The following is a 66461-nucleotide window of genomic DNA, read 5'->3' as shown; positions in this document are numbered from 1 at the left end:
GGAGTCTTTTGGTGCCCAACCTCTTCCTTACTACGGGTGGCGATGTGGGGACGCTTCCAGTCGCGTCGCATCAGCTGCGGTGGCCGGCGAGGTGGCGGATGGGTCTTGCTTATCCATTATGGCCGAAATCAAGGGTATTGGTGGTAGCGGTGGCGAGTATAGGCGGTCGCGGAAGTGGTGGCCACTCGGGCAAGAGAAGTGAGGACTGAAACTTTCACTCCGCGAGGCATCAGGCAAGTATATATGAGAGAGTTGGCCTCACTTTTGGGACCGAGGAGGATAATTTATCATCCTCTGACTGAGAATTCGGTTAGGTGCGGTTAGAGGGGAAAATAGGAAGTTATAGTTATTTACGGGATCAATTAGAGATGCTCTATAAAGGGGAAAGAGAAATTACAAGGCGGTAATGAAACAGGCCAGCTAAGTAAGTGAAGTGTAAGTGTGTAACTGAGCTTCAGTAAATTGTAGAAGCTTTAACGGTCGAGTAACAGTGGAGACAATCGTTGTCGCGAGCCGTTGATCTGCACTTATGCTAGATGATCTCAGCCATCCATCCAATCATTGGCTTCCTCTTTTGAATCTTCAGTGTGCGAGGTGTTTATTTCTTCAGAGATGTTCACTTTTGACAGGTGTGATGGAGTATGCAATGTTACTATCCTTTTACCACACTTGTGCTTCAGAGTAGCACCATATTCTTCATATAGAGAGTCTTTTGAGTTATCACTTTCATATACTAGTGCAAATTTTCATTATAGAACTTGGCTTGTATATTCCAATAATGGGCTTCCTCAAATGCCCGAGGTCTTCACGAGCAAGCAAGTTGGATGCACACCCATTTAGTTTCAGTTTGAGCTTTCATACACTTATAGCTCTAGTGCATCCGTTGCATGGCAATCCCTACTCCTCACATTGACATCAATTGATGGGCATCTCCATAGCCCGTTGATTATCCGCGTCGATGTGAGACTTTTTTCCATTTTTGTCTTCTCCACACAACCTCCATCATCATATTCTATTCCACCTATAGTGCTATGTCCATGGCTTACACTCATGTATTGCGTGAAGATTGAAAAAGTTTGAGAATACTAAAGTATGAAACAATTGCTTGGCTTGTCATCTGGGTTGTGCATGATGGGAGCATTTGGTGTGACGAAGATGGAGCATAGCCAAACTATAGGATTTTGTAGAGATGAGCTTTCTTTGGCCATGTTATTTTGAGAGGACATAATTGCTTGGTTGGTATGCTTGAAAGTATTATTGTCTTAATGACAAATGATAGACTATTGCTTTGAATCACTCGTGTCTTAATATTCATGCCATGGTTAGATTACATGATCAAGATTATGCTAGGTAGCATTCTACATCAAAAATTATCTTTTTTATCATTTACCTACTCGAGGACGAGCAGGAATTAACCTTGGGGATGCTGATACGTCTCCGTCGTATGTATAATTTTTGATTGTTCCATGCCAATATTATACAACTTTCATATACTTTTGGCAAAATTTTATACTATTTTTGGGACTAACATATTGATCCAGTGCCCAGTGACAGTTCCTGTTTGTTGCATGTTTTTTGTTTCGTAGAAAATCCATATCAAACGGAGTCCAAACAGGATAAAAACTAACGGAGATTTTTTTGGAATATTTGTGATTTTTGGGAAGAAGAATCAATGCGAGACGATGCCCGAGGGGGCCACGAGGCAAGCGGCGCGCCCTGGGCCCTCGTGGCCACCCCGTAAGGCTATTGGTGCCCTTCTTTCGCCGCAAGAAAGCCAATATCTGGATAAAAATTGTGTCCAAATTTCAACCCAATCGGAGTTATGGATCTCCGGGAATATAAGAAACGGTGAAAGGCCAGAATCAGGAACACGGAAACAGAGAGAGACAGAGAGACAGATCCAATATCGAAGGGGCTCTCGCCCCTCCCGTGCCATGGAGGCCATGGACCAGAGAGGAAACCCTTCTCCCATCTAGGGAGAAGGTCAAGGGAGAAGAAGAAGAAGAAGAAGAAGAAGGGGGGCTCTCTCCCCCTCTCTCCCGGTGGCGCCGAACGCCGTCGGGGCCATCATCGCGACAACGATCTACACCAACAACTTCACCGTCGTCATCACCAACTCTTCCCCCCTCTATGCAGCGGCGTAACCCCTCTTTTACCCATTGTAATCTCTACTTAAACATGGTACTCAACGCTATATATTATTTCCCAATGATGTATGGCTATCCTATGATGTTTGAGTAGATCCGTTTTGTCCTATGGGTTAATTGATGATCGTGATTGGTTTGAGTTACATGTTTTATTATTGGTGTTGTCCTATGGTGCTCTCCGTGTCGCCCAAGCGTGAGGGATCCCTGCTGTGTGGTTTGCAATATGTTCATGATTTGCTTATGGTGGGTGGCGTGAGTGACAGAAGCACATACCCGAGTAAGTAGGTTGTTTGCGTATAGGAGTAAAGAGGACTTGATGCCTTATAATGCTATGGTTGGTTTTACCTTAATGATCTTTAGTAGTTGCAAATGCTTGCTAGAGTTCCAATCATAAGTGCATATGATCCAAGAAGAGAAAGTATGTTAGCTTATGCCTCTCCCTCAAAGAAAATTGCAATAATGATCACTGGTCTAGTTATCGATTGCCTAGGGACAAATAACTTTATTGTGACAAAAAGCTCTCTACTAAGACTAACCTAGTTATTTCTTTATCTAAACAGCCCCTAGTTTTTATTTATGCGCTCTTTATTATCTTGCAAACCTAGCCTACAACACCTACAAAGTACTTCAAGTTTCATACTTGTTCTAGGTAAAGCGAACGTTAAGCGTGCATAGAGTTGTATCGGTGGTCGATAGAACTTGAGGGAGTATTTGTTCTACCTTTAGCTCCTCGTTGGGTTCGACACTCTTACTTATCGAAAGAGGCTACAATTGATCCCCTATACTTGTGGGTTATCAGCGCGGTCCAAAGATCATCTTTATGTCTATCGTTGACATAAGGAACTTGAAGGTCTTCGTTCTTAGGCTTATTCCATTGGTGGATGTTGATCGGGATCATGTCCCTAACAAGAACCCCGCACTGAGCAAAAAATGCTTCCTTGGTCCGGCTGGGTTCAATCGGTTGGCTATCGTTCGCGATTGTTGTGATCGTGAACCTTTCATCCTGGTGCAACCTTTTCTTCGGTCCTCGTCTCATTACCGGAGTTTGGCTCGATTCCGAGGGCTAGAAAACAAGAAAGAAGAGTTAATATGTGTACATACCAAAACAAGTAATGCATTAATTAGCTAGTCAGCACAGGCTTAATTAATATATATACCTCACCGGACTTTGCAACAGCAACCTCCTCCGTTCGGTCACCGGGGCCGTCATCATGGTCTCCTTCTTCCACCGGCATTCGGTCACTGGAGACATCATGATCATGTCCTTCCTCCTCCATTGTTCGATCACCGAAGCCTGCTTCACCCTCTCCTTCCAGACCATCGGTGTCGTTGAGATACGGCATGACATCACCTCCGTCGAGGACTATGTCCCCAAACAACTATTTTGTTTCCAAGTCTCTTTGCTCCATAGTTTCTGCAAATATTACATCATGGCAATTAATATACAAACATGAGAGATGGATATATTAGTGGCAAACATAGACCTAGCTAGCTAATCACAACAAGGAATATTAATTAGTGGCCTTGAAGCTTCTACAGTTTGGGGTGGCCTCGACGACAACGCTCTTTTAACTTGGTAAATTTGGGTGGCTTCGGCAACGCTTCTAGGGTTTGGGGTAGCCTCGACGCTTCTAGGGTTTTGTAGGGCGTGAGGGGGTTGATCGACGTCCCCCTCATGTTGAAGAGTTACCGGAGTTCTCTCATGAATGCTTGGCGTCCGGACCGCCTCTCTCATGAATGTCAAACAAGGGATTTAACAAAATGGCGCCATTCTGGATGTGCAGAAAATGGTCCATATTTTTTCTGATCTCATCTACCCTTCTGTATGTCACGTTGTCTAGTGTCAAAGGATTCAAGAAAACCATGGCTTCATCATTAGCCAGAAATAATAGGCGCATAATGGTACGAAGCCCTCCAAAATTGTTTTGAAACGGAGTCCCGGATAGGATAATTAGCTTTTTGGTACGAAGTTCAGCAAGAGCCTTCAGAATATCGCTATCTGGAAGGCCTTCGCTAAAATTCGTACAAAAAGCGAATTATTCTATCCGGAACTCCGTTCCAAAACAACTTTGAAGAGCTTTGTAGCTTCATACGCATGTTACTTCCTGCTAATGATGTAGCAATGAATTTCTTCAATACTTTGACAGACGACGTTACATATAGAAGAATATATATATATGAGATCAAAATAAAAATGGGATCAACTTGTTGATGTCTACTACACAACCTTCTTCTTGTAGACGTTGTTGGGCCTCCAAGTGCAGAGGTTTGTAGAACAGTAGAAAATTTCCCTCAAGTGGATGACCTAAGGTTTATCAATCCGTGGGAGGCGTATGATGAATATGGTCTCTCTCAAACAACCCTGCAACCAAATAACAAAGAGTCTCTTGTGTCCCCAACACACCCAATACAATGGTAAATTGTATAGGTGCACTAGTTCGGCGAAGAGATGGTGATACAAGTGTAATATGGATGGTAGATAGAGGTTTTTGTAATCTGAAAATATAAAAACAGCAAGATAACTAATGATAAAAGTGAGCGAAAACGGTATTGCAATGCTAGGAAACAAGACCTAGGGTTCATACTTTCACTAGTGCAAGTTCTCTCAACAATAATAACATAATTAGATCATATAACTATCCCTCAACATGCAACAAAGAGTCACTCCAAAGTTACTAATAGAGGAGAACAAACGAAGAGATTACTGTAGGGTACGAAACCACCTCATAGTTATCCTTTCTGATCGATCTATTCAAGAATCCGAAGTAAAATAACACGAAGCTATTTTTTCCGTTCAATCTATCATAGAGTTCGTACTAGAATAACACCTTAAGACACAAATCAACCAAAACCCTAATGTCACCTAGATACTCCAATGTCACCTCAAGTATCCGTGGGTATGATTATACGATATGCATCACATAATCTCGGATTCATCTATTCAACCAACACAAAGAACTTCAAAGAGTTCCCCAAAAGTTTCTACCGGAGAGTTAAGACGAAAACGTGTGCCAACCCCTATGCATAAGTTCATGAGGTCACATAACTCGCAAGTTGATCACCAAAACATACATCAAGTGGATCACATGATATCCCATTGTCACCACAGATAAGCACATGCAAGACATACATCAAGTGTTCTCAAATCCTTAAAGACTCAATCCGATAAGTTAACTTCAAAGGGAAAACTCAATCCATTACAAGAGAGTAGAGGGGGGAGAAACATCATAAGATCCAACTATAATAGCAAAGCTCGCGATACATCAAGGTCGTGCCGAATCAAGAACACGAGAGAGAGAGAGAGATCAAACACATAGCTACTGGTACATACCCTCATCCCTGAGGGTGAACTACTCCCTCCTTGTCATGGAGAGCGCTGGGATGATGAAGATGGCCACCGGAGAGGGATTCCCCCCTCCGGCAGGGTGCTGGAACGGGTCTAGATTGGTTTTCGGTGGCTACGGAGGCTTCTGGCGGCGGAACTCCCGATCTAGGTTTCTTTCTCGAAGTTTTGGGTTATATAAGAGGTGTTGGAATCAGGAACAAGGCAGGGGGGTCTCTGGGATGTCCACGAGGTAGGGAGGCGTGCCCAGGGGGTGGGCGCGCCCCCACCCTCGTGAGCAGCCCGGGACTCTTCTGGCCCAACTCTTTTACTCCGTGTCCTTCTTCTGGTACAAAAATAAGTTCCGTGAAGTTTCAGTTCAACTTGACTCTGTTTGGTTTTCCTTTTCTGCGATACTCAAAAACAAGGAAAAAACAAAAACTGGCACTGGGCTCTAGGTGAATAGGTTAGTCCCAAAAATCATATAAAATAGCATATAAATGCATATAAAACATCCAAGGTTGATAATATAATAGCATGGAAGAATAAAAAATTATAGATATGTTGGAGACGTATCACTTGTGCACATCAATAATGGGGGCATTCTTGATAAATCTCGACCCTCGACCCCTCAGCGACCCTTGACCCTCGACCCCTCAGCGACCCTGGACCCTCTACCCCCTAGTTCCCGACCCTCGACCGCTCGGCGATCCTTGACACCCTCCTTCTTCTTCTTCCACTTCTTATTTCTTATCTCCTCTTCTTCTCCTTCTTCCTCTTCTTATTTTCCCTTTTCCTCTACTTCTTTTTCTTCTTCTTCCTTCTTCCTTCTTCCTCTTTTCTTATTTTTCCTTATTTTCCTTTTTCGTCTCCACTAACCTAAAATCTACTAACCTAAAATGCAGTAACAACAACTAACCTAAATCAACTAACTCAACATATGAATTTATAAAGTGCACTTGATATGTTTTGAGGACTCCTCCCCGCCCCCAACACGAGAACATTTTAACTTAGTAAATTTCTATGAACAAAAAAATCATTATCAATCAAACTTAATATGAGTTTTAACATAGAACATTCATCGAGCAAGATCATCATGAACAAAAATATCACACTAATTTCTATGAAAAAAATCTCTTCCATCTCATATCATCTATCTATCTATCTATCTATTCTTTTAAAAGATAGCACATTTCTGTAACATCCCAAAATTCTAAATTTTGGAATATTATAATAACTAAATAGATTTGATTGATTGTTTGTTTGTTGTGTGATTGATTGACTGAAAGTGAGTGAAATTAGAAACTTTTTGAAAGTTAAATGAGAGGGAATAAAAGGACTTTCCCAAACTTTCATTTTTGCATTTGTAATCTCCATGAATTCAAATTCATTTCATCATAAAACCCTAGAGACAAGATGACATGACTTCTTCCATTTAATTAAATGAAAAAGGGTTTTGAAAAGATTTGAATTTTATTTGGAAATATTTTCCAATTCAGAAACTTTAAGCAACTCAATGATTTTCATGAGAGAAGATAAAATGACTTCTTCAAAACATATGAAATATGAGTTGGAAGTTTTAAAAGAGTTGAATTCAAAATCCCATTGGAATTATTTTCAATTTGGGATTATTTGGGGTTTTATTCAAATTATTTTTCACCAAAAATAAAAATATATGGAAATTAGGGTAAAATGATTCCCTACATCAGAAAATTGGAGAGAAATAAATTTGAAATTATTTTGGTATTTTTAAAATGATTTTTATTGGATTTAATTAGAGTTATAGCACTGTTTGATTTATTTGAATTTTTGTGGATTTTACTTACGCTAGGAAAATGTTCATGCTGTAGGAAATCTTTTTCGGAAAACTTTGATATATTATATGCCTAGGTTCTATTTTATTTTTTCGATTTATTTTTTTGTTGTTTAAAAAAAACTCCTAGACCACCGAACTGGGCCGGCCCAGCAAATCGCCAGACCACGGCCCAGCCGGCCCGACGCCGTACCCCGGTTGTCCCTGATACGTCTCCAACGTATCTATAATTTTTGATAGCTCCATGCTATATTATCTACTGTTTTGGGCATTATTGGGCTTTATTATCCACTTTTATATTACTTTCGGGACTAACCTATTAACCGGAGGCCCAGCCCAGATTTGCTGTTTTATGCCTATTTCAGTGTTTTGAAGAGAAGGAATATCAGACGGAGTCGAAACGGAACGAAATCAACTAGAGAAGTTATTTTTGGAACGAAAGCCACCCGATGGACTTGGACTCCACGTCAAGGAAGGAAGGAGGAGCTCACGAGGGTAGGGGCATGCCCCCCTGCCTTGTGGGGCCCTCGTGGCTCCCCTGACGTGCTTCTTCTGCCTATATAACTCCATATACCCTAAAACTTCCAGAACGGAGAATAGATCGGGAGTTCCGCCGCCAGAAGCCTCTGTAGCCACCTAAAACCAATCTAGACCCGTTCCGGCACCCTGCCGGAGGGGGCAATCCCTCTCCGGTGGCCATCTTCATCATCCCGGCGCTCTCCATGACGAGGAGGGAGTAGTTCTCCCTCGGGGCTGAGGGTATGTACCAGTAGCTATGTGTTTGATCTCTCTCTCTCGTGTTCTTGAGGTGATACAATCTTGATGTATCGCGAGCTTTGCTATTATAGTTGGATCTTATGTTTCTCCTCCCCCTCTTCTCTCTTGTAATAAATTGAGTTTCTCCTTTGAAGTAATCTTATCGGATTGAGTCTTTAAAGACTTGAGAACACTTGATGTATGTCTTGCCGTGAATATCTGTGGTGACAATGGGATATCACGTGCCACTTGATGTATGTTTTGGTGACCAACTTGCGGGTTTCGTGACATTGGGAACCTATGCATAGGGGTTGGCACACGTTTTCGTCGTGATTCTCCGGTAGAACTTTGGGGCACTCTTTGAGGTCCTCTGTGTTGGTTGAATAGATGAATCTGAGATTGTGTGATGCATATCGTATAATCATGCCCACGGATACTTGAGGTGACATTGGAGTATCTAGGTGACATTAGGGTTTTGGTTGATTTGTGTCTTAAGGTGTTATTCTAGTACGAACTCTAGGGTTGTTTGTGACACTTATAGGAATAGCCAACGGATTGATTGGAAATAATAACTTTGAGGTGGTTTCGTACCCTACCATAATTTCTTCGTTTGTTCTCCGCTATTAGTGACTTTGGAGTGACTCTTTGTTGCATGTTGAGGGATAGTTATGTGATGCAATTATGTTATTATTGTTGAAGGAACTTGCACTAGCGAAAGTATGAACCCTAGGCCTTGTTTCAACGCATTGCAATACCGTTTACGCTCACTTTTATCATTAGTTACCTTGCTGTTTTTATATTTTCAGATTACAAAAACCTTTATCTACTACCCATATACCACGTGTATCACCATCTCTTCGCCGAACTAGTGCACCTATACAATTTACCATTGTATTGGGTGTGTTGGGGACACAAGAGACTTTTTGTTATTTGGTTGCAGGGTTGCTTGAGAGAGACCATCTTCATCCTACACCTCCTACGGATTGATAAACCTTAGGTCATCCACTTGAGGGAAATTTGCTACTGTCCTACAAACCTCTGCACTTGGAGGCCCAACAACGTCTACAAGAAGAAGGTTGTGTAGTAGACATCATTCCTCGACCTCCAGCTGGTAGTCCGGCTCCCGCCCGACACCGCCGGCGCCGCCGTCTCCGCCCCGGTCTCCTCTACCGCCTCAACCTCACCCCTCCTCCAAGTCTCGCTTCCCTCCCCCCATATAAATACCGGACCCCGGTCCCGTTCCCCTGGATCCCTCCGCCGCCCTATTCTCCCTCAAGCCGCGCCGCCCCGCATCTCGCTGCCTGCGCCGCCACCGCACTTCCCGCTTGCGCCGCTCCGCCGCACTTCGCCCACGCCACCTGCGCCGCCGTCTCGCGCTCCGCCTCGCTGGAGCTCGCCGATCCGCCGCTGCCATCGGAAACCGCCGCCGTCGGTTTATTTCTCGAACTGATACAAAACCGTTAACTCTTCCGGTTTTTAATTATAGGTTGGTTTTTAATTATTAGATCGGTTTATTTTCTACGTTAATTTAATTAGTAAACGTTCGTTATGTTAGCTTTTGCAGTGAACGAGTTCGTCCTTTAGTTCTACTTAGCGAACGTTCGTTCGATATGATTTTTCTTTTTAATTTCGGCCAGGGACCTATCTGTAGTTTTTTACAGATTAGTCCCTAGTCTTAAAACGATCACTACTTTTTGCCCGTTAGTCAGAATTAGATGAAACCAATGCCCACTTCTTCGTTATGATCTCCTCTAACCAGTAAAACAAACATATTTTTGAAAGTTTTAAAATTTGAATTCAAACAGTTTTGTATTTGAACTTCATTTGATCGTAACTTGAGTTTTATAACTCCGATTTAGTTGATTCTTTTTGCAAATTAAAGCTCTTGACTTAAACTTTCTGATAAGGCCAAATACACGTAATTTTGGTACTGTTAGAAATTATTTTATGTTACAAGAGTTATTTGCTTGGTTTGAAGTTTTCTGAATTGTTTTCTTCGTTCTTTCTGATCTTTGGAGTGTTTGCTTATGTGTGATTGCTATTGCTTGCTCACGATAGATTGACCGGAGTGTGACGAGTAGAATTATCAGAAGTTATGAGTGCGAATCATCTTCATCAACAGTACAAGGCAAGTTCACAGTTTGATCATACTTTTCATACCCAGTTTTTATGCATTAGTTTTAACCCTCAAACATTGCATGAGTAGGACTTGTTACCATGTGGGTATTGGGAAGTAGTTGATGAGGTAGGAACCTATTGTCCTTTATATCAAACCCTTGGGAGTTACTTCCACGTTATGCTTATACTGCTATGCTATGCTCGTAGACGTGGTTTGGTTTGAGTGATTCATGAAAGATGTGAGAGTTATTATTAATGGTTAACTTAAGGTGGCTGTAATACACATCTGAGTGGAATGGTAGGGGCACCCTGGAGCACCCAGTGGTTTGCCCGGGCACCTGGAGAACCCAGTGCTTGCCCAAGGGGATCCTAGAGGACCTGTGTGATCATCCTATGGAATGACACCTAAGCTCAAAGGGATCATAAGATTATTCATGCTAGAAACTTCCGTGTGCAGCCACAAGCTATTATGGGCTCCAGCATAGTTGAGTATGTTTCATGACTTCATTTAGTGGTGGGCTAGAAGATGTAGGGGAAAGTAGGTGTAACTGTCCATCCAGAGTAAAGAGTAAATGCTTCTGAAAGACTGTGTCTCGGTCATACGTTTCTCAAACACCATGTAGTGCGAGAAATCCAACGGAGGAGATAGAGTCTTGTGGGGAAAAGTGTGCAAACTCTGCAGAGTGTACACACTAATCATGGTTAGTCGTGTCCCGGGTTATGGACAATCTTGAGTATCTGGTTCTTGAATTATCATGTTGATCTCATCACTTTATTTAATTAACTGGTTGGGTTAATGGTTATTATAATTGGGATTGAGTTGGAGGAACCTTCTCAATAATTTCAACAAACTATGTAGTTAAATAAAAAAATTATTCCTTTGTTGTAGGGAAAAATTGGCTTTATGCAAAAATAAACATAGAGCTTTCCACCAGCCAAATATGCATGTAGTGATAGCCTTTATTTTCATCATTCCTATGGTGTGAATTTGCCAGTACATTCAATGTACTGACCCTTTGTGGCTGCAACGTCTCATGTTGCAGGATTATCTTACGACGAGTAAGTGATACGTTAGGGTTACGATTTCTACACTCAACTTTGTCGTTGGTGTTGATGGGAATCCACAACCTTGTTGTTACTTCCGCTATTTGGATTGAGGTAATAGTATTTACGTTACTTTATACATGTGATTTACCTCTGTTATAAATCCTCGAGTACTGTGTGTGTCAGCATACCGATCCAGGGATGACACTTAAGCACAGAGACTTGACCGTCTGAGGTCGGGTCAATACAAGATGGTATCAGAGCACATGTTGACTATAGGACGTGACCCCTAGAAACTGGCAAGCCCATAGGAAAAGATTTTTCTCTACAACTTCATTTTCAAAAAGATCTTTTACCTCTCTTCTATTTTGAGCTTATTCAAATATTCCCTTTTAGTGAGACTATACCCCTTTGCCCTTTTGACCACGCGAAGATTCAGCTGATGAGACCACTCCGAGAAGGACAAGATATCGGACAACTAAGATCATTTCGGAATGAAGAGGATTTCATCGTGCATTATAATGGAAACTACAATGGTTGGAGACTCTGAAGACTAGGAGAATTTGAAGGCTCTGAAGAATTTTTACATTGGTATGACATAGGAAGGCTACCCTTATGTAACTTGTCAGACTATGGAAGCTGTCAAAACCCGCGATCAAGGTGTATCTGAGAAAGATTGGAACATAGAGCATTATAACTCAAATATTTTGCCAAGAAACCCCTAAGGCAGGAGATATCAACTATGGAATGATAGCTCATGGAAATGACAAGAGCAGAAACACGGCTATCGATGATGTTATCGCCCTCTTATGCTATTGTCACCGTGCTGAGTTAAGCATGCATTTCGTCGGAAGGATTGGATGACAAAAGGGCTAATGGAGCATCTATCAGCAAAAGATGAAGTTTTAACCTTAGCTGGTGTATCACCGGGATCTGGAGTATTAAGTCAAGAATTTTAAGATGGAGCTCCAGGAAGTCGTATTAGACAACGAAGCATTTCGTGAAGAACTCATGACCCAGAAGCTGAAAGTAGCCAAGCTGAAGGAGCAAAACCTCGAGATACCAGAGATTCATCAGGAACTGAAGGACAGTAGGACCATGGTTCATGACAAGGAAGTTGAAACCCAGAGCTTTGGAATGCAACTCCAGAAATATTAAAGGACGTCACGAGAAACTTCGCGTCAACAGAGTTGATCTAGCAAAAGAACTTGAAAAGGACAAGCACGATCGGAAGTAGCCATCAGAGACATGAATAAGACTTGAAGAGTTTGGTGACTTTGAAGAATTTTTTACCTTTAGAAGACCAAACCCCTGTTATACACTTACGTTAGATGCGACGGTTGTGAGCTGTCATTTTGTTTGATATTTTTTCCCGACAGCCACAAAAATAAAATTTGTCTTTTCAAAACTATTGTTTGTATTGTGTGCATCCCTCTCCATCTCTCTCATCTCACCCCAAAACCCATGGACCCAGTAGAGGATGAATGGAGATGAACTCATATTTTTTGGATCGATGACTCAATTGGAGACAGACCGATGGATTTAGAACAAGGAAGATCATATGAAGAATAACACTATAGCCGGAAAGGATATGGCCCAGCATGCTCTTCAGTGCTTTGAAAGAGGTGCTGCTACTTGGTGGAGGATGTACCAAACCATCAATGGATGGCAAGGAGTAACCACTTGGAAAGAATTTAAGTTGACTTTGCCAAAGTCTCGGTTTGTGTCCCAGAAATTGAAGCCTGATGTAAGTGATATGTAGAAACCTTGTGCATGCAAGCTCTATGGAGAAATAGGACACAACCATAGAGAACACAAGGGATGAATGCCCTAATTGTGAAGGAAGTCACCCAGCTGAGGAATGCCCAACTAGGCAGGTAACTTGTTTCTTGTGTGAAGGGATGATGACCCACAAGTATAGGGGATCTATCGTAGTCCTTTCGATAAGTAAGAGTGTCGAACCCAACGAGGAGTAGAAGGAAATGATAAGCGGTTTTCAGCAAGGTATTCTCTGCAAGTACTGAAATAAGTGGTAACAGATAGTTTTGCGATAGGATGAATTATAACGAGCAACGAGTAACAAAAGTAAATAAAGTGCAGCAAGGTGGCCCAATCCTTTTGTAGCAAAGGACAAGCCGGAACAACCTCTTATAATAGGAAAAGCGCTCCCGGGGACACATGGGAATATCGTCAAGCTAGTTTTCATCATGTTCATATGATTCGCGTTCGATAGTTTGATAATTTGATATGTGGGTGGACCGGTGCTTGGGCGCTGTTCTTACTTGAACAAGCATCCCACTTATGATTAACCTCTATTGCAAGCATCCGCAACTACAACAAAAGTATTAAGGTAAACCTAACCATAGCATGAAACATATGGATCCAAATCAGCCCCTTACGAAGCAACGCATAAACTAGGGTTTAAGCTTCTGTCACTCTAGAAACCCATCATCTACTTATTAATTCCCAATGACTTCCTCTAGGCCCAAATAATGGTGAAGTGTTATGTAGTCGACGTTCACATAAAACCACTAGAGGCTAGACAACATACATCTTATCAAAATATCAAACGAATACCAAATTCACATGACTACTCATAGCAAGACTTCTACCTTGTCCTCACGAACGAACGTAATTACTCACAAAGCATATTCATGTTCATAATCAGAGGGGTAATAATATGCATACATGATCTGAACATATGATCTTCCACCAATTAAACCAACTAGCATCAACTACAAGGAGTAATTAACACTACTAGCAACCTACTAGCACCAATCCCGGACTTGAAGACAAGAATCGGATACAAGAGATGAACTAGGGTTTGGAGATGAGATGGTGCTGTGAAGATGTTGATGGAGATTGCCCTCTCCCGATGAGAGGAGCGTTGGTGATGACGATGGTGATGATTTCCCCCTCCCGGAGGGAAGTTTCCCCGGCAGAACAGCTCTGCCGGAGCTCTAGATTGGATCCGCCAAGGTTCCGCCTCGTGGCGGCGGAGTCTCGTCCCGAAAAGTTCCTTCCTATTTTTTTCTCATCGAAACACTTCATATATGAGAAGATGGGCGTCGGAGAGTCACCAGGGGGCCCACGAGGTAGGGGGCGCCCGGGGGGGGGCGCCCCCACCCTCGTGAGCAGGGTGTGGGCCCCCTGGCCTTCATCTTTGGCAGTGGATTTTTCTTTATTTATTTTAAGATGTTCCGTGAGTTTCAGGACTTTTGGAGTTGCGCAGAATAGGTCTCTAATATTTGCTCCTTTTCCACCAGAATTCCAGCTGCCGGCATTCTCCCTCCTTATGTAAACCTTGTAAAATAAGAGAGAATAGCCATAAGTATTGTGACATAAAGTGAAATAACAGCCCATAATGCAATAAATATCGATATAAAAGCATGATGCAAAATGGACGTATCAACTCCCCCAAGCTTAGATCTCGCTTGTCCTCAAGCGAAAAGCCGATAAATAAATATGTCCTCATGTTTAGAGGTAGAGGCGTCGATAAAAATAAAATACGGACATGAAGGCATCATGATTATTCTCATAACAGCAACATATATAGATTTTGTCATATGATTACTTATGTTCAAGTGATGATCTATTCACAATGCAAAAGTATAAATCATAAACCTTATTGGGCTCCAACAAACTATAATCTCAGTCATTGAAGCAATTGCAATTTATCATAACATCGGAAAGAGTCTATGTCAGAGCTAAAAAGCAAGTCCACATACTCAACTATCATTTAGTCCTCCATAATTGCTAACACTCACGCAATACTTGTGGTTACGTTTTAATCGGACACAGAGAAAGATAGGGGCTTATAGTTTTGCCCCACAACCTTTTACCTCAAGGGTAATGTCAACAATAATAATGTTCATGCTCCCCTACATCCAATTAGATATATATATATCATGTTCTTTCCAACATGCTGGCTTGCCAAAGGATAAAATGAAAAAAGGTGAAGATCACCCTGACTCTTGCATAAGGTAGAAGATAATAATAAAGGATAGGCCCTTCGCAGAGGGAAGCAGAGGTTGCCATGCGCTTTTATGGTTGGATATAAAATCTCAATGCGAAAGAACGTCACTTTATATTGCCCCTTGTGATATGAACCTTTATTATGCAGTCCGTCGCTTTTATTACTTCCACATCACAAGATCGTATAAAGCTTATTTCTCCCACACCAATCAATCATACATATTTAGAGCAATTTTTATTGCTTTGCACCGATGACAACTTACTTGAAGGATCTTACTCAATCCATAGGTAGATATGGTGGACTCTCATGGCAAAACTGGTTTAGGGATTTGGAAGCACAAGTAGTATTTCTACTTAGTGCTGAGAATTTGGCTAGCATGAGGGGGAAAGGCAAGCTCAACAAGTTAGAGGATCCATGACAACATACTTTATCTCAGATATAAGAAACATAACTCATTACGTTGTCTTCCTTGTCCAACATCAACTCTTTAGCATGTCATATTTTAATGAGTGCTCCCAATCATAAAAGATGTCAATGATAATATATCTATATGTGAAAACCTCTCTTTCCTTATTACTTCCTATTAATTGCAACAATGACCAAAGCTATGTCTGCCAACTCCCAACAACTTTTAATCATCATACTCTTTCTATGTGAAGTCATTACTCTCAATAAGATCAATATGAACTTTTTGTTTCTTTTTATTCTTTTTCTATTTTCTTTTATTCACCCAAGATCATGGCAAAATAATCAAGCCCTTGACTCAACACTAATCTTTATTATATATAGCTCACGGACTCGATTACATAGAGAGATCATAAAGCAAAACTCAAAACTAGATCATGCCATAAACTTTATTCTACTAGATCAAGATACTACTAATAGGATCGAACTAAGAAAAACGGTAAAGATAGGAGTTGTGATTGTGATACGATACCGGGGCACCTCCCCCAAGCTTGGCAGTTGCCAAGGGGAGTGCCCATACCCATGTGATTATATCCTCCTTTGTGGTGAAGAAGGTGGAGGTGTTGTTGATGATGCGGGCTTGTCATCCATCTTCCAAGGCATAGGTTCACCATCATAGAAGGATGATCGAGTCTCCGGAATCCTCGAATCTGCAGCCAAACTCATTCTTTTGAATCTATATTCATACTCACAGTTTTGGTTTTGCAGGTCATAGATTTGGGCTTGGAGGTGCTCGATCTTCTCATATAGCTTGAAGATGGCCTCCTCGGTGTTCTTGGCATCCGGCTTGTAGTTGTTAGTGAACTCCGCGAGCATCGTGTGGCTAGCGTTGATTCCACGCTCCACCATCCCCTGGCACTTGAAATTTGTTGCTCCATTGCTTCGAGCCTCGTCTCCACGCTTCCGGTTCCCTTTGGTCCCTCAACATCGCGGATGTGCAACAACCCATCACGCATCTCATGGTTTGAGGGTGTCGTAGCACCTCCGCGAGGTAAGGGTTGATGACCTTCTCGAACAACTTGTCCTTCAAAGCACTTGGGGACGTCATGATAATCTAGATCTGTCAGAAAAATAGCTCGAAACAAAGACAGGAGATTTTTGCGTGATACGGGAGTCAAAAACTTCGGGAGAATATATAATGAATTTTTTTACCGACCAAAATACGTAAGTATGCAAGAAAACGGAGTCTGAAGGCACACGAGGTGCTCACGAGGTAGGGGCGCCCAGGGGGCATAGGGGCGCCCTCGTGTCCTTCCCGGACTGCTACTTATTTTTCTATTTTTCTAAATATTCCAAAACGGAGAAATATTGCCTTAAAAATTGTTTTGGAGTCGGTTTACTTACCGTACCACATACCTATTCCTTTTCGGAGTCTGAAACGTTTCCCGGAAAGTGTCCCTTATGTATTCCGGGGTTACGGTTTCAATAATATTGGTTTCAACATTTATGGGATTACCTGAGATATAATGTTTGATTCTTTGACCGTTTACCACCTTCGGATTTGTGCCTTCGAAGTTGTTGATTTTTATGGCACCGGAACGATAGACCTCTTCGATAACATAGGGGCCTTCCCATTTAGAGAGAAGTTTTCCTGCAAAAAATCTTAAACGAGAGTTGTATAGCAATACATAATCACCTACATTAAACTCACGCTTTTGTATCCTTTTGTCATTGCCATCTTTTAACTTTTTCTTTAAACAACTTGGCATTTTCATAAGCTTGGGTTCTCCATTCATCAAGTGAGCTAATATCAAATAACCTCTTCTCACCGGGAAGTTTATAATCATAGTTAAGCTCTTTAATAGCCCAATATGCCTTATGTTCTAGTTCGAGAGGTAAGTGACATGCTTTTCCATAAACCATTTTATATGGAGACATACCCATGGGATTTTTATATGCAGTTCTATAAGCCCATAATGCATCATCAAGTTTCTTGGACCAATTCTTTCTAGACCTATTAACAGTATTTTACAAAATTAATTTGAGCTCTCTATTGCTCAACTCTACTTGACCACTAGACTGTGGGTGATAAGGGGATGCAATTCTATGATTAACATCATATTTAGCAAGCATTTTACGGAAAGCACCATGAATAAAGTGTGAACCACCATCAGTCATTAAATATCTAGGGACTCCAAACCTCAGGAAAATAACTTCCTTAAGCATTTTAATAGAAGTGTTATGATCAGCACTACTAGTTGGAATAGCTTCTACCCACTTAGTAACGTAATCAACATCAACTAGAATATGTGTGTATCCATTAGAGGCAGGAAAAGGTCCCATATAATCAAAGCCCCAAACATCAAACGGTTCAATAACAAGAGAATAATTCATAGGAATTTCTTAACGTCTACTAATATTACCAATTCTTTGACATTCATCACAAGACAAGACAAACTTACGGGCATCCTTGAAGAGAGTAGGCCAATAAAACCAGATTGCAATACCTTATGTGCAGTCCTATCTCCAGCGTGGTGTCCTCCATAAGACTCGGAGTGACACTTGCGTAGGATCTATTCATGTTCATGCTCAGGTACACAACGTCTAATAACACCATCTACTCCTTCTTTATAAAGATGTGGGTCATCCCAAAAGTAATGTCTTAAATCATAGAAGAACTTTTTCTTTTGTTGGTATGTGAAGCTAGGTGGTATAAATTTAGCAACAATATAATTAGCATAATCAGCATACCATGGAGTACTACGAGAAGTACTTATAACATTTAATTGTTCATCAGGAAAGCTATCATTAATAGGTAGTGGGTCATCAAGAATATTTTCTAACCTAGACAAGTTGTCTGCAACGGGGTTATCAGCTCCCTTTCTATCAACAATATGCAAATCAAATTCTTGTAGCAAGAGAACCCATCTAATAAGTCTAGGTTTAGCATCTTTCTTTTCCATAAGATATTTAATAGCAGCATGATCTGTTTGAATAGTTACTTTAGAATCAACAATATAAGATCTGAATTTATCACAAGCAAATACAACTGCTAAAAGCTCTTTTTCAGTAGTAGCATAATTTCTTTGAGCATTGTCTAGAGTCTTACTAGCATAATGAATAACATTTAATTTCTTATCAACTCTTTAACCTAGAACAGCACCTACAGCATAATCACTAGCATCACACATAATTTCAAAGGGTAAATTCCAATCAGGTGGCTGAACAACAGGTGCAGTGACTAAAGCTTTCTTAAGTATTTGAAATGCTTCTACACAATCATCATCAAAGACAAATGGTATATCTTTTTGCAATAAATTAGTCAGAGGCCGAGAAATTTTTGAGAAGTCCTTAATGAACCTCCTGTAAAATCCGGCGTGACCAAGGAAACTTCTTATACCTTTGATGTCCTTGGGACATGGCATCTTTTCAATAGCATCAACCTTGGCTTTATCAACTTCAATACCTCTTTCAGAAACTTTGTGCCCCAATACAATACCTTCATTAACCATAAAGTGGCACTTTTCCCAATTCAAGACAAGATTAGTTTCTTCACATCTCTGCAAAACGCGATCAAGATTGCTCAAGCAATCATCAAAAGAGGAACCATAGACGGAAAAGTCGTCCATGAAAACCTCACAAATCTTTTCACAAAAGTCAGAGAATATAGCCATCATGCATCTTTGAAAGGCAGCAGGTGCAATACATAAACCAAAAGGCATACGTCTATAAGCAAAAGTACCAAAAGGGCATGTAAAAGTAGTCTTTGATTGATCTCTAGCCGACACAGGTATTTGAGAGAAACCAGAATAACCATCTAGGAAGCAATAGTGTGTATGTTTGCATAATATTTCTAGCATTTGATCAATAAAAGGTAAGGGGTAATGATCTTTCTTAGTAGCTTTATTTAATTTGCGGAAATCAATTACCATCCTATAACCTGTGATAATTCTTTGTGGAATCAATTCATCTTTATCCTTAGGAACAACAGTAATACCTCCCTTCTTAGGGACACAATGGACATGACTTACCCACTCACTATCAGCAACGTGATAAATTATACCTGCCTCCAGAAGCTTGAGTATTTCTTTTCTTACCACTTCTTTCATTTAGGATTCAGACGTCGTTGAGGATCACGAACTGGTTTGGCATCTGCTTCCAAATTTATTTTATGTTGACATAGAGTGGGACTAATGCCCTTAAGATCATCAAGAGTATATACAATAGCAGCACGATGCTTCTTCGGAGTTTTCAATAATCTTTCTTCTTCATGCTCTAAAAGGTTAGCACTAATAATAATAGGATATATCTTCTTTTCATCAAGATAAGCATATTTAAGATTATCAGGCAAAGGTTTAAGCTCGAACACGGGATCACCCTTGGGTGGAGGAGGATCCCCTAAAATTTCAACAGGCAAATTGTGATGCAGAATAGGTTCCTGTTTAAAGAATACTTTATCTATTTCCCTTCTTTCATTCACGAACATATCATTTTCATGGTCTAGCAAATAGTGTTCTAAAGGATCACTAGGAGGTACGGCAATAGAAGCAAGACCAATAATTTCATCCTTACTAGGTAATTCTTCCTCACGATGTTGTTTACTAAATTTAGAGAAATTAAACTCATGAGCCATATCATCCAAGCCAACAGTAACAACATTCTTTGTGCAATATATGGTAGCATTGACAGTATTTAAGAAGGGTCTACCAAATATAATGGGACAAAAGCTATCTTGCGGAGAAGTAAGAACAAGAAAATCAGCAGGATATTTAGTTTTCCCACACAAGACTTCAACATCTCTAACAATTCCAATTGGTGAAATAGTTTCTCTATTAGCAAGTTTAATAGTAACATCAATATCTTCTAACTCAACAGGTGCAATTTCATTCTTAATTTCTTCGTATAAAGTATGTGGTATAACACTAGCACTTGCACCCGTATCACATAAGCCATGATAACAATGATCTCCTATTTTAACAGAAATAACAGGCACGCCTACCACAGGTCTATGTTTATCTTTAGCACAAGGTTTAGTAATTCTAGCAGTTTCACCTTCGAACTGAATAACATGCCCATCAATATTATCAGACAAGAGATATTTAATAATAGCAATATTAGGTTCTACTTTAACTTGCTCAAGAGGTGTATAAGTTCTAATATTGCTTTTACGAACAATAGTTGAAGCTTTGGCATGATCCTTTATTCTAACAGGGAAAGGTGGTTTCTCAATATAAGAAGTAGGAACAATAGGATCATTATAAGTGACAGTCTTTTCTTCAACTTTAATAGGTGCAACTACTTTTACTTCTATGGGAGGATGATATTTAAACCACTTCTCCTTAGGGAGATCAACATAACTAGCAAAATATTCACAGAAAGAAGCTACTATCTCAGAGTCAAGTCCATATTTAGTGCTAAACTTACGGAAAATATCGGTATCCATAAAAGATTTAACACAATCAAACTGAGGTGTCATACCTGACTCCTTACCTTCGTCGAGGTCCCAATCTTCAGAGTTGCGTTTAATTCTATCTAATAAATTACATCTGAATTCAATAGTCTTCATCATAAAAGAGCCAGCACAAGAAGTATCGAGCATGGTGCGATTGTTATCAAAAAGCTGAGCATAAAAACTTTGCATAATTATTTCTCTCGGGAGCTCATGATTGGGGCATGAATATAACATTGATTTAAGCCTCCCCCAAGCTTGAGCGATGCTTTCTCCTTCGCGAGGCCAGAAATTATATATATAATTGCGATCACGATGAACAAGATGCATAGGGTAATACTTTCGATGAAATTCCAGCTTCAATCTTTTATAGTCCCATGATCTCATATCATCACATAGCCTATACCATATCAATGCATCTCCCTTCAAAGATAAAGGGAAGACCTTCTTCTTAGCAACATCATCGGGTATACCTGCAAGCTTAAATAATCCACAAACTTCATCCACATATATCAAGTGCTCATCAGGATGCTTTGTTCCATCTCCTGTAAAAGGGTTATCTAGCAGTTTTTCCATCATACCCGAAGGAAATTTAAAAGGAGTTTCATTTTCAATAGGTTCAGTAGGTTGAGGAGCAACTCTTTTCTCTACTGGACGGGGTGAAGATACCCCGAACAAGCCCCTTAGAGAATTACTTCCCATAGTAACAAGTGACAGTAAATTTCAGCAAACTATATAAATTTTTCCTTACCAAATTCCACCTACCAAAGGCGCTACACTCCCCGGCAACGGCGCTAGAAAAGAGTCTTGATGACCCACAAGTATAGGGGATCTATCGTAGTCCTTTCGATAAGTAAGAGTGTCGAACCCAATGAGGAGCAGAAGGAAATGATAAGCGGTTTTCAGCAAGGTATTCTCTGCAAGTACTGAAATAAGTGGTAACAGATAGTTTTGTGATAAGATAGGTTGTAACGAGCAACAAGTAACAAAAGTAAATAAAGTGCAACAAGGTAGCCCAATCCTTTTGTAGCAAAGGACAAGCCGGAACAAACTCTTATAATAGGAAAAGCGCTCCCGAGGACACATGGGAATATCGTCAAGCTAGTTTTCATCACGTTCATATGATTCGCGTTAGATACTTTGATAATTTGATATGTGGGTGGACCGGTGCTTGGGTGATGTTCTTACTTGAACAAACATCCCACTTATGATTAACCTCTATTGCAAGCATCCGCAACTACAACAAAAGTATTAAGGTAAACCTAACCATAGCATGAAACATATGGATCCAAATCAGCCCCTTACGAAGCATCACATAAACTAGGGTTTAAGCTTCTGTCACTCTAGCAACCCATCATCTACTTATTACTTCCCAATGCCTTCCTCTAGGCCCAAATAATGGTGAAGTGTTATGTAGTCGACGTTCACATAACACCACTAGAGGCTAGACAACATACATCTTATCAAAATATCAAACGAATACCAAATTCACATGACTACTCATAGCAAGACTTCTCCCTTGTCCTCAGGAACGAACATAATTACTCACAAAGCATATTCATGTTCATAATCAGAGGGGTAATAATATGCATATAGGATCTGAACATATGATCTTCCACCAATTAAACCAACTAGCATCAACTACCAGGAGTAATCAACACTACTAGCAACCTACTAGCACCAATCCCGGACTTTGAGACAAGAATTGGATACAAAAGATGAACTCGGGTTTGGAGATGAGATGGTGCTGGTGAAGATGTTGATGGAGATTGCCCTCTCCCGATGAGAGAAGCGTTGGTGATGACGATGGTGATGATTTCCCCCTCCCGGAGGGAAGTTTCCCCGGCAGAACAGCTAGTTGACTAGCTCGTTGATCAACAGATAGTCATGGTTTCCTGACTATGGACATTGGATGTCATTGATAACGAGATCACATCATTAGGAGAATGATGTGATGGACAAGACCCAATCCTAAACATAGCACAAGATCGTATAGTTCGTTTGCTAGAGTTTTTCCAATGTCAAGTATCTTTTCCTTAGACAGTGAGATCGTGTAACTCCTGGATACCGTAAGAGTGCTTTGGGTGTACCAAATGTCACAACGTAACTGGGTGACTATAAAGGTATACTACGGGTATCTCCGAAAGTGTCTGTTGGGTTGACACGGATCAAGACTGGGATTTGTCACTCCGTATGACGGAGAGGTATCTCTGGGCCCACTTGGCAATGCATCATCACAATGAGCTCAAAGTGACCAAGTGTCTGGTCACGGGATCATGCATTACGGTACGAGTAAAGTGACTTGCCGGTAACGAGATTGAACGAGGTATTGGGATACCGACGATCGAATCTCGGGCAAGTAACGTACCGATTGACAAAGGGAATTGTATACGGGGTTGCTTGAATCCTCGACATCGTGGTTCATCCGATGAGATCATCGAGGAGCATGTGGGAGCCAACATGGGTATCCAGATCCCGCTGTTGGTTATTGACCGGAGAGCCATCTCGGTCATGTCTACATGTCTCCCGAACCCGTAGGGTCTACACACTTAAGGTTCGGTGACGCTAGGGTTGTAGAGATATAATATGCAGTAACCCAAAAGTTGTTCGGAGTCCTGGATGAGATCCCGAACGTCACGAGGAGTTCCGGAATGGTCCGGAGGTGAAGAATTATATATAGGAAGTGCAGTTTCGGCCATCGGGAGAGTTTCGGGGGTCACCGGTATTGTACCGGGACCACCGGAAGGGTCCCGAGGGTCCACCGGGTGGGGCCACCCATCCCGGAGGGCCCCATGGGCTAAGTGGGGAGGGGAACCAGCCCATAGTGGGCTGGTGCGCCCCCTTGGCCCACCCCATGCGCCTAGGGTTGGGAACCCTAGGGTGGGGGGGCGCCCCACCTGGCTTGGGGGGTACTCCACCCCTTGGCCGCCGCCCCCCCTAGGAGATCCCATCTCCTAGGGCTGGCGCACCCCCTAGGGGGCCTATATATAGGGGGAGGGAGGGGTAGCCGCACCCCTTGAGTCTTGGCGCCTCCCTCTCCTCTGCTACACCTCTCCCTCTCGCAGTAGAACGGCGAAGCCCTGCTGCGGTGACCCCTGCATCCACCACCACGCCGTCGTGCTGCTGGATCTTCATCAACCTCTCCTTCCCCTTGCTGGATCAAGAAGGAGGAGACGTCATGTTGACCGTACGTGTGTTGAACGCGGAGGTGCCGTCCGTTCGGCGCTAGGATCTCCGGTGATTTGGATCACGTCGAGTACGACTTCCTCATCCCCGTTCTTTGAACGCTTCCGCGCGTGATCTACAAAGGTATGTAGATGCAATCCGATCACTCGTTGCTAGATGAACTCATAGATGGATCTTGGTGAAACCGTAGGAAATTTTTTGTTTTCTGCAACGTTCCCCAACAGTGTGGACCCCCTGGCCTTCATCTTTGGCGTGGAATTTTCTTTATTTCTTTTAAGACGTTCCGTGGAGTTTCAGGACTTTTGGAGTTGCGCAGAATAGGTCTCTAATATTTTCTCCTTTTCCATACTAGAATTCCAGCTGCCGGCATTCTCCTTCCTTATGTAAACCTTGTAAAATAAGAGAGAATAGCCATAAGTATTATGACATAAAGTGAAATAACAGTCCATAATGCGATAAATATCGATATAAAAGCATGATGCAAAATGGACGTATCAATGCCAGACAAAGTTGTCCTCCTGCGCGAGTCCATCGCCGCACATCGGACGCCGAGTCTCCACTGCGCGTCGCCGCCGAGATCCACCGCCATCAGTGTGTAGGATGAAGCACTGCTCCACCAAAGATGTTGTCCACCGGCCCCTCAAGTCCCTATACACCTCCAAGAATGATGCCCCTAAGGGGGAGACAACACAAGAGTGACATCGTCATCTGATCTACTAATTTAGGGTTTCCCCGGAGGTAGCAGACAGTTGTTTGGAACTTCTCAACAGCGATGCCTTCAAGAAGGAAACGACATCGAAGAGTGCCGCCATCGTCAGCCTTGGCAGCTAGCCAAGAGCAGGTTTTCACCCATATCTATTCGAAGAACCTCCATCAAGCATCTTGTGCACGGATCGCCGCCTTATCTGACGGGGACTAGACGAAAAGGGACCATACGCCACCGCCTGACCGGCCACGGCACCACCACGGTGCCTAAGCAGACGCCATGGTCAGGCCCACCATGCTAGCCCGTCGCTGCAGAACCAAGCCGCCGGCCGGCCAAGCCCATTTGGGTCGGGCGAGATCCGTGAACTAGGCCGCCACCACAAGAGCGCCTCTGGCACGGGGTGGCCGGCCACCACTATTGCTACCGCTACTCACACCGCCAGGAACCTGCTGCTACTTGCCGCCGGATCACCGTCGTGATGTGTGTTACTGCCGCGCGAGGGAGAGTGCCCCGCCGCCGCCGTCATAGGCCATAGCACAGGCTTCGCCCGACGTGATCTCCGGCGGCGACTGATACGTCTCCAACGTATCTATAATTTTTGATTGTTCCATGCTATTATATTATATGTTTTGGATGTTTAATGGGCTTTAATATGCTTTTTTATATGATTGTTCCAAGGAATATCAAACAGAATCCAAACGGAACGAAACCTTCGCGAGGATCTTTCTTGGAACAAACGCAAACCAGGAGACTTGGAGTGGAAGTCCGGAACTCCGTGAGGCGTCCACGAGATAGGAGGACGCGCCCAGGGGGTAGGCGTGCCCCCACCCTCGTGGGCCCCACGGACTCCACCGACGTACTTCTTTCGCCTATATATACTCTTATACCCAAAAAACATCAGGGGGAGCCATGAAACCAGTTTTCCACCGCCGCAACCTTCTGTACCCGTGAGATCCCATCTGGGCCTTTTCCGGCGATCTGCCGGAGGGGGGTTCAATCACGGAGGGCTTCTACATCAACACCATAGCCTCTCTGATGATGTGTGAGTAGTTTGGTGTGCTCCAATCTCGATTTGCTGTTGTCCGGTACCCTACTCAGACCTGGTCGGAAGATCAAATGTGGGAAATCATGACTTGTTGTATCATCTTGCATAACATAATCATCAAGAGCGAGCAGGAAGAGCCAATGCTTGACACTGAACCATACTACAGGCAGGGTCCTCTAGCCGAAGTTGATCACCAGCTACCGGAAATCTGGACTGCCTACCTCACTATGCGTCAGGAGATCCGAGACCCACAGGTGCATCATCAACGGCCTATGGAGGATCCAAGACCTGGATCTGGTGAAGCACCTATGGAGAATCAAGGGCGACGCCGGGCTCGACGTGTGATGAAATATGAGTTTTTATTTGTTGAACTATATAATTTGTATTGAACTATTTGTTGTTGCACTATTTGATTTTCTGTGATGAACTATGTGATAAAAATATTATTTATGTTGAGAATTCAACGCCGAACCACGCCGAATATGAACCGTTTCTCACCGATATTGGACCATTTTTCTATTTATCTGGGCCGAAAAGCGGCCACGAATGGCCCGATATCGGCGCCTGGGGCCGACCTGGGGACAACGGCTGGATGCCCAACCGCCCCCAACGCTGATTTAGCCGCCGGCTCGCTCCCAGACGACGATTTTTGTGTCTTCTGAAGGGGCCAACGGGTGGAGATGCTGTAGTCATGTGAAGCTGGAACATGCGTCGCTCTTCCTCAGCTGAGATGCAGAGGATGGAAAACCATCTCACCCAAAATTCCCGCCACGAAGAGAGTTTGATCTCCCCGCCCAAGTTTTGGCCACGTCATCGATCCGCGCCGAAGCTCATCAGGGCCGTCCATCAGAAACAGCAGCGAGCGGCTGATATCCGTCGATAGACCACCCGACGTCACCGATCCGGGGCACCAACCCCTCCTCCAATCAGAGTCCACCTCCTCCTCTCCATAAATAAAGCCGCCGCGCCCTCCCCATCCCATCACCAACCAGCAATCCAATTCCCCACCACCAGTCCCCTCGCACCCTCCGGCGAACCACCGCACCTCTCCCCGGCGAAGCAACAGCGTCCGATGGCCCCCAAGGCGGAGAAGAAGCCGGCTGCCGCCGAGAAGACCCCGGCGGCGGAGAAGACCACGGCGGGGAAGAAGCCCAAGGCCGAGAAGCGGCCGCCCAAGTCCAAGGAGGGCGGCGCCGACAAGAAGAAGAAGAAGGCCAAGAAGAGCGTGGAGACGTACAAGATCTACATCTTCAAGGTGCTGAAGCAGGTGCACCCGGACATCGGCATCTCCTCCAAGGCCATGTCCATCATGAACTCCTTCATCAACGACATCTTCGAGAAGCTGGCCGGCGAGTCCGCCAAGCTCGCCCGCTACAACAAGAAGCCCACCATCACGTCCCGGGAGATCCAGACCTCCGTCCGCCTCGTCCTCCCCGGGGAGCTCGCCAAGCACGCCGTCTCCGAGGGCACCAAGGCCGTCACCAAGTTCACCTCCTCTTAGATACGCCGTTCCCTGTCTTCTTGGTCGGTCGATGCTTCCCTCTGTAATGGTTAGCTGTTCGGGCTATGTCCCTGTGTAACTTGTGCTGGTGTTGTGGCATCACACTGTTTCAGTATCTCGTGAAATAGTAACGATGGTTATTTATTCTGTCTATCATTTTCAGTTCTTACCGTGATATCCCTTTTCTTGAGTAGTTCTTGCTATGATCCTGTTCCTGAGTCCATCTTGATTTGGCTTGTTATGCAACCTTTGTTCTGAATTATGAATATGGTCATCTGCAAATGTCTGCAGAGAACGGCAGTGAACTTGCAGAGATGTTTCTCTGTTCTATTTCTTGGTTGTCTGCAGAGAACGACACTGAACTTGCAGAGATGTTTCTCTGAACCTTGGGGATTCAGTTTATTGGTTGCACTGAAAATTGCTGGCAAACTATGGCTAACAGTAAGATAAAATCGTTGGCACACGACAAGACCTTTCGGTTTGGACCCTGGGCCGAATTCGATGGTTTGGGTTTTGCAAAAGGACACCAACCATTCGGCCAGACGCAATTTGTAGGTGACCAGTTTCCTGTATGAGGAATGGAGCGCAGGGCAGAAGGTTGTGGGTTACAAAACAGAAATAAACCAAGGAGGAAAATAATTATATTTCTTGAAATAATGTACATTTTTCAAGTACGGGTCTACAAAAGAAATTGTCAAAACCTGCAAGTGTGAGTTTATTCCTTTTTTTTTCGAGTTAACTATGAGTTGATTCAACTTTGAATATTCCTTGCGAGTTGCATTGGTTGTAAAAATTATAAATTTGCAAGCCAGAGTTTAGGCCACAAAATGCTTGCAAAAAAGCATTCAGTTACATATAGGACGCGTCCCTCTTTGTTTTGGTATCCAGAAGACCAGAACATACAGATTTTACTTCCAACACGGTCCAACCTCATGCTAAGAGTGCATCCAGAATCACTACGCAATTGAGGCATTCCATAGGAATTCAAGAAGCTCGTTCATTTGTTCAAAGAGGGCTACATAGGAAATTTTCCTGTAGGGTTTTAGTCCTTCCGGCATTCCCCCAAAATCCATCACCAGAGATGATCATGGTATTGCAATAGCAGTTTTACATCCATTTCCTGCACATTCCCCATCTCTGCATTTCCCCTGCTTTCTGCGTCAAATTTCTGTTCACTAAATACCCGGTATTCTGTCTAAGACATTCCATTTGGAAAGCATGATGTTTTCCTTGAATGAATGTGACCACCACCTACTCATCATTTACATAGTTACATGATACACTAGTAAGGATCAATAGCTATACTTCTCCCAGAAATCTGTGACATATGATGTGCTCTGCATTATGCCAAAAGAAGTTCCATCCCAAAAATTTCCGAGCGGCGACTTTGCCCATGAGATTTGTGAATCATCGAACTGCTTGTTACTCTGATTCCTCACGAGAAGCATTCACAATGCTAGTTATGTCCTGGACAACTGCAGACACCGGTGGCCTGAATTCTGGCTCCCTCTGCATCATGAAAGTTTCTTATCAGATATGTTTTATGCCTTTGATTCATAAGGTTCTTGTGCAAAAAGTGGCAAGCATCACCTATAGTATGCTTAGGAAATTGCGTCCTGGCAGTATTAGAACAAAAATGAATTACCTGGATACAGCGGCTGATTATGTCAGCAAACCGCGACAATACTTTCTCGGAGCACTGCCCTCGAATAGAAGGGTCCACCATCTTGGAAAGGGATTCAATGTCATGGAGCTGACAACCGGCCCATCTAACAAGATGCTGTTCATGGCGTGGGCGTGAACTGTATAATTTTTCGGTTTTCACAACAGACATGCAGGTGAGTCAGAGAGTTGTTTTCTTATGCCAAGCATGAGAGTTCAAATCTGAAACAAACAAGGTAAGTTCGTTGTGAAGCCAAGCATGAGAGTTCAAATCTCTTACCTATCGTATGGTTTACGCCCGGTAAGAAGTTCTAGCATCACTACTCCAAAACTGTAAACATCGCCTCGTTCTGAAATGATCCCAGATTCCTGGAATTCAGGCGCATCATAGTTCAGTAATGTGCGCAACCGACCTGACAGCTGCAACAAAAAGAAACATCCGTGAGCACATAACAAGATGAGTCTGTCAATGCATGGGCGAATTAAATAGGCTAAGGCAAAGGCTAAGTATACTCATTTGTGGTCAAAATAGGATATAAAGCATCAACAGCTACTGAAGTCAGTAACTAATTAAATCCTTCTAGCGAACGGTCCATAAAGCTTTTCTAACAAGTTAAATCTACTCATTTAACATGTTGATACTCTAGTGGAATACCCCGGTAAAGAAACAGTAGGCCCTGTTTGGATTGGATGTAAATTTTGTGTGATGCCCGGTATTCAGTTCAAACTTCAGCTAAATACCGGGGAGCTCACTAATTTCACACTCAATCCAAGCGGGGCCTTAACAGGAAAGACAATCTGTTATCCCCATTACCAGATTACTAATTTTAAGACTTCGAAGGGCGAAGGCATACACCAGAAACCTTTCATTTTCAGTACAGTGCACTGATTTACTGATACTAAAAGACTATTAACAAATTATCACAGTCTATTAGAAAGCTAAGGGAAGACAGAAATGCCGTATCATGCAATACACAACCACATTAGCAAAGCTGATTATCAACATCTGACGTTGATACAGATTTTCTTAGAATGAACTAGTGCATGTTGGTACATCACTATTAACAGATATGCTTCACATGCTATACTAACTTTGGGCTGTATCACAGTTTTGAGACATAGCACCATCAGCCCTTAAAAGTAAGAGGGACCTGAACTTGCCCCATTTTTATGTACTTAGAACATGCAATATCTATAACACATATTACAGCTTACCTGAGTGACAGAACTTGAGGGCATCAGCTCTGCTAGTCCACATTCAGCAACACACACTGACAACTTATCATCTAGGAGAACATTAGCTGGTTCAAAATTCTGATGCACGATCGGGGGTTGGAAGCTTTCATGAAGATACCTGCAGGGAAAGAGTAATTCAGAGTATAAATCTCCACACATGTTAAGAGAGGCAGATATGGACTGCATAAAAGATAAAACTATAATTTGGCTTACTCTAAGGCTTTGCCGGAGCTAAGAGCAACCTGGAGACGAGCATTCCATGATAGTTCAATGTCGATTTCCTCTCTATCATGAAGTGCATCATCTAGTGTTTTTCTGCTGAAGTGATTGTATACAAGTAATCGCTGTCCATATTCAGCACAGTATCCAACTAACTCAAGGGTGTTGGGATGCTTGATCTCTGAGATAAGCGCAACCAGTTCTAGAAAGTCATCCACTGACACTCTTCCATTAGGATTGTCGATCTTCATAACTTCCAATAACTACAAAGAATAAAATAAATCAAGCATAATGTTTAAACTGCACGACAAATAGTGAGTTGCATTGTTACAAGTAGTACTTCATACCTTGCCTTCAGGAAGCTCAGCTAGGAATACCTTTCCTAATCTACTCTCTCTTATCACATTCTGCTCTCTGAAATTGCTTGTATATTGCTGAAGAGATGCAACAGAGTAGGGTGTGGCAGATGTCGGGGTACTTGTCCTTGGTGGAGGGCTATGCCTCCTTTCTGGAGCAACAATGGGCTTAGGCTGTACAACAACTTTTTCAGTAGGGGGTGGTGGAGGGGGAGGGGGTGCAACTGCAAAAAGTTCCGAGTCTGTCCGATCCAAATTAATTATGTGCTCCTTTCGGTTTTCAGCAGGTTTCTTTGGGAGAGCTGCAAGCATTTGCACAGAACTTAGACATTTTAACTTGGTGAACAACATGTCAAAATTAGACTGTCCTTGTTTCAAGGGCTTCATACCTGCTGCTGCCAAACTTGACTCACGGCTCCTCTTTTCAAGGGTCTCACCTGGACCTATCAAATAAAATATCTTCAATTAATACAGAAAAATAAATCCAGAACACCCTGTTCTACCGGTATATGCACAGAAGTTAACCTTTTTTAGTATCATCCCTTTTTTGCACTGAAGCCGGCATAATTTGGGGCTCAACCCTATGATGGACCCTTCCCAGCTGACTTCTGTTATAATCATATCTTGACCGTCTCTCTTGGTACTTGGTCAAACAAAAGATTACCAGCAGGACTATAGATATGAAAAGCACTACTACAAGAATAACAAATCCGGCAATCTTGAGCTTTTTTGACGAATTATGTTTCTGAGATGATGAGGTGCTATCTCGAGTAGTTGATCCATCAGAAGAGTTTGAGGGAGGAGGGGATTTTGAAGGGGGCGATGGAGGTGAGGGTGCTTTTGTTGGACTTAGATCTGTAGGCGTTGTTGTTGGAGTTGGGGCTTGTTTTGGTCCTGCTGGTGTTGGAGTTGGTGCTGGTCCTATTGATGAAGGCGGCGACGCTGAAGGCGGTGATGCTGACGGGGCTATAGTCGTATTAAATGGATTACCATCCTTTCTGCACTGGAATTATGTCAGTCACTTAACAAGTCACACAAAATCAATGCAATTAAATATCTAGATCTTCAATAGATGAAATAATGTCAACATTAGACAATGTGATAGGCTGATAGCTATTGCAACTAGGCTGGCACTAAGAAATAGATGAATAAAAGAATGAAGAGGCTTTCTCACTTGAAGATCGGTATGTTCTCTAGTTTCGGAGGTACTGGTCCAGAAAACAAGTTGTTCTCTACATTCCTGATCAGAGTAAGGAAATTGATAAGTAACAAAGAGAACCATTTAATATCTGGAGTAACATCTTTACCACTAGAACAGCATATGGGTTAAACTTTATACTTTGGTAGTGCCATCTATAGCATTGTTCTTTTCTATCAATTAAAACAAAGAAAATATATAGCGTTTCCAAAGGAAAGTTTAGAAGCAAAGCAACTGCCTATTGGGAAATTAATTGCCGGTGCGGTGCCTATTTAACAAAAACTGCAGTAAAATGGAAAGATGCATTGGCTTCTCGAAAGAAGAAATCAGCTACAGTGGGAAACCATTGCCTCCAGAAATAAATGAAAGCCAGATGACAGAAGTGCTTCCTACTACCAGAAGGTATCATCAAGAGACATGAAATAGCGTTTTACTCTCTCTGTACCGTAATATATTATGGTACAGAGGGAGTAACACCTTAATATATTGTGCAAAACATTCAAAAGGCATAAGTTTTTGTGTGTCAGCCACCATGATCTTATAGACTTATCCTCTGAAGACAAATGTTGTGCAACTGATGGCTTGATGGTTTTGTAAGTAACTATCTAAGGCTCTGTGCGTCTGGTAGAACCAGGGGTCCTACCGGACCTGCTCCGGAGTTTGTAGGGGAAGGATGGAGTGGGACGGGGCGATGATCGGGCGCGCCGGCGGCTGGGCGCCGTCGCGTCGGAGGGAGATGGCGGCGGCGGCTAGGGTTAGAGGCGGCTAGGGTTCCGGCTCCTCTGGGAGCCGGGCAATAGGGATAATAATATTCTTATTGCTTGATTAGATTGATACATTTCCTCTCCTTATATAGAGAGGTTTACTTGACTCCTAAGCAAACGATCCTAATACGATAAGATAATTGGGCTAAGCCCCTAATAATGATTAAGATACTTGGGCCATAACCCACTGGGCTAAGCCCCTAATATGCTGGTCATAACACTTCTCCCCGCCTGCACAAACAGCTCGTCCTCGAGCTGTAAGGTGGGGAAGCGCTTGCTGAACTCCTCGAGGTGATCAACCAGCGTCAAACACCTTCGCGACAGCTGGGGCGGCAAGGTCGGCGGCGACAGCGTCCTCCGGAATGTAGTCTGCAACCTCCAGGTAGAAAAGTCGCGGGCAAACGTGGCCGGGCGTGTAGGGCTCGTCGCAGTTGAAGCACAACCCTTGGTGGCGACGCTCGAGTAGCTCGGCTGAGGTGAGCCAGCGGAATGGGCACGCTTCGGTCGCGGCGAGGGGTGCCGCGGAAGCCTGAGCAGGCCGACCCTGAGCGAGATCTGGCCAGGGTAGCGACCCAGTGGCCCGGGACGGTGACTCCTGCTGGACGGCCACCGCGCGGCGCTCGAACGCGCGGGCGTAGTACATGGCCGTCTGGAGATCCTGGGGTCCGCGAAGCTCCATGTCCACACGGATGTGATCCGGAAGTCCACCGACAAAGAGGTTGGCCCGCTGCTGTGCCGTCACGCCCGACGCGTGGCATTGCCAGGGCCTGGAAACGGTCGGTGAAGTCCTGAACCGTGGAGGTGAAGGGAAGGCGGCCTAGCTCAGCCAGGCGGCTCCCGCGGATTGGGGGCCCAAAACGAAGGAGGCAGAGCTCGCGGAAGCGCTCCCAAAGGGGCATGCTGCCCTCGTCCTGCTCGAGGGTGTAGTACCAGATCTGGGCGCGGAGGTGGTAGGATGCCATCCAAGTGCGCTCCGACGCGAGCGTGCGCTGGCCACGAAAAAACTGCTCACACTGGTCGAGCCAGTTAAGCGGGTCCTCCGTGCCGTCATAAGTGGCGAAGTTGATCTTGGCGAACCGTGGCGGCGTCTAGGTCGGCGCGCCATGGCCGACCAGCTCGGCGGTGCGGAGCAGTGACGATGACGGCGCCCGGTCAACGGTGGGGAGGCCGTCGTAGGCCCCCGCGGAGCCGAACGAGGCCCCAGACTGCAGCGTGGGTACCGGTGGGTCCCCGGCCTCTGTGTAAACTGGCGGTGGCGACGTCCCGGATAGCCAGGCCGGGATCGGGGACGGTGACGGCGGAAACCGGACTTGCTGGATCGGAAGGCCTCCCGGTGTGGACTGGCCCAGTCCGGAGCTGGGCGGCGGCGGTGGGAGCTGGACCGGCGCGGGCGGCGCGGTTGGCGCGGGCCAGTGCGGCCACTGCGGCGCTGGGGCGGGCGCGGGTGGCGCCGCGAGAATCGACGCGGGCCACTGTGGCCAGGACGACGCTTGGGCGGGCGGCGACTGGAGCGACAGATGGGCCCCGGCGATCGCCACGGGTACCGAGTACCAGGGCAGGTGCAGCAGCGGCGGGGGCCCGCCGGTGTAGCCCGCCTGGAACGGCAGCAGGGGCGTCCCGCTCGGGCCCGACGCGTTCTGGATCGGCCAGTGCGTCGCCGGGTGGCTGTAGGCGGGGGGCGCAGCCGGCGGGGTGGTGTGCGGGCCGGCCAAGTGCAGGGAGATGCCCTGGACGGCCGTCACGAGGTCCCGCAGGGTGCTGGTCATCTCCTCCGGCGTGAAGACGGAGGTTGTCGGCGGCGCGGAGGTGATTGGGGCCGGCGGCGTTGGGCACCCGGCAGTGGTCATCGGGGCGGTGGTGATGATGGGCAGCGGTAGCGTGGGTGTTGATGACGACATGATCGAACCCGAGTCTCTGGATACCAAATTGGTAGAACCAGGGGTCCTACCAGACCTGCTCCGGAGGTTGTAGGGGAAGGATGGAGTGGGACGGGGCGATGATCGGGCGCGCCGGCGGCTGGGCGCCGTCGCGTCGGAGGGAGATGGCGGCGGCGGCTAGGGTTAGAGGTGGCTAGGGTTCCGGCTCCTCTGGGAGCCGGGCAATAGGGATAATAATATTCTTATTGCTTGATTAGATTGATACATCTCCTCTCCTTATATAAAGAGGTTTACTTGACTCCTATCCTAAGCAAACGATCCTAATGCGATAAGATAATTGGGCTAAGCCCCTAATAATGATTAAGATACTTGGGCCATAACCCACTGGGCTAAGCCCCTAATATGCTGGTCATAACAGCGTCAATCAATGCAGAGGTCGGGGGCATGCCTCTTTTTCGAAGAAAAAGTAAGTAACTGACTAATAAGCACATAATAATATTAAATCAGCAAAAAACTTTACCGGAACAGGTAGAATTAAATCAGCAAAAAACTTTACGGGAACAGGTAGAATTAAATCAAATGCCTTCTATTCAATTTGCTAAGATAACTGAAAGAGGATGATATAAGGAAGAAGACATTGAGGGATTACAGGTCTTTGATGGGGAGATCCTGCAAGTTGTCAAGGGTCCCTGACAGTTGATTGTCTTGTATGCGCCTATCATATAACAGTTAACAAATAAGGAAACAGAAATGACCTGGGAAAATAGGAACATGAAAGGTAAGATGTAAACTCACAATGTAGTCAAAGATGACAGGTTTTTCATTGAAGGTGGTAACACACCAGTAAAGTTGTTCTCAGAAATATCCCTGTAACAAAGCTTGGATGCTATCAGCAAGCAATTAATACATCATCCTGATCAACACCTATAAAAGTGTAGGAAATAGGGATACATCTTACAGATTTATAAGTCCAGCAAGTGAATCGAAAGCATCTGGCAGTTCTCCATCTAGATGGTTGACGTTGAGTGACCTGGAAAAAATAAGGATATTAAGAAATGCGCTTGACAAAACAAACTAGCATGAGTATAGACTCGTTGAGAAAAAAAAAAGAAGAGGAGTCTTACATGGCTGATAAACCTGTAAGTTTGGACAACGAACTGGGAATACTTCCAGTGAGCTGATTAGCAGAGAGGAAACTGCAGCAACAGTGAGTAAAGATTGTACCATCAGATGGATTATATCTCAAAGACTAAAAGAGTTGCAGACGAGATCAAAACACGTACAGATTCTGCAGTGTGAGAGGTAGGTCTTCTGGTATAGTTCCACCAATATTATTGTTACTAAGATCTCTACGGGAGCAGGTAGAATTAAATCAGCAAAAAACTTTATTTGGATACAGAAAAAGTAAATTAAACCAGCGGAAGAAGCCGTAAAAAAATATCAGTGATTTTTTTTACTGTGGCGACAATGGCGAAACAGGATATATGTAATGATGAACTTCAGCAAAGAATAAATTTACTGCATTAGCGCCCTTACATGGTGGTGATTGAAGTGAAGTTCCCTAAGCTGCTCAGCTGCCCTCCCAGGTTTGCGACATTCATCTTTCTAGAAAATGGTAATCTCATAAATAGTCCAAAACAAACAAATCAACGAAAGTACGAAACAAAAGCGAGCCCAACGAAGAGCCTGACATACATTTTGGTAATGCCTGTGCCGGTGCAGGTAACTCCCTGCCAACCCTCGCCGCAGGGGTCTCCGCCGTTTGGAATCCACCCGGGAAGGCTCGGCGATCCGAGCGAAACGTACAGTCCATTCATAGCAATAACTACACACCACAAAAAGGATATAAAGAAGAAGCCATGAGCATGAGCATTATTAATAAGTGGAACCCATACAAATCCCCATGCTGCCAACTTTTGCATCACAGCACACATGAGCTGAAGGCAGCGAGCGATTTTTAAAAGAACAGGAATGCACTTGCAAAAGCCACACTGGGTTCCCCACCCACATTTGTACCACTAAACAGACTAATGAAAAAGCTTGTGAGAATCAACACGTGTTACTTGGATCACTTTTGATTCCTACAGTAATCTCACCCCAGCACCTCGTTTGTCTGCTATTTTGCAGATTCACCGATACGGCAATTAGCGCGATTAAGAGTGAAACACGCGTTGTGGTGCCACTTAAAAGAAAAATCCAATCTACCATTGCTTTCGCTGGCCGTTCATGCTATCAACTTCGACCGATCCGGCTCACGACCAACATATCTCTTTATCCCGTTGCTGTCGAGGACGATGGGAGGGACACAGTTGAGCAGAGGACACCACGCTACTACTGTAGGCCTCAGAAGTTGCTCTCGTTATCCCTGCCGACAGGGACGGCCCGGTTGCTGGAAAGCCAGCAAAAACATCAACCGATCCGAATTACACATGTCGTGGTCGATCGCCTCGCGCTCGCCAATTCTGCGTTGCCGCACCCGAGACACAAAAAATCTGGTGGCAATCTCATGAAGAACCGCGCTGCGGAATTCACCACCGGAGTTGAGCCCGTCGAACCCACAGACCTATCCGGAAAGCCGGAGGGTCCTTTGGGGCCCCCCGTCGGTGCGCTAGCTGTCACCACGTTCGTGCTCCCTCAAAGAAAAAAAAAAGTAACCACGTTCGTATCGTACGCGAGCGCCGCCCGCAGCCGACACAGTTTCACCGCGCACGGTCAAATTGCGGAGTAAAAACCCGCGGAACCGGCGTAGATTACGGGCTCGCGTGAGATGGAGCAAGCGGCGGCGGCGGACCGAAAATCAATGCCCTGCTTCCCACTTCCACCGGCGAGGAGCATCGGCCCAACCGTGTCGGTCGCTCGCCGCACGCAGGCACGCACGCACGCACCGGAACGGCTAACGAGAGAAGGGAAAGGGCGAGGGGGCGTACCGTCGGAGGCGTCGGTGACCGCGCGCGCGCCCCGCGGCGCCAATGCGGCGGCGGCGACCAGCAGCAGAACCAGCAGTACTCGGCCGCCCCCGCCGCATGCGCGCGCCGGAGCCCGCCTCGTCATCTCCGCCCGACAATTCACACCATCCGGCGCGCCGTCTTCCCCGCTCCCCGCCACACGCGCGCGCGGGGCTGGAGCACGATCGGAGTCGGATGGGAACCGCCGGGCCGGCGCAGATCCACCGGGGGGCACGACCGCGTAGGGAACACCGGAAGAGGGGTGGCGGAGAAGTGGACGCGGGCGAGGCGAGACCAGCAGCAAGTGGCAAGCGAGCAGGGAGAGCACAAGGGAGGGAGGGCGTGCAGAATAATGATGCGGCGACGGGTGGAAGACCGAAGACGCGAGGAGGAGGAGGAGGAAATGCGCGCTGGACTGGACCGGACGGACGGACGGGATGGCGCCGGGTGAGTTTTATGGTGGCGGGCGGGGCCAGGGCGAGTGACGTGGTGGAGCTACCCGGCCCGAGGCGGATCGGGCTGGCGGTCCACGGCGGCGGCGGCGGCACAGGGGATGCGCGCATGTGCGTGCGGTGCGAGCTCTGCCTGCCTAGCTGTCGTGCCTCTGTATTTTTACGGCGGTTTGTGGGCGCATAGCTGGTTTTGCCGGGCCGTTTCGGCCTCTGGACTTTGGACCCTTTCTGCCCTACCCTGCGCCATCTTCATCTGTCACCATTGTCTCAAAAAAAAAAATATCTTCATCTGTCACCACACGTAACACCGTAACTTTGTCTCAAAAAAAAAAAAACGTAACACCGTAACACGAACACAAGTTGTATTCCACTCCTGTCTTCCGCCGTGGGCACATTTTTTCTTCTTCTCGAGAAAGCCGTGACACTGACGAGATAGACACACGTCCGCTTCTCTGCCTCGTTTATTTACCATATCCCTGGAGCATGCACGAGAGGAATGAGTGTCGTGCACAGAGGGGATGGCTGCCTGCTCGCGTACCGCGCCACCCGTTGCTGCGCTCATAGGCCTCTCTCAAGATTTTCTGACAAGTTCCTTCAGGCAGGGTGCCTCCTGTCAATCAAATGGTGTGCACGCCAGCCCGTGGTCGCGGAATCTTCAGGCGTGCACGTACACGGCCACCACACGATGCGTCCGTCAATGGCGACGGCGAAGGCGACGTCGTCGTGAGAATCCATTTGCGTTCTTGTCTACCGCTTGGTTTGTAGTAGCAGTAGTAGTGCATCGGCGGCGATGGCAAGCCTTTTGACTAGCAAATGCAGTCACCCTAGCTGGTACTACTACGCAGCTCGCAGGAGTAGGTGTTGCTCTTGACCAGGTCAGGCACCACATTTGTGATGTGTGTGCATATAGTTGTTGCTCCAATTATGAACTGCTCGTTGACCGACCTTTGTTTTTGCATGCGTGGCTGTCGCTCGAATTTAGAATTACACGAGTTGACCGACTTTTGCATGTAGAGTACGTATGTTACTCTAGTTTCTCGTCTAGAGACGGGCAGTTTGCCAGATTTAAGTATGTGCACCTGTGTGTTTAGTTGACTATGGGACATTATTAGTAGTTCTTAGCTTTGAGAACTGGGGATGGATGAATCATGGGCCGACTTCAAATTTTTCTTTTTTGTGCGGATGCATGAAATATTCAAGTTGTGCCGCACCCGTCATGAAGATATATACTCCCTCCGTCTCAAATTTTGTCTTAGATTCTTCTAAATACAGATGTATCTAATACTAAAACATGACTTGATACATCCGTATTTAGACAAATCTAAGACAAGAATTTAGGAATAGAGGGAGTATGTGTGAACACTGATTCCTTCAACACGGAATTACCACGGACAACTTAGTTTACTCGAGCGAAGACAATGTTGCGATTGATTAACATTGACACAACACAATTTTTCTTCAACACTAGCATATTCGTATGGCAAGCGATGGTCGCGCGGTACATTTGGTCAGGGCGCGTTTTCAGCCATGTCCAGATAATCTTTTGAGAAAAATCGTGATCGGAAGCCATGCACGAGAGAAGCGTGCGTGTCGTGTCCAGGCACCCATGTTCTCGGAATTGCCACATGCTCGCGTATTGTTCTACTCATTGTTTGCCCACGTAACATTCTTCTCGTGATTTTGTGAAAAGGTTCGGCCCTTCAGCTGGGTGCCTCAATCAACAATGTATGTGTGTGTGCACGACAATCCATGCTCGTGGAATCTTTCATTTCATGGGTGCACGTACACGAGCACGACACGATGCGTCCCGTCAATGGCGACGGACGGCGTCGGCGCCCGTCAATGCATGCGCACGCGACGGCTACGTACAGTGAGACTTGTAGTCCCGTGGCCGGTTCGTGCTGGCAGCCTACGGGCCGCTGCTTTTTCTTGATTTCTTCCTACGTGCTACGTTGTACGCTCCAAGTCGACGCCGACGTCGTGAGAATCCATTCGCGTTGTTGTCTACCGCTTGGTTTGTAGTGCCATCGATCGTTAGCTCCAAGTAGTACGCAGTAGGTATTGTTGCTCTGACCTGGTCATTTGTAACTACTACTACTACATAGTACCACATTTGTTGCTTGAATTATGAGTTGCAAAGTTGACCGACCTTAGTTTTGCATGTGTAGTTGTCATTCGAATTTAGAATCGCACGAGTTGACCGACTTGTGCATGTATACTACAGTAGCTAGTTCTCGTTTAGAATTGCAATTTGACAGATTTAAGTACTTGCATATGTGTGTTTAGTTGACTTTGGGACATTAAAAGTATTCTCACCATTGAGAATTTGGGATGGATCGAGATCCTACGGGCCGACTTCATTTTCTTTGTTCCTTTCTTTCTTTTGGGATGCATCAAATATTCAAATTGTACCGCATCCGTCACGAAATGGCAGACGATGGCTTAGGGGATGTCAGGATGTGTCAACACAGACTTCTTAAACATTGAATTATACTACTCGCATCTTCAACTCCGACCGTTAAACCGCTCGCATATGTCCGAACAGCCTTGTTCGGACCGCATCCAACGCGGTCTTATATCGGTCTGGGACACGGCCTCAATATACTTTCTCCTGCAATTCGGAGACAAACATGGGGGTTTTGCAAGCATCCGGACAACACCCATGCCCACTTCTGATCACGGTAATAACACGCGGTTGCCGAGGCGTTTACTCCGGCTCCACCCGCCCGTCCCTCTGCTGCTCACCATTGCTATGTAAACTACTGTCCTGGCCATAGTCGCAGTCGTCCGTGTCCGATCCCTCTCCGCACCACTCCCACCAAGGATTCCTCCCGAGCCAAAGCTCTCTGGGACGGGCTGACACCGGACCAGAAGAAGGAGATGGTTGCCATTTGTAGCCGGAGGACGACAACGTCCCAATGGAGGACGTGGCCGACGATGCCGGTGCTACTCTTCTCCTCCGCGCTACCCTCGCCGGTGCATTGCACCATGACCATCGGCTAGGACCGTGCCCATTACATGGACATGGTGCGGGACGAGCGGGAGGAGCAGTTCTGGGAGGCACAGACCACCCCGCCCACAACCACCAACTTCTTCAGGAGCACCTACAGGTGGAGGAGCAGACCGGCAGGGTGATCGTGCCGGACGAGGACGTGGCGGAGCAAGCGAAGGAGCAGCTCGCCCTTGGCAGGGCGATCACGGTGGAAGCGGACGTGGCAGAGCAAGCGGCGCTGCTCGACTCCTACCGCTCCGCCCGCTGGCGGTATTGCCAGCAGGCGACAGAATTGGCGGCCGCCTACAAGGAATGTGACGAGACGGATGAGGCAGTGTTTGGCGAGATGGACGACGAGGACAACATGGTCGGCTCCGCCGAGACCGCGCCCCGCCACCACGATCACGAAGCCGACAAAGTTCGCAGGCGCTGCCGGCAGCGAGGAAGAGTAGTGCACGGTAGGTCGCCGGCGCTTGGGTCCCAGAAAGGCCACCGCTTCTCCCCTCCCGTCAACGCCAAGCTTAGTGGGCTCAACAACAAAGGCTGATTAGTCGCTTGACGGCGGCGTGGAGGCGGACAACTTCACTTTTCGGGGCTCCGGAGGCGGAGCTAGAGAGCGCCTAGGCGGAACTGAAGAAGGCAAAGCTTCAGTCCTCAGGGCTTATGGCCGAACACGGGGAACAAGCACCGATGATTATAGATTAGGTGTATTAATTATACCTCAAGAGCCGTAGGAGCGCAACTTATTTGATGTAAATGCAATGAAATTCGTCATGTTGATGTGAAATCTGGCCGTGCATGAACGAATTTCGTCCAATTTGGATGACGGCCTCCCGCATCCTTGTCTGCGAACTGCCCCCCCCCCCTCTCTGCCTGTGGACGGATGCGAGAGGAAATTTGCGGGTTACCGCTGGAGATGCCCTAACTCCCCGCAAAAAAGAAAAAAGAATTACACCACTAACAACTTAAACTAGTCAAGTGAAACCGATGTTACTATTGATTAATATTGCCACATATACATTGTTTCTTCAACACTAGCATATTCATATGTCAAGTGGTGGTCACGCGGTTGCATGCTAAAGGCATTATACGTTTGGCTGAGGTTTTCTCCGTGGGTGACGCATGAGGGTGATTTTCGACAAGAAACTACTCCCTTCGTTCGGAATTACTTGTATTGAAAATGAATGTATATAGAACTAAAGTACATCTAAATATATCCATTTATACGATAAGTAATTCCGAACGGAGGGAGTAGCAATCGTCACGGCCCATGAGTTTTACCTTCCCACCCAAGTGTGAATGATCTCAGGTCAACCACGGGCAAAGCATGGAAACTACCCATCGATCACACGCCTCCATCCATGATCCATCCAAGTGCCGGGCTTAAACAAAGCTAGCATCCTGGGCAATCAAAACAATGGCGCCCCCACGGAGATGTCACGCCGTCGCCATCATCACAACTCACGGTGTGAACCTTGAAAACTTGAGTGAAGTTTTCCACAAGCGAGCAAGCGGCCAAGCACGCGTATCCCTGTCTCTCGCTCCCTCTCCAGTCGTGTTGACTGATAAAAAAACCTCTAGGCTGTGATTGGGTGCTGGTTGATCTAGTCCAGCGTGCATTAGGTGCGTCTGAACGGGCGGCTCGTAAAGAACACTAGTTCTCACGTGCATGCACGTACAACATTTGTCCCGTCCATGCGATCGTAGATTTGGTCATTAGTTTCGATTGGTACCGGCGGGATGGAGTTAGGATCCGCTGAGGTACAACTAATGAAGAGGAAACCGGTGCGAGTGTACTGTGGATGCATGATTTCCCTAGGTGGTAGGTGTTCAAGTGTGACACACTAGCACGCGCGGACACGCATTGAGAGTTTAAGCCGCCATACCATTGAGATTGTCGAAGTCGCCACAAACGTCTTTTCCCAATGGATGGGAGCGTCTCCTCTCACTGAACGCACATCGCGCGAAAGGCCTGAAATAGATCAAGAAAAATGCGAGCACCAGCGTCAAGTCTAGAAACTAAACCCTGATGGGCTGGGGATATCACTGTCCTCCTAAGAGCATCTACTCCCTCCGGTCCTTTTTAATTCGCATATAAGGTTTGACTGAAGTCAAGCCTCGTAAATGACCAACTTTATAGAAAAAGTACCAACATTCACAATCTGAAATCAATACCAATAGATGTGTCATGACTTAAGGTTTCATATTGTATAACTTTAGCATGGCAGATGTTGATATTTTTTTTATATAAATACGGTCAAACTTTGTGAAGTTTGACTTTAGAGAATTCTAATATGCAGAGTAAAAAGGACCGGAGGGAGTACAGTCGTACTTGGAATATCCGGCCCCTCAAACGCCCGCGGACGCGCCCGGGCGCGTCCGCCGGCACTGAACGGGCACTCCTCATTTAGGTCCGTCCGCACCCGCGTATCTCGAATTCGGCCCCTCATATCCATGCAACACATGCACGCGTGAAAACAAACCTATGTAGATCAACAAACTAGCACGAAATCTAGTTAAAACATGCATAATTGTAGCACAAACGATCATCGGACAACCAAAACATGCAGTTTCAATCGGACGGTACCCTAAACATACGATAAAAATACTTAATTCAACAGGGAAGGGTGGAGGAAATCACCATTTCCTCGCTGCCCCCTTCCCCTTGCGGTCGGTGGTGCTGCTTTGGCCTTTGGTGTAGGCGTCGTCCGCCGGAGAGTCGTCATCGTTAATGTCGGAGCTTTTGAGCCGTCGTCGGAGAGCTCCATGTGACCCTCGGCAGGCCTTCTGAGCAAGCGTTCCCGCTCCTCGACGTGCCTCATTGCCTTCGCCGATGCCTCGCGCTCCAACAGCTCGATAGCGAGCCGGGGAGCTTTGCGTTCTTCCGTGGGCTGCCTCCGCTGCTGCCGCCCTGATCTAGACGGGAGCAGCACAAAGCAATGTGGAGATGCTGGCTGTAGATCCTCTAACCATCCAATCACAGATTGACTCACGTGGTACACTAGAAGCTATCATAGCGCATACATACCACGCCTCTGACTCGGATGCACTTATTTAGAAGGCAGGCACTTTATCAGTACTTTCCAAACGAATTCTAGGCATCCAAGAAAATTTTGGGGTTTCAAACATGGAGAGATCGTATTGCTTCGCTCGTGGCACAGCAGCAAAGCAGTGGTTTGCTAGTTGCTTTGTGCACCAATCTAGGTAGCCAAAGCAGCGGCTCTATTTCAAATAATGCGACCACTCACAGCCAGCCAGCAAATATATTGTATATTGTATATTGTATAGAAAGAACCTTTAGGACCTGTATATTTATTCGTGGGGGAACAGCTGATTTATTATGTATCGGCTCCATTGTTGTTGGATCCGGGCATGGCATGGGCATAGCCGCCGCGTAGATGATCCCATACAGGCAGAGGAGGATCAAGTCTGAGCTCAGCTCATCCATGTGACTGAAAACTGTACGTGCTCGGCCACTTGTCCCCCTCCCCTTGGGTAAATATAGATTGATTGATCGGCAAGGGCTCCATTGTTTAATGGGATTACCTAGAACTCATTTAGATGAGACATAATTTGGTCTCATTCATCTGGAAAACAAGAACGGATACAACCTACGTCAGCACACACGCATCTTATAACATCATATCTAATGGCTATAAAAGGTGAATAAGACCAAATTAAATCTCATCTAGATAAGTTCTAGCAAAACTGTTGTTTAATATCGGCCGAAATGACGAAGCTTGCCAAATCTCACCACCCTGCCTCCGACGTCAGATCGATTATAGTATTAACACTGCAGAACGAGTCCTGCACGGCAATACAATAGCACAATCATGCTGCATGGGAGTAGTAGATTATTGTAGATGTACATAGCGGTGAAAATCTGCTGTCCGTGCGAGATTGTGTGTGCGCTTGCCCCTCTTTTCCTTCTTCCCCGGTTGGTACACACAGCCCGTTTGGACTCTCTCCACGAGCGCTCTTATCTGCACTGCACTGCACGTTCGGATAAGCCAGAGACGAGTCGAGGGCAGGGATCACTGCCGCTGCTGACTGTGCCGCCGCCGCCGCCGCCGACGATGATGGCGTCTGCGAGGCTTGCGATCCTGGGCAAAAGGCGAGGGCGTCACCGGACTTGTTCTTCACCGGCCAAGCACGAATTCTCCACGCCCGACAGCGGCCACCGTCCACGCCACCACTTGAAATGGATCTGCTTAATGCTTCTTTCTTTTACCGGCCAGTCAAAGTAAGTAACCAAACGTAGAGAAACCAAAAGGGGAGGCCGGACCAAAGAAAGGCACACGGGAGGATGAAAAGCCCGGTGCTCGCCGCAGGCACGCAGGCAGTTGCCTGCGAAAGCCCCCGCAAATCCTCTTTGGGCCACGCACGACACCTTTGGGTTTGGGTGGACCGTCGTCGTCATGATGGGCACCCGCAACTCCACCCCCGTAAAGCCTGGGAAGTTGGGATTCGCGGTGACTCCTCCTCCTCCCGTCTCGTCTCATCCGGAAGGTCGATGATCGGTCGTACGTACTTGCTTGCCACATGATTACCCGTCGCCAATTTTAACCCACATCATATCTTGAAAAGAAGCCCGACAGGGGCTGGAGCTTGAGCAGAGGCTACAAAAAGAGGGGGCTGACCCTCACCTGCTTGATGTGAACGGCGGAATTTCACAAAAATGTATGCTTGGCTCAAGATTGGAGGGGAGGTGGTCGGCACAAGAACCGAATCATGCCATGAAACTTGATGATAAATTTCCTTCTTCATTTTTTTTAGATTATATATATGATGGTTTCCAATCTAGAAGGCAGCCCTACATGATCCACAAAGGGGAAGATTCCGTGGTAGCTGAAAGATAATCATGGTGGTGTGCACTCAAGAGCACGCCTTTATCAGGTTGTTGTTTGTTACACTGCATCAGATGCTACTACACCCTACAACACCATCGCTAGTGCCGGCTGCCCATTGGTTCAGGGTGAATGAATATCATCCCCTTTTTCACTTTAACACTAAGCTCGCTTTCAAGGAGCTTCTGTGTCACTAAACAGTCTAAACATATCACAAGACAAAACTTAGTGCAGAATCAGCGGAAAAGGCGACAGTTTGTTCTTCCAAATAGTTCGTCATTGCACATCACTAGAGTTTATTCCAACAGGGGTGCAACTCACATGCATCTCATCTCACATCACTACAGTTCTGACTACAGGCATACTTCTACCAATCAACCACCAGATTCATCAGATGTCCCTTGGGTTTATTTATTCATTCGGTTCCACTGCGCACCTGCTGAATCTGGCGTCGCTTATCAAGGGTAGGGGATTGAATCTCCTAACTACTACAACAGCCACGCTTGGAATCTGGCGTCGCTTATCAAGGGTAGGGGATTGAATCTCCTAACTACTACAACAGCCACACTTCGACGCTATCCCGGCGGGGTGCGCTGTTACAGCCTCTTCAGGCTCTTCTTCCTGGCATCCATCTTCCTCTTCTCAGCTGGGATTTTGGCGGCAAGCGGCCCGTCCTTCTTGTTTGCCGTTGATGGCCCTACAGCAGGATCAGAAGGAGCTGCGTTCTGATCCTGTATGCCGAGAACTTTGGTCGAGGTGGAGGTGGATACTAGTGCTGGCGCCGATGGTATGTTCTTGCTCGGAACGGTGTTGTTGCTCTGGCCAACGTTTAGAGTTGTGGTTGACTCGCAAATGGCTCCGCTCTTGGACTTGTTCTTATGTTTATGTGCATGAATGCCGGTGTATAGCCTGCATACGGAGCAATATGAAATCATCAGTTGCCTAGGTCAGAGCTCTAGGCGAAACCACAATATCACCTGCGATCTGATCTGACAGAAATGGCAGCCATGAGATTCATGACCATGTGCCAAAATTGCTCCGTAAGAAAAAGATCTGCGAGCATCGCACTAGGGTTGAAAAATGCATAGTCAAAGGTTGACCTTGCAAGGCGTGCATACTCCTCGTAGTTTTCAAGCAACATCTTTCCAGCTTGTTCATTAAGGGCAGATTCGGGGAATGGTTCGATCAGAAGGCATCTCACTACCTGTGGCACATGACAAAAGGAGCTCATAGTTAGTCTCCCGCATGTTGTGAGAGAGCAGACGGAACTTTATTCCCAGGCCATAGCTATCATGCAGTCCTTCTAAATCTAAATTCAGTAATCTCTTACAAAGAGATCATGCATTGCTCTCAACAGAAGAATGGCGAATTGTGCGGCAGCTTTAGCTTACCAGCAGAACATGTCTCAATCCAAGACTAGGGTTCCAATCCTTTTTCAGCGTGTTCACACATATCTCGCCACTAGTTGCTATGTTTGGATGGAATATTTTTGTCGAGAAGAACCCTGCAGATAAAAGGAGAATGCAGACTTTTAGTTAGAAGTTTCATTTAAAGAAATAGCTGAAGTATAGAAGAATGCAGATTTTCAGTCAGAGGCTTTATTTAAAGAAATAACTAAAGTACAGACAGTTCTGGAAGTTCCAGAAGATAACTACCTTTTGGGGGAGAGTGAGGGAAGTCACGAGACAACAATAGCTTCATCCGGAATACTCCATTCTCATATGGAGTTCCAGCTGCATCATGTCCAGATATGATTTTTAGAACATGAGGTTAAAGTAGTACAATAAGAAAGAGAAAAGAAAGAAACTTCAAACACGTGAGATTTTACAAAATGCATTGTCAGAAAGAACAAGATTCATCGATGCTCAACTTCTAAATAAACAATATGTCAGAAATCCATGAATACTAAAAAAACACCATTATATGCAAAGCTGGTACAATAGCATGGCCAGCATGGCAGCACGGGCAATGTGGATGACAAATAAATAGCAGCTGAAAACCAAAGTATATTTCTGGATCTTACCAGGGCCCTCAATATCAGCAAAAATGGTGCTGAAGTCATCATCATTAACAATAACTTTAATCCCTTCCGGAGGTGATTCATCAAGATTCTTCAGTTCTTTAGCCAATTGCCTGATGACATTTGGTGGGAGGTTCTCATTTGTTGCCTTCCAAAATACACACCATTAGAAACAGAAAAGGAGAAAGCATTTCCATCAAGTCTTTCAGCCACTCACCATGGAAGCAATAACAGCAGACAACTCTAAAGGTTCTCTCTGTGCAGCTTCACTTAGAAGTTTCTTGTTCCAAAATAGCACTCTAATGGTCACAAAGATTCAGCTCTGTGCAAACAGTGTGATCATCCTATAAGGCAACAACATTTAGGAGATTAGATATGACTGAATCAATATGATATAACAACTCAGTAGACTTATCTGTAACATAGGAAATCAACACTTGTAATATGTTATTTATGGAGAAACTGTAATACACCATTAGTACATGACTTTAATACAACAATTATCATCGCAAGGGGTGTACATACATCTTACAAGTATGACGTCCAATATGAAATAAGTGAATAACCGCTTAGCTTAGTGATACCAATCCATACTGATGTATGAGTAATGCATTTAAAAAAAAATTACTCACGCGGCTAAGGTATTTTTGAAAGCCAGTACAAATAATGAATCCAATGCAATATTGCGATTTAGTTAGAATTGCAAATTTGGTATTTTGAACAAAACACTTTATTGCGAGTCTAAAGGAGTCATTCCAGCTGACTAATTTATGCACTGTTAATCACTTTGACCTTTAAACAACAGAAGGAACATTCACTACTATAAATAATATATTTATGCGCCCTCATTGTGTGCAAACTGTGAGCACACTCACATGTAACGCGAGTGCTGAACTAGTAATTGAGCAATGCTACAAATTAATGGTGCATCCATTAACACCTGCAAGCGACAAGTATTATTCCTACATAAAGCTGGTCATATACCTTTTGTCTAACGCGGTGGTAAGAACTCCAGGAGTGGGGCTACCGACCATGGTTCGAACCCTGGTAATCAGGGATAAGAAAGTCCCCACACTTAGTGTGTACACTCGCGATGTAGCGGCAGGTACAGGCTGGCGTTTGGGCTTTTTTCTCGACCTTACAATGCTATGCATTTGGGTTGTCTCTCCCGAGGGGTCAATTGTTTTTGTCTAAATAAAGGTATTGTTACACATAAATGTTTGCGGGGTGAGGAAACCAGTTAGACCAGACCATATAATTGGTGATTCGGTATTAATTAGGGTGCGTTCCTTGTCCGATGCTACTGCGCTTCTGTCGATTCGCTAACGTGGCAATGTGCTACTTGCCAGTGTGCTAATTTATTACAAACTTGATAATAAACTGGATAAAAATGGCCATTCATGCTCCACATTTCAACTTGTATCCCCTCGCCCCGGCAACGTACTCTAACACAGGCATGCTGGCAAGTACTCCTGCGCACACTAGACACGCGCAAACATGCTCAAACACACACTCACCGGCCGCCGCTGCAGCTTCAGTCCATCGGGTAGCCGGCGTGATCACAGGGCACACACATGCTCACCACTGCAGGTTCAGTCTATCCAGGGGCCGGTGTGGTAACAGGGCCCCAACTGAACATTACAAGCACAAATCACAGACCTGCCCCTTTTCTCTACCTATAAAGGAACTAGACACTCGAATCTCCCTCTCGTTACACTCAATAAGGATGCCTCCGCTGAGAGACCACACTGGGGGGGATGCTAATCGCGGGACCAATGCACACCGGCGCGGGGCGAACGAATCTGAGGGTAACCGGGACCCCCAACCTGCCCCCCAAACGGAAGAAACCGACTGCTCACCTACTGCCGACGCTGCGCAGTGCCTGCTCGCCGAAGTCCCCGCCCCCGGCGGTTCGGTCCGGGGAAGAGATCGAGTTGGAGCCGGCGGGGAGGGAGGGAGGGAGCGGCCGATCCCCGCGCTCGCTCCCTCGCGGTGGCGGCCGCACCGCGGGGAGGGGAATGCAATCGGCACGCGGTGCGGCGGCGGGGAGGAGTCGGCCGGAGCCGCGGTGGCGCGCGGGGATCGAGGGGGCGAAACCCTAGGCGATTTGGGCAGACCGGGAGGGGGGAGAGGGGGAGCGGGGCAGTAAAAATCGGGACTGAAATGATGGAATCCATAGGGTAGAGAGAGAGAGATTGAGACAGGGGGCCGGTGGGTGCGGGCGGGCGATCGGACCGTTGGCGGCACGTGGGCCCGGATGGGCAGGAGCGCCCGTGGGCCGGTTGCCTGACGCGTTTGCATGGGGTGGCCGTCGCCCAGACGGGAAACAGTCTCGGCTGTAATAAATCACTTTGGGTTCGATTGATACATTGGAAATCACTTTTTTTTTAGCATCAGTACAGACACAAGCGCTCATATACACGCGCATACACTCACCCCTATGAACACACACATGCACACCCTATCCCTATGAGCACTTCCGAGAAACTGAGCCGGCATATCATCTTGAGATTTACGAAGTCACCACAGACACCTCGTCGTCGACGGGAACGTCTCCTCCCACTGAAAGCATATCGCCGAAAATCCTGAAATAAATCCAGAAATAATGCGAGCATTAGGATTTGAACCCTGGTGGGTTGGGGATACCACTGTCCACCTAATCAACTCAACCACAGATTGATTCGCTGGAAATCACTCTTTGAGAAAGAACAAATCTCTCCGGCACCTGCCGAGAAGAGAATGTGTTCAACGTTTACACCAAATCATTAAATCACAGGCGAATTATCTCTTCTCTGCACTAATACAGGGCCAGGAGAAAACCAGATGCGCATTATTCTTCGCCCTCCGCCAATGGGGCCCAACGGAAGAAATGCATCCTTGCTTAGCTTGTTGCGAGACATAACCCGCTGACGGCCTGCCAAACACTGTAGCTACCCGCACCAGTGTTGCCAAGGTTCTTGGGGCCGGTTCGAACCGGTTTTAAAATCTTCCATGCGGATTTTCCTTCTTTGTTTCTATGTGGGGGTTTCCTTGGATTTTTTCTAAAAATACATGCCCAATTTTTCCAATACACGTTGTACATTTTCCGTATACGTGTGTAACATGTTTTTGGTGCACGGTGAACATTTTTTCAAATATGTGATGAACGTTTGTCCAAATACATATTTTCATTTTCTTAATGTAAATGTTAAACACTTACAAATACATGTTCAACATATTTATGAATGCTACATTTTCATCAAATTAGTGATTTTTTTACAACGTATAGCAATTAAGAATATGTCATGAGCACATTTTTCAAATGGGCGACCATTTTTTTAAGTTGTCAAGATTATTTCTTGAATAGTACGGAACATTTCTTAAAATTACACAAACATTTTTGTATATTTCTATTTTCTTAAATGCGAGGAATATATCTTTGAAAATGCTTGAACATATTTTCTGAATATCACAGTTTTGTTTTTTAAATTTTATCTAAATTACAGAAACATTTATTTACATCATATTAATATTTTTTTTAAATGTCACATTCATATTTTGGTACGCATGAACAATTTTTTAAATGTCAATATTTTTTGAATGCTCCAAACATTTTCTAAAAGTCACGCAAACTTTTTTTACACTGCATGAGCAATTTTTAGATGCGTCATAATCGTTTTTTTTCTTTCAAATTGAAGTATAATATTCTAGAGGCGAGAGGTTCTTTCATCTCGCTGCAGGGGAGACAAAAGACTCGCCCCTCGCAAACACCGGCGACTGATTCTCTGTCCATTTAACAAAAAAGGTGACTCTCTCATTCCATCGGTGGACGAACACAGAGACAGAGCAATCGCCAATCCGTGTTCAAATCTGGCACACATGTTGCTGTAGCGCCATGAAATCCAAAAACACTCGATCTCAACGATGCAATTATAGCATCTCTTTCCTTATTTTGTCTGCAGACAGGCTTCCACGAGCTGTTCTCTGACGAGACGCCCGAGGTCAGCAACTCAGCATGAGTAAATACGTCCCTCTCTTTGTCAGCAGGCTGCGCCACCATCCTACATAAGCTCCTCCAACCAACAGCACTGAGACAAAGCACCTAGGGCAAAGCTTACAAACGCAATTAAGCAGGAGCTAGCTCAATTGCCATGGCGAACACCACCAAGGTCGCGGCGATCTTCGGCGTCCTTGTTCTCCTGCAGGTGTCGTGCGCCGCCGGCCGCCACGTCCAGGTCAAGGACTCCGGTGAGCGCGTCCACGACGCCCCGGCGGTGATGTCGCTGACCGACTTCCACAGCGGGCCAGCGGCGTGCGACGGCAAGTCCCACAGCAACGACCTCCTCCTGGCGTCGCTGACCTCGGCGTGGTACGGCGGGGGCATCCGGTGCGGCAAGATGATCCGCATCGTGACCACGCGCGGGGTCGCCGTGGAGGCCATGGTCGTGGAGGAGTGCGACATCGAGCAGGGCTGCGGCGAGCACGAGATCAGCACGTCGGCCGCCGTGTGGAAGGCCCTCGGCGTCGACGTCGGCATAGGCGAGTTGCCCGTCACCTGGTCGGATCTCGACTGAGACATGCATGGAAAATCGAGTCTTCACGGCTGAGTAGCTGAATAAAACTACATGCGTACATGCATGATGTGGGCGGATAATCTACATAATCACATGTAAGTGTCAGTCAGTGTAAAACGATCTCAGTTACGATTTGTTTTCCCTCATGCGTACATGCACACCCAGCAATTTGTTTTCCCTCATGACCATCTTTGTATCCCGTTGAATATTGTTCAATTTTAATAAAGTTTGGGACCCAAAAAAAACAATTCGTTTTCCAAGAGTATGCAAAATGCATAGCATTTCTTTACATAATAAATCAGGGTAAAACAGGAGATTCGGCTTGTCAGGGCGCGAATGACAGCAAAGGTACCAGTGCTCCAGGAAACATAAAAACTAACTAGTCGCAAAGAAATCCGAGACTCCGAACTGCTTCTTCCGCTTTTATTTACTCTACATATTAGTTTTGATCAAAGTCAAGCTTTATAAATTTTAAAAAAGTTTATAAACAAAAATATTAACATATACAATAACAAATCAATACCATTAGATTTGTTGTTGAATGTACTTCCACATCATATAGATTTGTTATGCTAAACATTTATATTCTTTTTTATAAATTTGGTCAAACTTTATAAAGTTTGACTTCTGTCAACTCTAATATGCAGAGTAAATAAAAACAAAGGGAGTACTACCTTTGGACTCATCATTATGAATATCCCAATACTAGTCTACCGTTACCGAGCGTTAAATGCGTGACCCTACGGGTTCGAGGACATGTAGAAATGATCGAGACACGTCTCCGATCAATAATCAATAGCAGGATCTAGATGCCATAATTACTCCCACATATTCAACGCAGATCTTTATTGGTCTGAACCACGATGTCAAGGATTCAGATAATCCCGTATACAATTTCCTTTGTCTCATGATATTTTACTTGCCGAGATTCGATCGTCGGTCTCGCTATACATAGTTTAGTCTCGTTACCGGCAAATTCTCTTTACTCGTTCCGCAATACAATATCCCCGTGACTAAGCACATTAGTCACATGCTTCCAAGCTACTTAGGATGTCGTATTACCGAGAGGGCCCAGAGATATCTCTCCGTCACATGGAGTGACAAATTCCAGTCTCTATCCATGCAACCCAACAAATAATTTTCGAAATACCTGAAGAGCACCTTTATGATCACCTAGTTACAAGGTGACGTTTGATACCCACAAAGCATTATTCCAGTATTAGGGAGTGACACGATCTCATGGTCCAAGGAACAGATACTTCACATTAAGACAATTGTAGCAATTAAACTAAGTGACATGATCACATGCTAAGGTTATGATTGGGTCTATCCATCACATCATTCTCGCAATGATATGATCCCGTTATTAAATGACAACTAGAAGTCTATGTTTACGAAACCTTAACCATCTTTAATCAACGAGCTAGTCTAGTAGAGACTCACTAGGGACACAGTGTTTGTTGATTTATCCACACTTGTATTTGCGTTGCCAGTTAATACAATTATAGCATGGAGAGTAAACATTTATCAAGAACAAGAAAAATATGATAATGCCAACTTTACTATTGCCTCTAAGGCATATTTCCAACAGGACCCACCTGGCAGTGAGAGAGAGAGAGAGAGAGAGAGGCGCGTGCGGGGGGGGGGGGGGGGGGGGGGGGGGGAAACGGGGGGTGTGGCGGGGGGTTGGGGGGGTGGCTTTGTGGGGGGGGGGGGGGGGGGGGGGGTTTGGGCTTGACTAGCTAGCGGGGCCTCGGTTGGCTTGGCTGGCTGGGCCTTTCACTTTTTTCTTTTGCTTTATTCTATTTATTCTTTGCTCTCTCTTACTTAATTTGAATTTGAATTTGTTTTTTCCTGAAAAGGAAAACTTCTCCTAAATTCATTCTGGAATATTTCTGATAGCTTGGACTTTTTCTTTGTGGATTTTGACAAACTATTTGTGTCAAATACTAATGTCCCTATTTGCAAAGTATTTTATTTTATAATCCGTTTTCTGTTTTATTTATTTTATCCAGGGTTTAAACTATTTCCAAAGCCTGGTTCACACAAACAAAATAGGGCAAATATTAATCCTAGGAAAATTCCTTTCCTACCCTTATGCAATCTTTCAAAAACATTTTTGTGAAACTTTCATGGCCTCCAAATTATTCTTAAATAAATTTGAGTTCAAGAGTTGGTCATGATTGCTTCAAAACCAAATATGCAATGTAAATCATGAATGCGTATGCTTCTGAATTCACATAATGTTTTTAGGAAATTTGGGCAAGGGGACATTTGACATCCAATACTCTGGAACATGGGGATAAAGACCGCCTCTACATTGACCTTGAGGAACTACTCTCTTCGTTACCCGATCCTTGATAAAAAAGAACCATGTGTGAACTTCAATAAAGACTCGATTGTCACGAGTAAATCAATGGACAGGTAGGAGACTTTTCGATGTACTAGAGCATGAAGAATATTTTTCAACTTTAAATTACGATGAGTGGTACAAATACTGGAATGACCAACATGACCTATATCCATACTTGTACCATTGGCTATGTGCACTTGCTCCTATCCAGGGTATTTTTCTCTGAAGGCGAGCTTTTCTAGTTCGCCAATGACATGATCAGTGGCACCACACCAACAACCTTTTCTTCTTGTTGATACTCTTCAACAAAGCAAATCCAGCAGTCCCGTGCCGTGTGATTTCCATACTTAAGGAAGATTTGGCAGAAATTGGATGAACCTGGCGAAGAGGAAGATCTATTATTGTTGTCGCCGGGTCCACCACCTTGCCGTCCTCCTCTATTTGCAACTGGGAAGTGATGGCCCACAAGTATAGGGAATCGACCGTAGTCCTTTCAATAAGTAAGAGTGTCGAACCCAACGAGAAGGAGAAAGAATTTACAAGTTCTTTTAGCAAGGTTTCACTGTAAATGTTGTAACGATAATTTGATAGCAAGATAATTTGTGACAAGATGAATAGTAAGAAAAGTAATAAAGTGCGGCAAGTGGCCCAATCCTTATGTATGCTAAGGACAAGCCGGTGGTATTTCTGAAGGAAATATGCCCTAGAGGCAATAATAAAGTTGTTATTTATATTTCCTTATATCATGATAAATGTTTATTATTCATGCTAGAATTGTATTAACCGGAAACTTAGTATATGTGTGAATACATAAACAAACAGAGTGTCACTAGTATGCCTCTACTTGACTAGCTCGTTAATCAAAGATGGTTAAATTTCCTAGCCATGGACAAAGAGTTGTCATTTGATAAGCGGGATCACATCATTAGAGAATGATGTGAATGACTTGACCCATCCATTAGCTTAGCACGATGATCGTTACAGTTTCATTGCTACTGCTTTCTTCATGACTTATACATGTTCCTCAGACTATGAGATTATGCAACTCCCGAATACCGGAGGAACACCTTGTGTGCTATCAAACGTCACAACGTAACTGGGTGATTATACAGATGCTCTACAGGTGTCTCCGATGGTGTTTGTTGAGTTGGCATAGATCAAGATTAGGATTTTTCCCTCCGAGTATCGGAGAGGTATCTCTGGGCCCTCTCGGTAATGCACATCACTATAAGCCTTGCAAGCAATGTGACTAATGAGTTAGTTACATGATGATGCATTACAGAACGAGTAAAGAGACTTGCCGGTAACGACATTGAACTAGGTATTGAGATATCGACGATCGAATCTCGGGTAAGTAACATACTGATGACAAAGGAATACATAGTTGCTTCGGAAGCAGCAAATGAAGGAGTCTGGATGAAGGAGTTCATATCTGATCTATGTGTCATACCTAGTGCATCGGGTCCAATGAAAATCTTTTGTGACAATACTGGTGCAATTGCCTTGGCAAAGGAATCCAGATTTCACAAGAGAACCAAGCACATCAAGAGACGCTTCAATTCCATCCACGATCAAGTCAAGGAGGGAGACATAGAGATTTGCAAGATACTTATGTATCTGAATGTTGCAGACCCGTTGACTAAGCCTCTCTCACGAGCAAAACATGATCAGCACCAATACTCCATGGGTGTTAGAATCATTACAATGTAATCTAGATTATTGACTCTAGTGCAAGTGGGAGACTGAAGGAAATATGCCCTAGAGGCAATAATAAAGTTGTTATTTATATTTCCTTATATCATGCTAAATGTTTATTATTCATGCTAGAATTGTATTAACTGGAAATTAGTACATGTGTCAATACATAGACAAATAGAGTGTCACTAGTTTGCCTCTACTTGATTAGCTCGTTGAATCAATGATGGTTATGTTTCCTAACCATAGACATGGGTTTTCATTTAATTAACGGGATCACATCATTAGAGAATGATGTGATTGACTTGACCCATCCGTTAGCTTAGCACGATGATCGTTTAGTTTGTTGCTATTGCTTTCTCCATAACTATACATGTTCCTATGACTATGAGATCATGCAACTCCCGAATACCGGAGGAACACTTTGTGTGCTACCAAACATCACAACGTAATTGGGTGATTATAAATGTGCTCTACAGGTGTCTCCGATGGTGTTTGTTGAGTTGGCATGGATCAAGATTAGGATTTGTCACTCCGATTGTCGGAGAGGTATCTCTGGGCGCTCTCGGTAATGTACATCACTATAAGCCTTGCAAGCAATGTAACTAATGAGTTAGTTACGGGATGTAGCATTACGGAACGAGTAAAGAGACTTGCCGGTAACGAGATTGAACTACGTATTGAGATACCGATGATCAAATCTCGGACAAGTAACATACCAATGACAAAGGGAACAACGTATATCGTTATGCGATTTGACCGATAAAGAACCTCGTAGAATATGTAGGAACCAATATGAGCATCCAGGGTCCGCTATTGGTTATTGACTAGAGATGAGTCTCGATCATGTCTACATAGTTCTCGAACCCGTAGGGTCCGCACGCTTAACATTCTGTGACGATTTGTATTATGAGTTATGTGATTTGATGACCGAAGTTTGTTCGGAGTCCCGGGTGGGGACATGACGAGAAGTCTTGAAATGGTCGAGACATAAAGATCGATATATTGGAAGGCTATATTCGGACATCGGAAAGGTTACGAGTGATTCAGGTATTTTTCGGAGTACCGGAAAGTTACAGGAATTTGTATTGGGCCTTAATGGGCCATACGGGAAAGGAGAGATAGGCCTCAAGGGTGGCCGCGTGCCTTCCCCATGGATTGGTCCGAATTGGACTAGGGAAAGGTGATGCCCCCTTCCTTCCTTCTCCTTCTCCCTTCCCTTTTTCCTATTCCATGTGGGAGGTGGAATCCTACTAGGACTAGGGAGTCCTAGTAGGACTCCACACTTTGGCATGCCCTATGAGGGCCGGCCTCATCCTCCCTCCATCCTTTATATACGTGTCCAGGGGGCACCCCATAGACACACAAGTTGATCATTGATCCCTTAGCCGTGTGTGGTGCTCCCCTCCATCATAATCTACCTCGGTCATATCTTCGTAGTGCTTAGGCGAAGCCCTGCACCGGTAGCTTCATCATCACCGTCATCATGCTATCGTGCTGACGAAGCTCTCCCTCGACACTCTGCTGGATCGTGAGTTCATGGGACGTCACCGAGCCGAATGTGTGCAGATCACGGAGGTGCCGTACTTTCGGTATTAGGATCGGTCGGATCGTGAAGACGTACGACTACATCAACCGCATTGTCATAACGCTTCCGCTTACGGTCTACGAGGGTACGTGACAACACTCTTCCCCTCTCGTTGCTATGCATCACCATGATAGATCTTGCGTGTGCGTATGATTTTTTTTTGAAATTACGGCGTTCCCTAACAGTGGCATCCGAGCCAGGTCTATGCGTAGATGTTATATGCACGAGTAGAACACAGAGGAGTTGTGGGCGTGGGTATATACATATTGCTTGTCGTCACTAGTTGATTCTTGATTCAGCGGTATTGTTGGATGAAGCGGCTCAGACTGACATTACGCGTACACTTACGCGAGACTGGTTGTACCGACGTGCTTCGCACACAGGTGGCTAGTGGGTGTCTGTGTCTCCAACTTTAGTTGAATCGGACTCAATGAACATGGTTCTTTCTGAAGATCAAAAAGTAATCACTATACCGCGTTGTGGATTTTGATGCATAGCTAAGAACGATTCTTGCTCAGCCCATAGCAGCCACGTAAAACTTGCAACAATAAAGTAGAGGACGTCTAACTTGTTTTTGCAGGGCTTGTAGTGATGTGATATGGTCAAGACGTGATGAGATATAAGTTGATGTATGAGATGATCATGTTTTTGTTGAAGTTATCGGCAACTGGCAGAAGCCTTATGGTTGTCTCTTTATTGCATAAGATGCAAGCGCCAAATAATTGCTTTACTTTATCGCTATGCGATAGCAATAGTTGCAAGAGCAATAGTTGGCGAGACGACCATGTGATGACACGTTGATAGAGATTAAGATGACAGAGATCATGGTGTCATGCCGGTGACGATAGAGATCATGACGATACTTTGGAGATGGAGATCAAAGGCGCAAGATGATCATGGCCATATCATTTCACATTGATTGCATGTGATGTTTACCCTTTATGCATCTTATTTTACTTAGTTTGGCGGTAGCATTATAAGATGATCTCTCACTAAATTTCAAGGTATAAGTGTTCTCCCTGAGTATGCACCGTTGCGACAGTTCGTCATGCCTAGACACCATGTGATGATCGGGTGTGATAAGCTCTACGTTCACATACAACGGGTGCAAGCCAGTTTTGCACACGTGGAATACTTAGGTTAAACTTGACGAGCCTAGCATATGCAGATATGGCCTCGGAACACTGGAGACCGAAAGATCGAGCGTGAATCATATACTAGATATGATCAACATAGTGATGTTCACCATTGAAAACTACTCCATCTCACGTGATGATCGAACATGGTTTAGTTGATTTGGATCACGTGTTCGTTTAGATGACTAGAGGGATGTCTATCTAAGTGGAAGTTCTTAAGTAATATGATTAACTGAACTTTAATTTATCATGAACTTAGTCCTGATAGTATTTGCATAATAATGTTGTAGATCAATAGCTCGTGATGTAGCTCTCCGTTTATTTTTGATATGTTTCTAGAGAAAAACTATGTTGAAAGATGATAGTAGCAATGATGCAGACTAGGTCCCTGATCTGAGGATTATCCTCATTGCTGCACAGAAGAATTATGTCCTTGATGCACCACTAGGTGACAAACCTATTGCAGGAGGACGTTATGAATGTTTGACAAGCTCGGTATGATGACTACTTGATAGTTTAGTGCACCATGCTTTACGGCTTAGAACCGGGACTTCAAAAATGTTTTGAACGCCACGGAGCATATAAGATGTTCCAAGAGTTGAAATTGGTATCTCATACTCATGCCCGTGTCAAGAGGTATGAGACCTCTGACAGTACTTTGCCTACAAGATGGAGGAGAATAGCTCAACGAGTGAGCATGTGCTCAGAATGTCTGAGTACTACAGTCACTTGAATCAAGTGGGAGTTAATCTTCCCGATAAGATAGTGATTGACAGAGTTCTCTAGTCACTATCACCAAGTTACTAGAACTTCGTGATGAACTATAATATGAAAGGGATAATAGAAACAATTCCCAAAGCTCTTCGCGATGCTGAAATCGGCGAAGGTAGAAATCATGAAAAAGCATCAAGTATTGATGGTTGACAAGACCACTAGTTTCAAGTAAAAGGGCAAGGGAAAGAAAGGGAACTTCAAGAAGAATGGCAAGCAAGTTGCCACTCCCATGAAGAAGCCCAAAGCTAGACCCAAGCCTGAAACTGAGTGCTCCTACTGCAAAGGAAATGGTCACTGGAAGTGGAACTGCCCTAGATACTTGGCGGATAAGAAGGATGGCAAAGTAAACAAAGGTATATTTGATATACATGTTATTGATGTGTACTTTACTAGTGTTTATAGCAAACCCCTCGGTATTTGATACTAGTTCAGTTGCTAAGAGTAGTAACTCGAAATGGGAGTTGCAAAATAAACAAAGACTACTTGAGGACGAGGTGACGATGTGTGTTGGAAATGATTCCCAGGTTGATAAGATCACCATCGCACACTCCCTTTACCTCCGGGATTAGTGTTGAACCTAAAGTAAATGTTACTTGGTGTTTGCGTTGAGCATAATATGATTGGGTCATGTTTATTGAAATACAATTATTCATTTAAGTCGAAGAATAATTGTTATTCTATATACATGAATAAAACCTTCTATGGTCATACACCCAAGGTGAATGGTTTATTGAATCTCGATCGTAGTGATACACATATTCATAATATTGAAGCCAAGATATGCAAAGTTAATAATGATAGTGCAACCTATTTGTGGCACTGCCGTTTAGGTCATATTGGTGTAAAGCACGTAAAGAAACTCCATGCTAATGGACTTTTGGAATCACTTGATTATGAATCACTTGATGCTTACGAACCATGCCTCATGGGCAAGATGACTAAGACTCCATTCTCCGGAACAATGGAGCGAGCAACTGACTTATTGGAAATAATACATACTGATGTATGTGATCCGATAAGTGTTGAGGCTCATGGCGGGTATCGTTATTTTCTGGCCTTCACATATGATTTGAGCAGATATGGGTATATCTACTTAATGAAACATAAGTCTGAAATATTTGAAAAGTTCAAAGAATTTCGGAGTGAAGTGGAAAATCATCGTAACAAGAAAATAAAGTTTCTACGATCTGATCGTGAAGGCGAATATTTGAGTTACGAGTTTGGTCTTCATTTGAAACAATGTGGAATAGTTTCGCAACTCACGCCACCTGGAACACCACATCATAATGGTGTGTCTGAACGTTGTAATCGTACTTTATTGGATATGGTGCGATCTATGATGCCTCTTGCCGATTTACCAATTACCACTACCATTTTGGGATTATGCATTAGAGACAGTTGCATTCACGTTAAATAGGGCACCATCTAAATCCGTTGAGATGACACCACATGAACTATGGTTTGGTAAGAAACCAAAGCTGCCGTTTCTTAAAGTTTGGGGTTGCGATGCTCATGTGAAAAAGTTTCAAACTGATAAGCTCGAACCCAAATCGGAGTAGTGCGTCTTCATAGGATACCCAAAAGAAACTGTTGGGTACACCTTCTATCACAGATCCGAAGGCAAGATATTTTGTTGCTAAGAATGGATCCTTTCTAGAGAAGGAGTTTTTCTTGAAAGAAGTGAGTGAGAGGAAAGTAGAACTTGATGAAGTAATTGTACCTTCTCCCGAATTGGAAAGTAATTCATCATAGAAATCAGTTCCAGTGATTTCTACACTAATTAGTAAGGAAGCTAATGATGATGATCATGAAACTTCAGATCAAGTTACTACTGAACCTCGTAGGTCAACCAGAGTATGGTCCGCATCAGAGTGGTACAGTAATCCTATTCTAGAAGTCATGTTACTAGACCATGACGAACCTACGAACCATGAGGAAGCGGTGATGAGCCCAGATTCCGCAAAATGGCTTGAGGCCATGAAATCTGAGATGAGATCCATGTATGATAACAAAGTATGGACTTTGATTGACTTGCCCGATGATCGGTGAGTCATTGAGAATAAATGGATCTTCAAGAGGAAGACGGACAATGATAGTAGTATTACTATCTACAAATCTCGAATTGTCGCAAAACGTTTTCGACAAGATCAAGGTGTTGACTACGATGAGATTTTATCACTCGCATAGATGCTTAAAAGTCTGTCCGAATCATGTTAGCAGTTGCCGCATTTTATGAAATCTAGCAAATGGATGTCAAAACTGCATTCCTTAATGGATTTCTTATAGAAGAGTTGTATATGATGCAACCAGAAAGTTTTGTCAATCTTAAAGGTGCTAACAAAGTGAGCAAGCTCCAACGACCCATCTATGGACTGGTGCAAGCATCTCGGAGATGGAATATATGCTTTGATAAAGTGATCAAAGCATATGGTTTTATACAGACTTGCGGTGAAGCCTGTATTTACAAGAAAGTGAGTGGGAGCACTACATCATTTCTGATAAGTATACGTGGATGACATATTGTTGATCGGAAATAATGTAGAATTTTATGAAAAACATAAAGGAGTATTTGAATGGAGTTTTTTAAAGGAAGACCTCGGTGAAGCTACTTACATATTGAGCATCAAGATCTATAGAGATAGGTCAAGACGCTTGATATATTTTCAATAAGTACATACCTTGACAAGATTTTGAAGTAGTTCAAAATAGAACAGTAAAAAAAGGAGTTCTTGCATGTGTTGCAAGGTGTGAAGTTGAGTAAAGACTCAAAACCCGACCACGACAGAAAATAAAAAGAGAATGCAAAGTCATTCCCTATGCCTCAGTCATAGGTTCTATAAAATATGCTATACTGTGTACCAGACCTATTGTGTACCTCATCATAATATTGGCAAGAGGGTACAATAGTGATCCAAGAGTGGATCACTAGACATCGGTCAAAAATATCCTTAGTGGAATAAGGAAATGTTTCTCGGTTATGGAGGTGACAAAGAGTTTGTAGTAAAGAGTTACGTCTATGCAAGCTTTGACACCGATATGGATGACTCTAAGTCTCAATCTAGATACATATTAAAAGTGGGAGCAATTAGCTAGAGTAGATCCGTGCAAAGCATTGTAGACATAGAAAATTTGCAAAATACATATGGCTCTGAATGTTGCAGACTCGTTGACTAAATTTCTCTCAGAAGCAAAACATGATCACTCTTTGGGTGTTAATCACATAGCAATGTGAACTAGATTATCGACTCTAGTAAACCCTTTTGGGTGTTAGTCACATAGAGATGTGAACTAATCACATAAAGATGTGAACTATTCATGTTAAATCACAGACGATGTGAAGTAGATTATTGATCTAGTGCAAGTGGGAGACTGAAGGAAATATGCCATAGAGGCAATAATAAAGTTGTTATTTATATTTCCTTATATCATGATAAATGTTTATTATTCATGCTAGAATTGTATTAACCGAAAACTTACTACATGTGTGAATACATAAACAAACAGAGTATCACTAGTATGCCTCTACTTGACTAGCTCGTTAATCAGAGATGGTTAAGTTTCCTAGCCATGGACAAAGAGTTGTCATTTGATAAGCGGGATCACATCATCAGAGAATGATGTGATTGACTTGACCCATCCGTTAGCTTAGTACGATGATCGCTACAGTTTCATTGCTACTGCTTTCTTCATGACTTATACATGTTCCTCAGACTATGAGATTATGCAACTCCCGAATACCGGGGGAACACCTTGTGTGCTATCAAACGTCACAACGTAACTGGGTGATTATAAAGATGCTCTACAAGTGTCTCCGATGGTGTTTGTTGAGTTGGCATATATCAAGATTAGGATTTGTCACTCCGAGTATCGGAGAGGTATCTCTGGGCCCTCTCGGCAATACACATCACTATAACCCTTGCAAGCAATGTGACTAATGAGTTAGTTACGAGATGATGCATTATGGAACGAGTAAAGAGACTTGCCGGTAACGAGATTGAACTAGGTATTGAGATATCGATGATCGAATCTCGGGCAAGTAACATACCGATGACAAAGGGGACAACGTATATCGTTATGCGGTTTGACCGATAAAGATCTTCGTAGAATATGTAGGAACCAATATGAGCATCCAGGTTCCGCTATTGGTTATTGACTGGAGATGAGCCTCGGTCATGTCTACATAGTTCTCGAACCCGTAGAGTCCGCACGCTTAACGTTCTGTGACGATTTGTATTATGAGTTATGTGATTTGATGACCGAAGTTTGTTCGGAGTCCCGGATGAGATCAAGGACATGACGAGGAGTCTCGAAATGGTCGAGATGTAAAGATCGATATATTGGAAGGCTATATTTGGACATCGGAAAGGTTCCGAGTGATTCGGGTATTTTTCGAAGTACCAAAAAGTTACGGGAATTCGTATTGGGCCTTAATGGGCCATACAAGAAAGGAGAGAAAGGCCTCAAGGGTGGCCGCGCCCCTTCCCCATGGACTGGTCCGAATTGGACTAGAGAAAGGGGACGCCCCTTTCCTTCCTTCTCCTTCTCCCTTCCCTTTTTCATATTCCATGTGGGAGGTGGAATCCTACTTGGACTAGGGAGTCCTAGTAGGACTCCACAGTTTGGCGCGCCCTAGAAGGGCCGGCCTACTCCTCCCTCCATCCTTTATATACGTGACCAGGGGGCACCCCATAGACACACAAGTTGATCATCGATCCCTTAGGCGTGTGCGGTGCTCCCCTTCACCATAATCCACCTCGGTCATATCGTCGTAGTGCTTAGGCGAAGCCATGCGCGGTAGCTTCATCATCACCGTCATCACGCCGTCGTGCCGATGAAGCTCTCCCTCGACACTCTGCTGGATCGTGAGTTCGTGGGACGTCACCGAGCCGAATGTGTGCAGATCGCGGAGGTGGCGTATTTTCGGTACTAGGACCGGTCGGATCATGAAGACGTACGACTACATCAACCGCATTGTCATAACGCTTCCGCTTATGGTCTACGAGGGTACGTGGACAACACTCTTCCCCTCTCGTTGCTATGCATCACCATGATAGATCTTGCGTGTGCGTAGGATTTTTTTTTTGAAATTACTGCGTTCGCCAACAATTTCTTATAATAGCTAAAACGTTCTTGAGGACACACGGGAATCTCCAGATGAACACCAGATGAGTAGTAATCAGAAGAATCCATCGAAACATGATCATGAGCAGGAAGAGTGTGCAAAGCGAAAGTGGAATCATGTGCACCTCTGACTGAAGGAGGGACATAAGTATCATGTGCCTTCCGCCGGTGATCCATGTTGATGCCGAGGGAATCAGAGGCAGTGGTGCTATGACCAGTCCCAGCGTAGTGCGACAACGAAGAGCCATCCACTAGACCGGTGCATCCTTGGCCTGCTCGCCATGAATTTGCTCTAACTCGAGTGCCATCTCCATGCGAATGCCATCAACACGTGCAGAGGTCAAGCCATTGAGGGTAGCCATGTTCAACTCGATCAACTTCGGCAAGCCCTGAAGGAGAGCCTCGCCTTGATATTTGAGTCGCTTGTCTAGTTCCCGGGAGAAATCAACACGGAGAAGCTCTTAGAGCGATCCTCATTCAACATCTTCTCCATCGCCACCGCCCGTTACCGATCCCGCCACCGCGTCCCATGGTGATGGTGAGGAAACTCGACGACCACCGAATCTGATACCAACTGTAAGCTACGCAATCGATCTAGGGTTTGGAATTTGAATATGGGAATTCTATTTCACTATAGCAGTTCCTCCCATCCACCCACACAGCCACAAAATTACAAGTGATCGGCCGAAGCTGCTGTCCAGTTCCCAGCTAGGTTCTAAGTTGCTAGCGACTTAAGTAGTAGTCAACTGTTGCTTCAGTTAGGAGGCCCAAAAGGGGTCAACCAACCAATTGGGCCTCGTCTTTATGCGAGTGGGCCACACGTCTGGCCCGGGATCTGATTTGAGTGTCTTCGCGTCCGAACTTGTTGCCGAATCATCAACAGAGCTCCTCTCTATTGTCGCCATTGTACTCTTGTCGGTAAGGGCTCCCGGACGCTGACATTTCCTTTACTTTTTTAAACAGATGTCAAAATTTTCCAATACACATTGTACATTTTTTTGTATACACGTGTAACATATTTTTGATACACGTTGAACATTTTTCAATACATAATGAGCATTCGTTCAAATACGTATTTTAATAAATTTTAAACATGTGCAAATAAATGCTGAACTTTTTTGAATGGTACATTTTACTTAAATTACATGAAGATTTTTTTTACTATGTGTATTTTTAAAAATGTCACAAACATATTTTTAAATGGT

At 44.7% G+C, this 66461-nt stretch overlaps 3 protein-coding genes across 3 annotated transcripts; 1 reads left to right on the top strand and 2 right to left on the bottom strand.

Annotated features, from left to right (window-relative positions):
• The first annotated feature begins 26940 nt into the window (after window positions 1-26940).
• On the top strand, window positions 26941-38875 carry LOC125523409 (histone H2B.3-like). The gene is made up of 3 exons (XM_048688443.1): window positions 26941-27469; window positions 33181-33185; window positions 38862-38875. Exon 1 carries the CDS (start codon window positions 27040-27042, stop codon window positions 27466-27468), a length of 429 nt encoding a protein of 142 aa, XP_048544400.1. The 5' UTR covers window positions 26941-27039; the 3' UTR covers window position 27469; window positions 33181-33185; window positions 38862-38875.
• LOC125523408 (protein STRUBBELIG-RECEPTOR FAMILY 3-like) lies at window positions 28426-38163 on the bottom strand. The gene is made up of 17 exons (XM_048688442.1): window positions 37708-38163; window positions 36476-36605; window positions 36317-36385; window positions 36064-36129; window positions 35905-35976; window positions 35739-35810; window positions 35576-35647; window positions 35430-35495; window positions 32116-32181; window positions 31467-31939; window positions 31331-31384; window positions 30933-31243; window positions 30580-30848; window positions 30346-30484; window positions 29411-29550; window positions 29114-29270; window positions 28426-28977 (listed from the first exon to the last, which is right to left on the bottom strand). The coding sequence occupies exons 1-17, from the start codon at window positions 37829-37831 to the stop codon at window positions 28891-28893; spliced, it is 2367 nt and encodes a 788-aa protein (XP_048544399.1). The 5' UTR covers window positions 37832-38163; the 3' UTR covers window positions 28426-28890.
• Window positions 38876-46271: 7396 nt separating the features above from the next.
• Window positions 46272-50201, bottom strand: LOC125520934 (ubiquitin-conjugating enzyme E2 22-like). Its single transcript, XM_048685977.1, has 7 exons — window positions 49896-50201; window positions 48254-48380; window positions 48040-48184; window positions 47672-47749; window positions 47408-47520; window positions 47117-47220; window positions 46272-46925 (listed from the first exon to the last, which is right to left on the bottom strand). Exons 2-7 carry the CDS (start codon window positions 48254-48256, stop codon window positions 46613-46615), a joined length of 756 nt encoding a protein of 251 aa, XP_048541934.1. The 5' UTR covers window positions 48257-48380; window positions 49896-50201; the 3' UTR covers window positions 46272-46612.
• Between the last annotated feature and the right edge of the window lie 16260 nt (window positions 50202-66461).

The sequence above is a fragment of the Triticum urartu genome, chromosome 7 (assembly GCF_003073215.2).
Source record: "Triticum urartu cultivar G1812 chromosome 7, Tu2.1, whole genome shotgun sequence".
Lineage (NCBI taxonomy): Eukaryota > Viridiplantae > Streptophyta > Magnoliopsida > Poales > Poaceae > Triticum > Triticum urartu.
This window is presented reverse-complemented; position numbering and strand designations above follow the sequence as displayed.

Coding starts and splice junctions, on each gene's coding strand:
- LOC125523409 (XM_048688443.1), top strand. CDS start 27,040: ATGGCCCCCAAGGCGGAGAAGAAGCCGGCTGCCGCCGAGAAGACCCCG.
- LOC125523408 (XM_048688442.1), bottom strand. CDS start 37,831: ATGACGAGGCGGGCTCCGGCGCGCGCATGCGGCGGGGGCGGCCGAGTA. Junction 35,811..35,904: donor CTTACAGGTTTATCAGCCAT/GTAAGACTCCTC, acceptor TATTTTTTCCAG/GTCACTCAACGTCAACCATC. Junction 35,648..35,738: donor CTTGCTGGACTTATAAATCT/GTAAGATGTATC, acceptor GCTTTGTTACAG/GGATATTTCTGAGAACAACT.
- LOC125520934 (XM_048685977.1), bottom strand. Junction 47,750..48,039: donor TGCTGATATTGAGGGCCCTG/GTAAGATCCAGA, acceptor GACATGATGCAG/CTGGAACTCCATATGAGAAT. Junction 46,926..47,116: donor GAGTATGCACGCCTTGCAAG/GTCAACCTTTGA, acceptor CTCCGTATGCAG/GCTATACACCGGCATTCATG.